The following is a 67,137-nucleotide window of genomic DNA, read 5'->3' on the forward strand; positions in this document are numbered from 1 at the left end:
ATACAGTATCATCAATGTAGAAGGTGTTCATCATCAATGTAGAAGGTCTGAGAATCGGCTACTATCTATTTTTCATACCCCTAAGTGATAAGGGTTGTTCACCCTTAATATTTTTTTATTTATATGGCAACACAACGTTTGCCGGGTCAGCTAGTATACGATAATTATTATACAGTATAATGAATATAGAAGGTGTTCGTGTGTCCGCGGAAGGGTACGAGGTTGCCAAGTAGCGTGCGCGCGGCCCCGGCGTACGCGACACGCGCCACGCCAGCTGACCGGGCATAACCTTTGAAGATTTCGCTTTATAAACCAGAAAGAAAAACCCAAGAGTACAAGACAACAATTTATTATACAGTATCATCAATATAGAAGGTGTTGGTGTATCCGCGGAAGGGTATAAGGTTGCCGAGCAGCGTGCGCGCGGCGCCGCTGTACGCGAGGCGGTGCGGCGCGCGCACGGCGGCGCGCGGCACGCGCCACGCCAGCCGCGCGCGGCTCGTGCCCAGCGCCGTCGACACGCGCTCCCACTCGAACCTGGAACCCACACACATTTTTAGGGTTCCGTACCCATAGAGTAAAAACGGGACACTTTTTTTTTATAATATAAGAGTAGCAGACGAGCATGCAGTCCACCTGATGGTAAGTGGCTACCGCCACCCATGGACATCTGTAATCAACCCCAGATAGGATTAGATATTCCTACCTGAGGTCGGCCACAGATGCGCCGCTACCCCTGAGGACTAAGCTGGAACGGCTCGGAAAAGTCTGTGTCCCTTCCCACACCCTTCAAACCGGAACACAGCAGCGCCTAAAACTGCTATTATTAGGTAGAAATAGATGTGGTGGTGGTGCCGCCGGAGTCGAACCACAAAGGGTTCTACCACCTTCACATTATACTATTACTAAGACTTCCCTGTCTGTCCGTCTGTCACTGGAACTCCGGAACCGTAATAGATACACACTTTGTCCCTGTAGTTTCGGGACCGGAATAGGGCTACGGTATCCCCTGCCTGTCGTAAGAGGCGACTAAAAGGGGCCTCCGGGGTTGCGGGCGGCATGAGTGAGAGCTCGAACTGTCCAGCAAGCTACCCCGGAAAGGACGACGGTATGTGTGGTCGCATACCGTCGTAAACACCAAATGGTGTGGGAGGAGCCAAAAGTGCTCCCTCCAGGGGCAGAGCCCGATCGGGGCATCGCGCTTGGAGGACTCCGGTTGCGTTCCGCCGGAGATCCCGGAGTTCTCCAACAAGCGCTGAGGACGGCCACCGGGGGCGTTTTAGTGCGATAAAAGATTAGATTCAGATTAGTCGTCAGGGGTAGCGGCGCATTTACGGTCGACACCAAGTAGGAATCTATACCTATCTGAGGCTGATTACAGATGTCCATGTATGGCAATAATCAGTAGCCACTACCATGAGGTGCTACTCCTACGCCATTATAAAAAAATCATGCAAATGATTAATTCAATTTTGAAGATGGTAGAACCCTTAGTGGTTCGACTCCGGTGGCACCACCGCCACACCTAATCCTAACTAATAACAGCAGTGTTAGGCGCTGCTGTGTTCCGGTTTGAAGGGTGTGGGAAGGGACACAGACTTTTCCGAGGCGTTCCAGGTTAGTACTCAGGGGTAGCGGCGCGTCTGTGGCCGACCTCAGGTAGGAATATCTAATTCTATCTGGGGTTGATTACAGATGTACATGGGCGGCAGTAGCCACTTACCATCAGGTGGACTGCATGCGTCTGCTACTCCTATATTACAAAAAAAATCAGACTTTGCACCAGGCCAGTGTTTTGCCCGTGTATCATAAATGATAGAATGTCTTACACAGTGTCCCAGTCAGCATCAGTGGCCACGACCGACCAGGCGCCCAGCTCGAACCTCTCCACCGCCGCATGGGACCCCTCTTGACGTAAGTCATTCCTTGGATTTGCTGCTACCTGGAAATATATAAACTCCTATGTATACCAGGCTACTAATTCGTTAATACAAATAAAACAATATAAAATGTTTTTAAAAAAAGCTTTCAAATGATAAACCTATGGGGATTGATAAAAAATAATTGGCCCACTACCGTGGGTTGTCCACCATATGAGGCTGTTAGAACCAGAGTAGCCTAACTACATATAACGATTTATAATAATATGGAGAAAAGTAAAAGTGTATAGTCCGCTCTGAAGTTGTTGCGAGGAGGTGTAGTCATACAATTTACTATGGAGACGCGATCCACAACACTTACAAAAGTAGCAGAGACGATCTCCCCTCTCTTGACCGAAGGTGGAGGCTGCTCCAGAACGTCCCCAAACCTCCTCCCGATCGGAGAGTTGTCCAGGATGACGGGGAGGATTAGCGAGATGGTCCGGTTGCGGTGGTCCGCCGGTTCTGGCCCGGGGGGTACGTCGCCTCTCTAAAGGTTACATCAAGTTTCTTAAACTATTACAAGCAAAATAAGGCTGATTTAGTAACCAAAATCAATTTTTGAACTAATCTAATGGTCCATTTTGATGGAGATAGTTTCTCGTCTCGAAGATACGATTATCGAAGAAATATAAAATATTTTGTTCCTCTAAACATTCGCTCTTCTCGCTTGTTGGTTTGGGCGATAATTGCCTCGCATGGAATATTTTATTGCATCCGTGTAAACAGAATTTCAAAGCAATAATTAATAGATTTTATGCCAGTTGCTACTATGAGTGCAGTGCGTAAGGGTGTTTTAATTTTTAATACTTGATATCTAATTTTCTGTTTAATTAATTCTTGTATTTAAACGGAAAAAGAAGAAAAGGTATTGAGTTAAAAATGGACGGCGAGAAGAAATCGTTTGGGAGGATCTAACACGTTCCTTGAATAACTAAACATAATAACTAAACATGATAAATGAGAAATCTCACGCTGAAAACGATTCAAACTGATTTGTACGATACTCGTATGAACCTCAAAATATGTCATACGAGATCGTATACAAGTCAAAATTCTCATTAGCAGGAATATCCTTACTATATTTTCGTCGTGTAAACAAACATAGGCAATTATATCCTGGGGATAAGCCATATACGAGTCTCGTATGACATAATCGCACGCGAGATTTTAGTTCTTGCTTGTGTGTAAACATTTTGATACGATTATGTTATGGCGATTGTTGCTTGTGATAGTTGCTTACGATTTCTTGACCCGAAACGTGCAAGAAACTATCTCCATCTAAATAGCTCTTAATTTAGTAAATTAGACGTTTTCTATTTTTGTACCGTTCTAATTGACAATAGATGTAAGGACTTCTTTCTTGACGTTAATTAATGTTACAAAAATTTTAACGCGTACCCCTGCGGTTATTTGGAGTTCCCCAAAAGTTAAATTTTAATAAAATTAATAGATTGTATAGAATTATACACACTTACCTCAATAGCAATCTTTGTGAATTCATAAAATTTGTTCAAGAAGATGTCAAGAGTGTGCGGACCAAAGATCGTAGAGGCCGCTTCGTATCTTTGTACCTTAAACAAAATAATGTTATTATTAAAAAATATGATTAAAAAGATCTTAAAATAATAATTGAATATACATACTTATAGTTCAAACAAATTATAAAATTTTATTTATTACTTTTTTTTAATACAATAATTTAGACAGACATATAATGATGGCCCACGTTGGGCGCCAAGCCAAATTCTGGTGTAAAGTTATCTTTCCACTAGATATGTATGAGATGAGATGATGTCGCTATGTATTTTAGTAGCACTTCTTCAGTTAAGCTTAGCTACGTAGCTTAGCTTTGATGTCACACTTCACTGCATCTGATAGTCTATTAGTTCCATGCTCGGCCATCAAATCCTACAAACGTATCTGTTATTTTTCGAAGTTACAGGAAAAATAAACATCGAAAGAAGAATTATTAGTAGCCCGATTTTTATGTGTGCACATACCTGATACTCCTCAAACGTCGACACATAATGTATATACTCATTGGTGAGGCCGGATATCGCGACCCAGGGCTGGTACCCGTACATCTTCATCACACTGCCGACGACATCCTGTACCCGCCTGCCGGCCATCGTGGTGGGCTCCCCAGGGATCCCCGCCACCGCGAAACCTCCCAGCCAGACCAGGGATATGGACGTCACTCGAGGATGCCAGGGAAATGGTATATTCGTCTGGATTTAAGAAAAAATATTTAAATGCCAGTTATTGAAAAATATAAGACGTAAATACAGGTTTGTGAGTTTGATAACCTTGTTGTTTGATATTCGACGTTTAGGGTCCAGGGTTCCAGACATCCATCAGGTTTTTCGTTAATGTTACTGATGTATATGTGTATTAAAAAATAATTATAACATCATCCGTGACCAAAACTACTAACTCCTGTTAGAAATCTACTGACTCCTGTTAGAAATATATTCAAATTATTTAATTATAGTATTATTTTTATTAATTATTTGGTGTTATTTTCATGATGTGTTATTTTTATAATAATAAGTGCCCATTTATAGAGTCACTGGCTGGTACCATTGTATGAGTTAGCATAAAAAAGAAAAAGAACGTTCTTGACGTTTGAATTGTATTTTGCGCGGGAATAATAAAATGTTGTAAATTGGTGACATAGATTAGTAAAGATACTTCGCCGCCTTGAAATTGAATGAAGCCATAACCGGCTTATTTTAGTAAGTTCTTTTTTTAAATTCTTGACAAATAAAAACATTTTTAGAGAAAATTTACGAATAAATAACTAATACTGCGTAATTTACGTAAGAAATAAATAATTATTTCAAATATTTTACGGACATTTTCAGCACGAAGACCTGGCAAAACTTTTTTACGCAACTATTTCAATTCTCAAAACTGGGTACATTTTCTTGTTAGGAGTGAGTAATCTTTACTAATCTATGATTGGTGATTGTTACAAATTGTTTTATTTTATTATTACCAACCCGCAGTTAACAAGCGTGGTGACTGATTCCCATGATTAGAAAAAATGAGTTCCAGCCTGAAAGATAACATGTTTTAGAACTTCATATACTTATAGCGCAGTATTTTTTTTTTGTTTTGCAAAAAATCATTTTCCTTAGCTCACTATTTGATATTTAAGCTAGAACTCACTCGGCCGGTAGCCAGCAGGATTGGTTTAGGTCGGTGGCACGCGATGTCCTCTGGAGTCGGTCTGGCGATCACCGCACTGATGGAGTCCAGCAAAGGGTTCCCCACTATGGTGCCCTGTCCATATTCATTAAATTTAAATTAATGGTTAACATGTTCTGCTGGTCAACCATGATCGGCCCGATGTTAACGCAATACACAGTGTACTTTGGGTAAAAAATATGTTTTCTCAATTATTCTGAACATTTCGCGGTGTAAGAGTCAGATGAACGTATCTACATTTAGTCAATTTTACAGGAAAGCAAAAATAGTGTGAAAATTCGCCACCTCAAATTTACCAGATCAATAATAGAGATAATATACAGTAGTTGAAATTAAAATATTGAATATGGCGTTAGGGCTCGAACACAAAACTGCGATGCGACGCGATGCGAATTCGCAACGCAGAAAATTGCGATGCGAATTGCTGCGATGCGATATCGTGCGGCGTAGCGTCTCTCAGGGTGACCAACAACAACGACCACTGTGCGATGCGAATCAATTTGCAAGTTCTTGCGATGCGTCGAGGGAGCTCGCAGATTTTTGCGATGCGACGTCGCATCGCAGTTTTGTGTACGAACCCTTACGTCGTTTTGCCATTTCATAAAAGACTACATTGTGGACCGTTTTGTGAAAAAGAAACCAATTTTTGATTTTTTGTACATACGTTCATCCGACTCTTACACCGCGATTTTCCCTTTTATATATTGGTTTTATTTAATAACTGGCCAAGTGCGAGTCGAAATCTCTCACGAAGGATTCCGTGTTAGATACCAAATTTTTATTGGCTGTTTTATCGGACATGCAGCTGAGGCTTAGTTATAGGCTTCTTTTACCCTTTAGGTACAAAGCCCTAAAAGTAAATTTAAATTTAATGAAAATTAACTAAGTATAAATATCATCAGGCTTTTTGACCATCAGAATATCATGCAAATTTGTACCTGAGTGATATTGAGGACATTGGCACCGTCAATGGTGCCCGATGCAAAACTATAACCCATTGCAGGCACACATCCATTTACAGGGTCACTCTGAAAATCAATATGGAGAAAAACACATCAAATCAATGAAAATCATTTTCATTTTCTCCAGAACCCATCGATGGATTCTAACCATATTTAAATGGGACCAATTTCCAGCTCGTCCCGTACACAATAAAAGAATTATTAAAATCGGTCCACTAACGGCGGAGTAATTCGTGTACATACATAAAAAAAAAAGATACCGGCCGAATTGATAACCACCTCCTTTTTGAAGTCGGTTAAATACTAAATAGTTTTCAACAAGCTTTTTAGTATTTATCTTCAAATAGAAAAATATCGAATATTTCAGATCAATCGGTTGGAGTTTAGTTAGTGGCTTAAAAAATATTTACAACATTTACATACATACCATTACACACGAACTAACTAAGCAAGTTAAATAAAGCTGGTAATAATAAAATTCTTACCGTATTAAACCTCCTTGCCACGGGGTCGTACCTGGCCACTACTTCCTCAGGCATGTCTACAAACTGGTGGATCACAGCCAGCTTTCCAGTTAATTCCTTACCAGGTTGTTTGAGTACTTCCTAAAATTTGTTTGATTTCGTTGAATTAATGTAGAAATTAATATGATCAGAATTTAATGGTTTTCTTTATAGCATAAAGAGTACCAAAGTAAACGAATATGCCATTAAATGGAATGGCCATGTAATTATGGAGATAACAAAATTGTACCTACTCCCTGAAGTCCTTCATCAGTATGACTTTCCTACTTTATACTTTGTTACCTTAACAGGTCGTGGTCATAATGTAAACCAAATGAGCATGCAGCCCATCGGATGTTAACCGACCACCAACGTTCATTGACATATGTAATACCCCCGGATAAAGAATTGGAGACTGGTGACATATTAGTTATACCTATAATTTTAAATAAGCCACGAGACTTGTAGAATAACAAACACACTGAAATGTGTGCTTGAAGGTAGAAGGTAGAACCCTTTGTGGTTCGACTCTGGCGGCACCACGGCTTCACCTATCTCCGAGGCGTTCCAGCTTAGTCCTCAGGGGTAGTGGCGCATCTGTGGCCGACCTCAGGTAGGAACATTTAATCCTATATGTGGTTCATTACAGATGGGCGGCAGATTGATCAGGTGGACTGCATGTTCGTCCGCTCATCCTATATTATAAAAAAAAAAACTGAAGAGGACTATGGAACGCTATCTGTATCTAGCCACCTTACCAAGGCTCCCTCGAACACAGCGGTGCCGATGATCCTGGTGCTCTCGAACATGTCGTCCCCGGGCCCCAGGGAGTAGCAGCGCTCGGCGGCGGCGCACAGCAGGAACTGGTTGTCGCACGCGTCGCCGCTGAACTCGCAGCGCGCGCCGCGGATGTTGGGGGACACGTCACCGAGACTCGCTGGGAAGAATGCTGCTACTATCTCCGCCTGAAATGTGCCACACAAGACTAACTGAAAATTCTTTAATTAGGGTAGAACCATAGATTAGTGAAGATTACTCACTCCTGACAAGAAAATGTAACCAGTTTTGAGAATTGAAATAGTTGCGTACAAAAGTTTTGCCACGTCTCCGTGCTAAAATGTCCAAAATATTTGAAATACTTGTTTATTTATCATGTAAATTAAAATTTCTGTAAAAATGTTTTTTATTACAAGTTAAAAAAAAGAACTGACAAATCAGCCTTTTTGTCGCTTCATTCAATTTCAAGGCGGCGAAGTATCATCACTTATAACATCACGTATAACTGGAAAGATATGTCGTATAAATTTAAGTTTTAAGTATGGGTTTTTGATGTCAACCACAAAAAAATATAAGGTTGCAACGTTGATAACCTTTAGAAATGCGTTGAGGATGTAGAGACTCACAGACATCACGACCACAACCGACCCTAAACATGGAACTTTCAATTAGAACTGGAGACCTGATTGATGTGGCCCATTCATGCATTATTCACACTTAGACTAAGAACACTGCATATAATTTTACCTAGGCAATGTGGTGGTGACAAATGTGGGAATGGACATCGCAAATCTAAAAAAGGTTCCACAACTTTTAAATTAATCGATAATAAAGTTTACTAACCTTACCAGTTTGTTTGCCAGGGTTCAGCGTGTTCTCCAGTCGCAAGGCTGCGTAGCCCAGGTTGTCAGTGGAGATGAGCTGGTTGGTCATGTTCATGCTGGTGGTGTGCACGGAGAACCAGTTAAGTACGCCGTGGAGACTGCCATCCTCCTTCTCTATGCGTAGTTGTAATAACTCGTTGTCAGTATCCGTGCCATATCTATAAATGATAAATATAAAAAAATAATTAAAGACGGTAAGGCCATCACGCTGCTCCGAGACAAGACAAAAAAATATTATCCAATGATAATAATTGTTACCAATGGTTCTATGTGCCCTCCGAATAACGGAAGAACGCGTAAAGACTTCATCCTTCAACCTTCATCCAAACGTTTCACTTATATTAAAATTAGAATATTCCAAAGTTATACCTGTCTCTTTCCTCAGCAGGATTATATCCGTAGGAGTAAGGAGAGCGGTTCATATGCGCGTTCCACACTCGCGTCTTGCCCGCGAATAGGCGAGCTGGTACTATGTTCTCATGGGCTCGAACTATACTCTGAAAATAATGTTGTATGTCATCATCATCAATCCAAGTACTGTCCCAATCCACAAATCTCTCACAGTACGGAAGTTTTAGGGTCCTAGTTCACCAGGTCGACTAACTAGCCAAGGGCGGATTGGTAGACTTGACTCAATTTTGATTTTTGTGTGTAATTCAAAAGCACATAAGTTCTCTCTCAATGTTTTCCTTCACTTCTTCTTATATTTCTTTTTAGACTTGGTTCAACTTACACGTGTTGTGATGTCATCGAATTGCCGACGAAAACTAAATAAGTAATCATAATTTTAATTCTGGATACTTTTTAAGTTTTAATTTTCACTTTTTGAGCATTAAGTTAACAACTAATCTCTCTATCACAAACAAAAATACATACTCTCGTGATACCAGCAACATACGCATTGTACGTTTCTCTAGAGAAGCCTAAAATGCTGATGTCCAGGAGGAAGTCAACCAGGTGACCGCCCGGCGCGCTGTGCGTGTGTGTGCCCATCATGATCACATTCCGCAAACTGTACATGTCTCCGTACAGTTCTTGAAGATTCTTCACAACCTGATAGGGGAACATTTTGATGCTTTGATATAAAAGATTACTTACATTGATCTAGCTATTAGATAATCAAGACAGAAAAAAATAGAGGAGGAGATTCTTCAAACAAATTTTATCAATATTGAACTAAGTATTATAATATTATGAGACTTTTAGAGACACAGCATTAATTAAAAAGAGACTGTTGAAAAAATCAATGAATATAGAGAGACGAACAAATTGTAAGAATATAGACTTTATCATAATAAAAAAACTTAATCACATCACTATTTTTTTAGATTTTTTCTTAAAATTCGCACCATTAATTTATTTTCAGTTTTAGCGGATCTGTCATTATCCGATAACAAAAAGCCTACTCTCTTTTCGATAACGCTTACCTCGCGCCTCACAGCAATTCCTACTGCTTGCACCTCAGCTGACACCAGAACTACCCTCGTATTTCCTTTAACGAATATGAACGCTCGGGAATACTGTCGCAAGTGGATTCCTCGACCAGTTTGCCCAAGCTCTGCATAGCCCATCTGCAAATCATTTTCGTTTTTTGTATGAACACGCTAAATTGTGTCTAATAGTAATAGTGTCTCCTAACACAATGCAAAGCTATCGCTTTGCCAGCATGGTTGATTTAACCATAAAGGGTAACGGAGAAGTTTTAGTCCAGTGCATAGTGATGCACTTGTTACTATAACTCTTAGCCTAGTGATAACTCTTTTATTGTGGTAGAAGACCCATGTCCAGGAAGACAATAACGATACCTTTGGAAAATGTTAATATTCTTTAGAATTGGATAAGATTAGGATGGATTGGATAATTTGAAGGTGGTAGAACCCTTTGTGGTTCGACTCCGGCGGCACTACCGCCACACCTACTTCTACCTAATAACAGCAGTGTTAGGCGCTGCTGGGTTTCGGTTGAAGGGAGACAGACTTTTCCGAGGCGTTCCAGCTTAGTCCTCAGGGGTAGCGGCGCATATGTGGCCGACCTCAGGTAGGAATATCTAATCCTATCTGGGGTTGATTACAGATGTCCATGGGCGGCAGTAGCCACTTACCATCAGGTGGACTGTATGTCTGCTACTCTCATATCATAAAAAAGCCAATAGACGTTAGATAATTTTCATAGTAAGGAAACTTCCTTGCCTCATATTATAGAGAGACCGAATTGTTTACAATTGGTAAAAAATTATTAAATATTCAAACTTCGTCAGCGTTCTCTACTTTAGGTACCTACTTTAGGTAGACTTAATATATACCCACCATGGCGACAGTAAACTTATTTACTATTCTTATTTAAATAGTACTGAACTTAAGATTTGCACTTACAAATGTAATTTCGACGCACGGTCCAGTCATATCTGCGATACCGACGCCGACCTCGTAGGGAAGCGACCTCCCACCCGTACTGGTCTCTGTTTCGTCGGTAGTCGCATCTGGTGGGCTTGGAGTTGGTGTGATTTTGTCTTCGGACGCATCGTTCACCACCAGAATGATAACGGCAGTCATACCGCCGATCACGCCTAATAATATCACCAGGGTGACTACCTTACCCAGTAGGGTCATACCCATCTCTGCAAACTAATTTAGGTTAGGTTAGTTTAGGTTAGTAAGTTAGATTAGTATCTTAGATCATGTTTTAACAAATATTGTTACAAAAACAAAAATAATTTTAGTTTAGTGTTTTCATAATAGATATTTAAGAATCAGTTATATTCCTAAAGTTTTGCCTAATTTTATTATTTTGTCTTATATTATCCCTGTAAGTATCTTTATAAGAGCCAAAAACCTAGAACTGTCAATAATTTTTCTAGTCAAATCCTATAATAAAAAAGAGCGTTTCAATTAGTAACTTACTTATTTGTTCACGTTTCAACAAAAATCAATTAACACTAAAATTTTGGAATATAATAAATACCCTTTACGTAGGGTTTAACACTCCTTAGCCAACTTAACTCATTGAATAAAACTCACTGGCACCCAGGCCGCCGCGAAGCAAGTCGAGATATGAGCAAATAATTAGCCAAACAATTAAAATATGTAGATAATCAATCAAATATTACGATTAGGTCCTAATAATCTCTTTATCTTAATACGATAACATTTGTATCGTGACAAATACATTATTCTCCGCGAAATCTATTTTTTTCAATTGCTACTAAAGCTATGATATCAAATTGCATTTCAAAAGTAGGTACCTAAAGAATTTAATCGTGAGTTACCTCTAATAACAAATTTATTTCATGAAAAAAACTTTTTATAAAGTGTCAATCCAATCGTATCTATATAACTTTTACCCAATAAGTCTCATTGGGATCATCTCGCTCCATTAAAAAAATATACGAATTCTTAATGATATGAGTATCTCACCAAAAAAACGTATACCTACATAATATGTAGACAAAATAATGATAACCTAAGGTTAAAACGCGCCTCTCAATATACGGCTCCGAGGGTCAAATGAAAAAAGTTATGTGCGTTTTAAAATAAATTTGTAGGAATGGTGAAGCTTAATTTCATGAGGACACCTGCACATCTGAGAGTCCTTAAAAATGACCTAATCCTTATACTGACAGTAATGGATCGATGATTAAGATACAGACGTGAAGGTACTTAGCAGGACATTTCTAATTAGAGCTAAAACATGTTTTTTTTTATAATATAGAAGTAGCAGACGAGCATGCAGTCCACCTGATGGTAAGTGGCTACTGCCGCCCATGGACATCTGTAATCAACCCCAGATAGGATTAGATATTGCTACCTGAGGTCGGCCACAGATGCGCCGCTACCCCTGAAAAGTATGTCTCCCTTACCACACCCAACGGAACACAGCAGCGCCGAACACTGTTGTTATGAGGCAGAAATAGGTGTGGCGGTGGTGCTGTCGGAGTCGAACCACAAAGTGTTCTACCACCTTCAGTGTATTTATTGTACCACTAAAACGTTTTCAATTCCAAATGAAATGCAAATTGTAAAAAAAAATATATAAATCTCAATATGCGTTGTAAAAATTAATGTTTTTGAAAGGATTGTGTAACCGATATAGAACAGTGTTTGCCGATTGGGTATAAATGCTAAAACATTAATAATCTTATGATAACAGATAGGGTATAAATGCTAAATCATTAATAATCCTGTGATAACACGATACAAATAACTAGATAAATGAAACAATGGTATTTTTTATCTTTTTATTTCAATAAATCTTTACAGGCAAGAGATTGAAATACTTATAGGTAATCTAATATTTTATAGCAAGTCCTTAGTACAGATTTATATTAAATTTTAAACAGTTTATTTATTTTATAAATGAAACATAAAATTAACAATAATTTCAAATGTTTAACAATGTAAGACAGATATTAAAAATATATTTTATTGACAATCTATGAAATATTACGTAAAACAAATCTCTATTGGTTGATAGATAGCAATATAATAAAGCTTATAGTTTATAAATAAAGTTACAATGATAATTTTATAGTCGACTAGCAACATAAATAAGCGCCAAAGTAATTGAAAAAGCAAAAGAGCCTTCGATCAACAATTAGAACAACAGTTAGATGGTGTCATCAACCCATTACAGTCCCACTGTTAGGCACGAGTCTCTCCTCAGAATGAGAAGGATGTGTTTGTTAATGTTTTTTTACATTATTTACTTCCAAATAAATAAATCAAGTATTGAATTGAATGTAACCACTTTAAGCTGTATTTAACAAACTATTAATAAGCTAGAGAGCCGTCACCAATATTATCGTCATACTAATTGGTGATCGAAATAAATAAACGTGTTACATTTTTCTCTAAAAATAATATATGAATCAATCATTGTGGTTCTACAGATATATACTTCTAAATAAATACAAATGTCTGGATTAACAGTCTGGCTAGAGAAAATAATATAAATTTGTAAAATTATTAACGTACTTACTTATTAATTGAAAAATAGAAACAAGAAATTCATGTTCTTGTTTCCGATTCAGATTTTTGATGTGTCAATAAATTGTTTATTAAAATATTAAAAGCACCATCTATCGTTATAAGGGCGTTTAAAAAATAAAGAAACACATTGAACTTTGAAATAAGGTCTAGCCCCATTATCCATTAAAATATATAGCTAGCACAAAAATAAAATAGATCCCAAAAAATAGGAATTTACAAAATCAACATAAATTTTCATGAAGCAAAAGTTAGTACCTACTGACTACAATTATAACTATTTACAAAAGTATGTACACGCATTTGCTACTAAGGAACTACTTTGGTTTAAATCAGCTACGTAGGTACATCATTATATCACAAGAATACTTTAAATACGCAATTGCGAATAGAATGAAGGAATTTCACTCCACATTTTGCACGTGTGCTAAAAATGGACTTATTCCACATACTTATAACATTTTTACGTACATAAACTCAAGACTATAATAATTAAATGTCATCTAAATATGCAATACATATTTAGCCAAAATAAAATTCTTGTAACATTTTGCCGTATGCGGCAAACACGAATGAAACAAGATATTTTTTAACATACGACGTATTCATTAAGTTATAGCCTCGAATCAAGAGAGAGAATGTCATTTAACATTTTGCAGGGTACGGAAAATGTTTGAAGTAACTTATTTTCCAAAATAACATGTAATTGCTAAGTTTTAGCCTCAATAGATCGAACAGAACCATACAGATAGAAAGAGGCAATATACGTTTTGCCGTGTGCGGCAAAAATAAACGAGGCAATTTCCTAAAAACAGACGAATTACTCCCGGAGTAGTTGTCTAGATAAGTAATACATATACAAAAAGTATAAACAAATTAATGGCATAAAAGATATAGTTAAATTATACAATTATACATTTAAGTGACTTCTAAGTGACTTCAAACGAGTCCGAGAACCCGTGGTAGGGGTATATTCCTCCTAAGATGTACTTGTAGTTCCCGTAGTGGTGTATCCTGTAGGTTCCAGGGGGCGTTCCCTCGGGAATCTCCCACTCGATTTCAGCTGTGCTGGTGCCCATTATCTTGGAGTTGCGGATCCAGATGTACCTTGGAAATAATTTAAATAACATGATTATGTTCTCTCCATAAAATTCAGAAGTGGAGAATCAGTTGTGGCTTTACGCCAAATGCGTGAAGTATCAAGTCTGTCTAGGCAACAGAAGTATCAAGTATTGCCGTGTTCTGGTTTAAGCCACAATTAACAAAAAATCGATCGAGGTATTGCAACCTTATTTAGCATTGGTTAAAGTGGCTACTTATCAAGATAATAGTAGAAGTGGTAGAGTTTCAGGCATAACCACACTGTTTATACCTATTTAACTTCTCATATCAGAGATATTTGAAAGACGGCTATGCCAGTATGGACCTATTTTATATAATATATGAGTAGCAGACGAGCATGCCTGATGGTAAGTGGTTACTGCTGCCCATGGACATCTGTAATCAACCCCAGATAGAATAAGACACTCCCATCTGAGGTCGCTGCCACTCCTGAGGACTAAGCTGGAACGCCTCGGAAAAGTATGTCTCCCTTACCACACTCTTCAAACCAACGCTTAAGACTGCTGTTATAACAGAAATTGGTGTAGCGGTGGTGCCGCCGGAGTCGAACCACAAAGGGTTCTACCTATAAATAATATCAACATACTTAGTCTCCCAATCGGCATCAGTAGCCACGATGGTCCAGGCGTCATCTTGTTCGGACTCAAGTCTCTCGATGGTAGCGTACCAGCGCCCATGGCGGATACTGTTGCGAGGGTGTCCTGATACCTTAATAATGAAACAAACCCAAAATTGTGAAGTGAATTTATTCCTCAAGGATACATAGGGACGGCAATAACCTTAAAATCAAATGAACTGCATGCTCATGTACTGCTTCAATTTGATGAAGAGTAGAAGACGATAATATACTTAATGTTTTTTTTTTCATTCATTTACATCAGTTATTTTGTCTCAAGTCTTCGTACCCTGGACTCATAAATAGAGCCTTAAGGCTAAGTCCACATTTCTGAGATCTGAGAGGAGTCTACCAGTAATAAGTTTTTGGCAAAGGGAGTTCTCCCGCCTGGCTAGGTGATCATGCCCGGGGAGCGGTCGCGCTCCGTGATTCAACAGCGCCATCTCTTGACGAGTAGCGGGAAGTCGCTACAAGTTAAAGACGATGAAGTGAATGATAATGAGGATGAAGTGACTCACGAAGGCAGCGGAGACGACGTCCCCCCAGCCGTGCTGCGGCTGCGGCTGGCGCACACAGTCGCCGAACTCTTTGCCCCAGGGCGCCGCGTCCCACAGCACCGGCGGCACCAGCGTGATCAGCAGCTCGCTGAAGTCCGGCGGCTGAGGACCCGGCGACACCGCGCTACCCTGCAGCCATACATTACGTAACACATACCCGCCGTCACCGAGAACGAGACGACGGCGCCGAAGAAATTTTCAGCCGATTTTTGGTAGGCAAAAAGTGATAGATTGATTATTTATGAATAAGGCCGTCACCGGACCGTCACCGAGAACGAGATTATTTCGGGCCGACTTTAATGTGAAGTGACGGTAGACACGTGACTATAGTAAATGTATCTGCAACTACTTCGACGCCGTCATCTCGTTCTCGGTGACGGTCCGGTGACGGCGACGGTGGACAAACGCTCTATCGGGGTTTTATGTCATCATCATTATCAACCCATATTGTCATTCACTAACCTTTAAGACAGCATCCGTAAGTTCCTTGTACTTGTTCAAATAGATATCAAGTGTGTGCGGTCCAAATATAGTAGACGCCGCTTCGTATCTCTGTGCCTGAAAACATCAACAAAATTCTGCAACATTTCTTATTTGAAGAACTGACGATAAGTGATCACTCTAAGAGTATACTAGGTATGTATAATTAGCTGGGGTTTTTGTTGCCTTTCTCGAGGACCTGTTTGGCAGGCCTGGAAGACTTTATCAGACTTCCACTTTTGTTCCTATTCGGACGTGTTACAGACGGGACGAGCTAGTAGCCAACTAGTGTCAGATATTTGCAAACCACCTTAAAAGGCCAAGGATTAACTGCTACGCAATGGTAACTGGGAACAACGACCTAGAGAAAACTATTAATATTTAGCCACATGCACCCCTACAACAGTGCGTGAACGCTAAACTGTGTAAACCGGTTACAATTTGTACAAGTTCTTTAACAAACCTGATACTCCTCAGGTGTAGCGATATAGTCGGAGTATATGTTAGAGAGCCCAGCTAACACAACTCGCTTGGCCCCAGAGGTCTTGGCGACAACGCTTCGCAGTCTCCGCCCGGACATTGTAGTGAACTCCCCCGGGACCGCCGCCAGGAAGAGGCCTCCGATTCTGGCCACGGTACAGGACACCACGCGCGGTTGCCACTCGTAAGGGAATTTCGCCTGTAATTTTTCCCTCATAAAACACGCTGCCGATCCATGGACATTTTTAACTGAAACTACTTCAGATACCGGTCTACTTAAGCTCGGCCAATAAATGCGTTATACTAAGGATTAAGTTCACGGTTGTAGAAACCGTATACCTACTTGTATGTAATGACAGCAATATTTAGCTGTGCTGTATTCTGATTTGAAGGGTAAGAGAGAGAAACGAGGTGCTTCAACTTAGTCTTTAGGGCAGCGACGTACCTATGGAGACCATGGGTAATCCTTTCCGTGGTTAATTGCAGAATGCAGATACAATTCAGCTGGGATCACTTAAAAGGTTTTAGTAGGTATATAAGTAATACAGTTGGTTTTTTTTACTATTTTCGTGTACAACCAGAAACACACAATTTCATAAAATGTTGAGTAACTTGAGTGTTTCTAGACCAATTTCAATTTTTTTTTATAACTTACTCGTCCAGTCGCCAGCAAGATGGGTTTGGGTGCATGACACTCGATATCGTCCTTCGTGGGCTCCGCTATGAAGTCCCTAACTGCGTTCCAAAGAGGGTTGGAGGTGGTGGTGCCCTGGGTGAAGTCGAACGCCCCCGGGCCGTCCGTCGTGCCCGCCGCGAAACTGTACCCCATTGCTGGTAGGCACCCGGATACTTTTGCTGTCTGTAATTGTAAATTAAATAACCGACTATGATCCTTTGACAATTCACGCTAACAAAAAATCACATCCTCAAAAAATATGTACAAGAAAATGAGACTTTTGTGTATTTTCTCGCTCGCACAATATGAAGAACGAGCTGAAGAGGCAAGTAGAACTTTCATCATGGAACAAATGATAGTCTCCAAAAAGTCTATATTGCCTTTAATCACACTGTGCTACTGAGCACGACGCACCAGTCTCCCTGCATCTGAAGACCGAAGTATACTTCATATTGCTGCTCCATGCGGATTAGGTAAGCTAATGTAGATAAATAAATAATTTGCTAAACACCAAAAAATAACACAAAAATAAAGTAAGTAATATATTTCAATCTTATTTTTTCACCAACTTTTTTTTTCAGAACATGAATCAGAGTATCTTACTATCTACTTAGAATCATAATTGTATTAATGGTACGAGTGATACTTAATTTTTTTTAAATATAAGTAATTTATCAATTTACTTAGCTATTTATAGCAAGGATCATAAAAACTTAAAACACATTTATCATTTCATTACATATATTTATTTTTGTTGCTTAACCTTAACCTAAGTTTTACAAAGGGCAGACTTGACCTAGTGGCACATTACATTAGTACAACGAAGAAGAACACGTTATTATATTTTATTATATTTCCACTTTCACTCAACAAGTCTCCAACACACAGACGGGGCCATAAACCTCTTCATTTACATCACCGTTATAAACTATGACCGTCTTGTGCATTTACTACAATTTTATGAGATTCGACAAGGAGGTACTAGGTTCCAATCCCGGCATCGCCAATGTTTCAAAGTCATGTACATTGTGAATATTAGAAATTAATCGCATGCTCTAATAAGGGTAATTAAGGAATGGTTAAGCTAAACATCGCCAGGTCCATATATACATATGTCTCTACATTGGTCTTCACTGACAGTTTTAAAAAAAAAATCAACATGTGTGAAATGTACTAATTCGCACTTGGCTGGTGTGTATACTTTTCTCCTTTTAAAACCATTCTTCGACAGTGAGACAAGAATATGTTGATGATTCATTTACTACAGTTACCTACCAATAATAGGCAGCCAAGCGCGACGATAACGGCAAAACCCTATTATATAAGGCCTTTGACGTACGTAGTTTTAACGGATTGTCAGCTTAATCTAGGTATTTGATGGAAGGTTTGCAATATGCATAGCATCAATCTGCATATCATTAACATTTTTACGATCATAAAATACCACGATATCGTGCGTAACACTATAAAGTCTTTAATCATTAATCGTAAATTATTTCTGCACATATTCCAACAACAGTTTTACTGTACCCTGCCAAACATCCGCCTTCAAACGCGGATCTTTGCGCACCACTACTTGGAGTTTCGGTCGACGTATTATTCATATGAATCACTATGGGCTTTAAACAATTACCGTTAGCGGTTATAATTAAACCTTGCGGGCATGTTTTTTCAGTGCTACTGCTAACTTTACCAGGAAAAATTATCTGATCAATACTAGTAATGTTATTATCCTCTGTGATAATAACACCGTCGGATCCGGACGTCACGGTATTCTTCGTGTCACGATTTTGATTAACGCTATTTGATTTCGAATCATCAAAACCTTGGGTATCGGTATTCGAATACAGATCTTTGTAACTGCTTGTTGTTGAAGTTGTTACAACGGTATGCCGGTTTTTATCATTGCTGTATAATGATGATTCTGTTGTGGAAGTTTTTTTCGTAGATCGATCAAAATCATTGTTCCAAGAATTGGTTTTAGCCGTAGTAGGGTTATATGCAAAGGCTAGCTCCGAATACTTTTCTTCCGAACTTCCGTAGTATTGAGGTTTACTGTCATGGTTGTGAAAATGCGTGTGCCCGCTGTATTCTTGTGACTCTGGACTATTGTTTGTGGAATGGAAAGTGTGTTGTGTCCAACTGGACGGCTCATCTCTACTCGAATGTCTGTAGTCTTCAGATGAATATCTTTGTTGCTTCATAACGTCGTCCACGTGCTCATTTACGCTTTCTATACTTTGTTTAAAAGGATCCCCCACATTGTTATAACTCTCTTTTCCTTTTGTTTCAAAATCGCCATTGTTATGTTTATTTGACACCAAACTATTCATATTTTCTGACACTTTATTTAGCTCTTCCGTTACGGTTCCTAAGATATTCTTGACGAGTCCAAGATGAACATGTTTTATTAAAACAGTTAGAAATATTATAAGTACGAGTTTCATTTTAATTAAATAGATACTGTTTACACGTGCACGAAGATACGATAACTGGCGATCTCTTGAGTTTGAAGCTTGTATTATTTGATATACATAAGAAAACAGGGCATTGGGGTTAAACGGTTCGCAGGTATATAAAATTACTTTTTCTTCTTGCAATCAATACGATTCGAACCTTCATAAAATCGGGACTAAACCTAAAATAAAACATTCCTCATATATTGTATTAATGCTATAACAACCAAATACTTGTTTTGTATAGTTATTACTTTTATTTTGTTAAATTTTATATTATGAGTACATTATTATAAAATATACGCTATTATTCTTCTTTATTATCCGTTGTTAATTTTTATACGTTTTGTTTTTATACTAAATAGCAATAGCTAAACAATGTCGATTTTTAAATACAATACATATTGTAGATGTACCTACTGTGTTTTTGCTTAGATATGAAACAAAGGGTATTGTAAATGTATTGAATATGTGTAAGTAGGATGTAATTCCTACAATTATATATATAATTATATATTTTTTTGTAATGTTCAAGTATCAAAGGAGGAGTAAGTGTTACTGCTGTCTATAGACATCTGTACCATACACATGAACAGGGGTTCTTAATGAAGCCATTCGTGCCATAGCCACTCCTGATCTACCAACGTTATTTTATTTTTGAGGATGTGTTACTAATAAATATATTTGGTATACATAGGTATGTTCCATTTCACCCCACCTCACCCCGCGTGGCGCGCTGACCTCTCAAGATAACGTTCTTAGTCAAGTTATAAATATTTACCACGAAACCAAGAAATTACTCACTACGCTTAATTAATTTTATACATATAGTGGGGCATCCCACCTTTAATGTTTTTGTTATTTCTTAAAAACCGCAAATTTCTAAGTAGTATTCCTTTTCCTTACTTTATTTATCACGTTTAATTAAGGTACAATTTTATCACTTGTTCATATTTCGACCGGTTTGAACGGAGATCGTCAGATTCTAAGGCGGCGTTTAATTAGATGAAGTACCATTGCGCGATCGTACGATATTTTTAGCATATTGTTATTTATCTTCCATCAAAGTAAACACATTTTTTTATTAGTGTTATTAAAGACAGCTATATAATAAGAAAACAAAATTCCAATTAGATATCATTCTGCAACATTAAAGGAGGGTCTTATTATTATTTTTTATTACCTCACCGCATTCTTTGCTATGAAGCGCTATGTGCATACAAGTTCCTTTCCTTGTCGCTTGTTAGCGCTATAGTCGCAAAGTTATCGTGGACAAAGCCTTATAGTGTGGAAACGATATACGCCACAATCGTTGTATTAAGCGCCTACTTCTATTGGTGTAGTTGTGTGTAAATGAGAAAGGTCATGATCATAGGTATTACCCAACGCAACGCAGTGCGTGTTATTTGTTACAAATATATAGTAATATATTTGTACTACAGTAGATATAAAAAGCAGTGATAGCCTAGTGGTTAAGAAACTCGGGCTCTCGATAGAGGGGTCCGAGGTTCAAATCCCAGGCACGCAATCATCTAATTTTTCAAAATTATGTGCGTATTAGAAATTAATTATCACTTGCTAAACGGTGAAGGAAAACATCGTGAGGAAACCTGCATACCTGAGAGATTTATAAAAATTAAAAAAAAAACTCTCAAAGGTATGTGAAGTCTACTAATACGCACTTGGCCAGCGCGGTGGACTATGGCCTAATCCTTCTCATTATGAGAGGAGACCCGTGCCCAGCAGTGGGACAGTAATGGGTTGTTGATGACTGATGACTGAGATATTAAAACAAATATTATGTACAGGACATCGAAAATAACCTGAACGGCTTTGAGAAAAGGATGTTACGACTGTGTCATTTGGGGGCACTACCGTGCGCCCTGATTTTTAACAGACGTGGGTACATTCCCTTTTCAGCTTAACCAGACTAAAACCTTTCTTTATTGCTCGACTTGGTACTACATAAAATAATTTCTAGTGAAAACATTAGAGCTTCTAGACATGCTGCTTATGATGTTCCTCTGTCAGTGTTTTATTATGAAGATACTCTGATTTTAACTGCAAATTAAAAATAGAAGTATGAGCATTTAAAGTTCGCGAATCTGTTTTTAATGTAATAGGTTTATTTAATCATATCGTATAATTTAACTCTTTTAAAATTTGAATAGTTGCTGTAGTACACTATTGACAGGACAGATGGCGCTATACGTATTATGAATAACACTATCGACGTTTCGTGAAAATCTTGCATAATAAATATTCATAACTGCGTCTCTCTACAAATTTTAGAGATGTGGGCAAACCTTGGCGCATTGCGATACAAACAACTTGATAATTTTCATATTAAATTGTGTGAAACACAATCTCGCACATACCATGCTAAAAGAGGCAAACTAAAGTCGACATTGTTACCTACTTTAAAAAAATAAAATTCTTTTGGGGCGTTTGGAAAAATGATGAAAGTGAATTTTAGTACGACAAATAAGGTCGATGCTATAAATCTGATTTCATCGACAAATGTACCAGATTCTTCAGTTTCTGGTACATTTGGCGATATTGTTAAATTTCACTTCAACATTTGATTTGTCATTTCATATGAAAACTTGATGAGAATTTGGCACTCACTTCATTAAATGTTTCTGTGACAGGATCATAAGGTGACACTGTCTGGTTCGGCATCGCGACAAACTGGTGCACGATGCCCAGTGGCCCGGTCAGGTCTTCCCCAGGCTGTTTCAGCACTTTCTGCAAAAAAGTGTGAGGAAAACATTTTTCAATAAGATCCGTTTGACTATGAAACAAATATTCTTTGGATATAAATAGGCTACCACCTCTCCATACGTGTTTTCTTTATGTAGAGGAAGCGCATTATATTCATTGAGACATTTTCAAGCAACGTTAGGGGCGGCAAAATTCAAAGAGAATTTCATGAAGGTAAACTTTTAAATGTGATTCAGTGCCCCTGATGATAAGTAGCTATTGCGGCCCATGGACATCTGTAATCAACCCCAGATAAGATTCCTACCTGAGCTCGAGCACAGATGCACCGCTTCGCCTGAAGACTAATTAGAATAGAACAGGGCTTAACATTGCTGTTATTTGGTAAAAATAGGAGTGGCGGTGGTGCCGCCGGAGTCGAACCACAAAGGGTTCTACCACTTTTAATGTCTAGGCCTTACTTCGATGACGCTGTACAAGAATAGTACCATTATTACTGTGTATGACAAAATCTTACCATAGCAGCATCGAACATCTTAGTCGCAATGATCCGCGTGCTCTCGAACATGTCGCGTCCCGGGCCGGACGCGAAGCAGCGCTCCTTGGGCAGAGTGCACAGCAGGCGCTCCTGGTCGCAGCGCGCGCGCGAGAACTCGCACCGCGGCCCGCGCGTGTTGGGGGACACGTCGCCCAGGTTCGTGGACGCGAACGCACACACTACGCGACCCTGAGTACACAAGACAAATTTGTACCCAATCCCATATTTATTGCAACACCCTTCTTAAAAAAACACTATCTGTGTAATAACATAAACTATTTTCTTGATTCAACTTTTATTATTCCCGCGTAAAATACAAGTCCCGCGCCACGCGCGTTCTTTATCTTTTTTTTTTATGCTAATGCACACAATCGTATAACCCATACAGCCGTGACCCAGTGACTATATAAATGGGCACGTATTATTATAAAAATAACATATCATGAAAATAATACAAAATAATACTATACGTAATTAAATAATTTGAATATATTGCTAACATGTGTAATAAAATAAAACTATATCGTAATCCAATTTACAACGTTTATTATTCCCGCGCAAAATTCAACTCTCACGTCAAGAGCGTTCTTTTTCTTTTTTATGCTAATGCATACAATTGTGTAAAGCATACAGCCAGTAACTATATGTATAAATGGGCATTTATTGTTATAAAAATAACATAAAATAATTAATTAATATAATACTGAGTATTATTAAATAATTTGAATATATTTCTAACATGTCCGTAAAAACGTACTGAAATCAGATGCATCCATACGCAGTTTTTATTTTTTTATACAAAAGTAGCCTTTATTATTACTTGTGAAACAAAAATCCATCAAAATCAAACGTATTCAGTACATGCGCGTTTTTTAATTTTATTTCAAATTCGTGGACGCGAACGCGCACACTATGTGCCCCTGGGTTATTATATAAGATGTATAATCTAAGCAAATATGGAACAGGAAGTTCAGGAAGTACACACCAAAACTCTAGCACAGTTTATGCCGAAGTGTATAATCGGCTTTAGATGCAAAAGTAAGTGCGGTTTCCAAATGGTTTTTCAGTTTTTAACCCAAAAACCTGAATGGTAGAAGTCAAAAATAGTTAAGTATGCCCTTTCCTACGTAACATAGGTTACGAAAGTTCCTAGAAATGGGTTTAGCCTCTTCTAAGGTTATCCGAGAACAGCATTACTGATCTCTGTGAAATAAAAAATAATCCTAAATGATGATGATCTCTAATTTAGAGCTCTTTCACAAAATAAAAAGGTACCCTTATTATTTTGTGGCTCTAGCCTACACCTAAAGTACCATCCCCAACCAATCTCTATTTTGCCCTGTTATGTCATATATTTATCTACCGAACCGGACTAGTCCTGCTAATTCATCATGATCATGTAGCATACCTTCCCCGGCAACGTAGTGTTCCCGTTGAGCGCCTTCTCGCAGAGGAGCGACGCATAGCCAACATTATCTGACGAGATGAGCCGGTTGGTGTTGTTCATGCTGGTGGGGTGCACCGCGAACCAGTTGATCACGCCCAGGACCTCGCCGCCGGCCAGGAAGCGGACCTGCGCGAGGGTCTTGTCTACATCGTATTGGTACCTGCAGAAAAAAGAGCAATCAGGGTTTATAAAAATAATTTAGCAATCGCTATCCTGATTCTTAGTAGCAATAACCACCCATTCACATCTGTCGCTATAGATATTTTCAATTCCATTCAATTCAGTTTATCTACGATAACCTAGGATAGATAGGATTTGAGGTTGGCTTAATAAGGTTTAATGAATAGGTACTACGAAGATTAAGTTGGAATGCCTCTGAAAGATAGAGATGAGAAAGTCAGGCGGTATAGCCCCCAGAGTTGAACCTCGAAGAGGCCTGATAAGATGATGAAGATGATCCGTCTAATAATGCAAGAAAGAAAAATAAATAAAGAAAAAGGCGTAATCTATATACTGAACCCCAAAAGGATTCTATTCTAAACGGGCAGCAGTGATCACTTATTATTAACAAGACAATGCTGTTAAGGAGCAATCAAGCATGCGCTTGATTGCTCCTTAAATTTAATAAAAAAATCATTGAACATAATAGTAATATAGGTTAGTAAATACAATAGATTATTTTGTTAAAGACTTTATTACTATACAGGTACACATATTAAGACAGTAACTAAAGATAAGGTTCAGAAAACACACTAATGTATAAGATGATCTCCGTATCATGAAAACAGAAGACAAAGAGAATCAGCAAAACAATAATGTTAATTAATTATTAATATGTATAATCTATACACGTATTAATAATTGGAACGTTCGGATTAGGTGTAATTAAGATGTCATTAATCGCAATTTTAATAACCAAAGTTGTTGATGTAATTGGAGAGACTAAATATAGAGAGAGAGTAAATATAGCAAAGCGTGCTGTATAAGTAATATTTTAAGCATGTCACATACAGGCAAAATAGGGAAAATTAAAGAAAAAAAAAAGTAGAAAATAATTGCGGGTGAATGTGTGACAGAAATATTAGCTTATTTTTCTTTTTATTTATTACGTAAACTTAATGAATAATATAAATAATTTGTTAAACTGAAGATGGTAAAATCCTCTGTGGTTCGACTCCGGCGGCTCCAGCGTCACACTTATTTCTGCCTCATAACAGCAGTGTTAAGCGCTGCTGTGTTCTGGTTTGAAGGGTGTGGTAAGGGAGACTTACTTTTTCGAGGCGTTCCAGCTTAGTCCTTAAGGGTAGCGGCGCATTTGTGGCCCATCGCAGGTAGGAATCTAATCCTATCTGGGTTTGATTACAGATGACCATGGGTGGCAGTAGTCAATTTCTATCAGGTGGACTGCATAAAGTATCAACGCTCAAAATCTACTTTGAATGAAAATATTTTGAATAAAATAGGAAACTTACTTGGCTCTCTCCTCTGGTGGATTCCGAAGATATGAAGTAGGGGACCTGTTTATATTTGCATCTAATATTTCTGTTTCGCCGTACTCCATTTTTGCTGGTTGTACATTCGTGTGAGCTACTACTATACTCTGAAACAAAGAGAAAATAAAGTGACGTTTTTTTATATTTTAATTTTGTATACCGATTTCAACAGTGTAGATATTAGTTGCACCGACATTACAAACATAACAAGACCACTAAAAGTTTATAAATTTCATCTTCCTTTCTATGGGACCAAATAGTGAATAAAATCTAGTATCTAGTAAACTAAATACCGACGAAAAGTATATTTACAGCCCATGTTAAAACGGTGAAGTAAGTTGTCTTTGTCACATAACAGATGGCGCTGTACAAATGGAAGAATCATAAAGCACTAAAGACGATATTACTTAGCAAAAGAAATATTATTTTGTCAGTATAAAAATAAATAAATACAAGTATATTTAAATCATGGTCACAAAAAAATATCAGACCGGCCACTACCGGTTATCTATTCTGGGCTTTGGCCCAGAATAGATTGTTTTAAGATAGCATTCTTGATAAAATTACCTGATTGGATTGTATCATATTATGAAAAGAATAATATTATTTATAAATATACCTACATAAGTTTATCGTAAGCCAAATTTCACATTTAAACATTCGATAGACCGATCGCTATGGGTCTCTCGACTTGCCGATTTACTGACATATACAAATATGTTGTAGAGTCCACCTTAATCCTACTTTCGACTTGAAAATAACCAGTGGCCTTGCTCGCAACTCTGCATTTTGTTTTGTTCTCTGCCTTCCTATATTGATTTAGCATCAGGATTATTTCTTTGGAATTAACTACCTTGCTACATTACTGCTACATTGCTACATTAGGTACTACTGAAAAAAAGCAGTGATATCCCTTTTTTTTTGCGGATTTTTACCGCACTGAAACCCCCCCGGTGGCCGTCCTCAGAGCTTGGTGGAGGACTCCGGGATCTCCAATGGAACACAACCGGAGTCCTCTGAGCGCGATGCCCCGGTCGGGCTCTCCCCCCAGGATATCACTTTACGTTCCTCCCGCACACCTGGTGCTTACGACGGCATGCGACCACACATGCCGCCGTTCTTCCTGGGGTTGCTCTCCGGACGGTTCGAGCTCCCACTCTTGCCGCCGGCAACCCCGGAAGCCCCCTTTTAGTCGCCTCTTACGACAGGCAGGGGATACCGTAGCCCTATTCTAGTCCCGGAACTACAGGGACAAAGCAGTGATAGCCTAGTGATTAAGAAACTCGGCCTCTCTAATATATAATAACTAACTTATATTCTCGGCATTATATCCAAAGCAGTTTAACCGCGAAATTAAAGGAACGAAGAGCATACGTATTTTAAAATAAGTCACCAAACATACCCTCAATATCCCAGCAATGTAAGCAGCATAGGTCTCCTTAACGAAGCCGAGGATCGGAAGGTCGAAGAGGAAGTCCATAAGGAACCCTCCGGGCGTGGAGTGAGTGTGGGTACCGCTGAGGATCACGTTATGTTCGTTATACAGTTCCCCGTAACGCTTTTGCAGACGCTTTATCACCTGGATACATAAGAAATTTTAGATTAAGAAATATGAAGAGAAAAGATTAACAATATGAAAACAAGAATCAGGAATTTAAATTAAGTAAATATGAAAGATTAAAGATAAATAAGAAAGTGACATGACGTTCGCTAGTGAAACATAAAGTATATATATAGACATATATCATATATTTTAACTGAAGAAAGATGTAACCCGTGAATAAGGGGACCTATCCAAAAGTAAACTGCTAGCAAATATTATTTTGTGCTATTTCTGGTAGTAAGCAATTGTTTTATTTGCTTATGAACTGACCCAGAACTCTAGTTGTAGGGAGACTTGCCTGTTACTTGTACATAACAAAGGATTGAAGCTCACCTCTTTCCGAACGCCGTTGCCCATCATAGCAGCGTCCACAGACACGAAGACGATCCTGGTGCTGGACTCCTCATCTTCCAATACAAACGCCCTGGCAAACTGCCGTAAGTGTATGCCATGGCCAGTCTGCTCGAAATTTGCGTAGCCCATCTGGAGACATATAAAATATACACTTATATAGTTATTAGTACCAATACCAATACCAATAAAGTATTCGTGATTATGAAGAACTTAACTGCCATTTTCTAAATTCATGAGTACTAGTAATTTTCCAGAAACAAATGCCGAATGGGGCCTATTCCGTCCTCACCTAGAGCACAAGGTATACCCAGGGCCCCCGACATAAGAGCTGCCCCAAAAGGTCAATATATTCTCTAGTACGCCAAGCTAAGATTAACGTTCAATATTTGATCAGGTTTTAATTTTTCTTTTAAGTATTTGCTTAATACAGCCCCTAGGTGAACTATATAAAAATAATAAAGCAGAAGTTCGGTATCAGATTAAAGCACAAGTAAAGTAGTATAAACAGTGGATCAGTCGCCAACCAATTAGTAGACGGTGGAGACAAAGCCGGTCTGCTACAGGAAGTTATGACTGATATCAAATGTTTTCTATTTCAGTGTTATGACTAAACTAAATCATGAATCACGCTATAGTCAAGCCGCGTCTGCGCATCATTCCAGACTTCACCTTGAATGATGCACATCGTATAAATTGGTTTTAAATATCAAAGTACTTACGTAGTAATAATTGGGTTAATTATTTCACCAAAGGACATTATGATCGTATAAGTCTTATGGACCAGAAAAACATTTTGTGAATACTGGAAACGTGTGGAAGAAAAAATCATAAAGAAGTCTCTCTTCCTCTTTTTACCCTCAGCACCTGATTGACCAATTTGAGTAGTTTGAAGATCTCCCACTATTGCGCATCAAATCAAGCGATAACACCAGGTGTTAAGTTAGTCGGCCTCCATTCTTCTCATTAACATTTATTAATGGAAATATACGTTTTACTACGATCTGGAGTGTATGCAAAACAACAAAGAAAAGATGTAAACATGTTGATGAGCGGATGTGACGTAGTGTTGTTGTTATACTTAGGCCATTGGTTTTATATCATTATTATTCTCAAACCATAACTGTATCCACTGGTCTATCAGATTAAAATAAGTTTAGTTTTTATATATAGACCTCGACGTACGGGCCATAGCACAGGAAAATTCTATAAAATGTGTATTGAAATATGACTTCTTTTTTTATAATATACACGAGCCGTGCCTGTGTAGGATATTGTTAGTATAGAAGAATATAATTTTGTCTGGCACGGCCCATGTCTGAAAAGTTCTATGCTGTTAATATAAAAGAACCCTTATGACAACTTTTGCAAGGTTTTGGTAAAATTATGATATTGTAGGATAGAAGGAAAGCATTTGTTTCATCACAAATATTAAGTAGTTACTAGATAAAATTAGCAGTAATTTGACCGTCTGACTAAGGATTACCTTAATTCCTTATTTAACACCAAATTAGTCCTTGCTGAAGTAAATTGGAAATCATTTGAGTATTGTTAACTGGGACTATTTCCGCCATATTCCGACCACATAATCAACAACAGAATAGCGATAATTAGTGTGAAATATCAAAATAGGGTCATACATTAGTTCTAAACTAAACACACCAAGATACCTATCCTCTATAAAGTACTGAGGGTGTATCGACAACAATAGCTAATGTTTATAAACCGAGCCTTCAAGGTTTATGCAAATTTGTTCTCTAAGCTAACCCAGTAGCAAATTAATGCAGTTCAAACAGTCAAACGGTCACGGTCGTGCAAATGTAAATTACTTAGAGTCTATTTGTTTACTTCATCTGTGGTGAAGTACGAAACACAATTCTGATTTTAACTAAGGAAGGCCATTGAATATTGATTGAGCGATTCAAATTAAATCACTCATCTTCATTGTTACTTGTACTTTACTTTTAATATTTTAGTATTATTTATTACTACTGTATTAAAATTATCTATTAACTAGTAGATTCAATAAGACCTTGTACGGTCATAAAAGATCCCGACATCAGTTCAACTATAGAGTCCAAAAATATACTATCTTTTAAATTGGAACCATAAACGCAAAAACTTACTTTTCATAAATAAAGCAGCTGCTAAATTAAGAAGATTAGCGTATGAACGCAGTAAAACATGATTTACGAGTATAAATAAAATATTATAGTATTCGGAGCTCGTCACGGGACGGTATATAAGTATTATTTATTACGGAGGGTCTCAGGAGGACCCATTCGGAGGAGTGTGTGTGTGCATCACGGTCAATCGGTCGCCAAGGAAAGCAGACGGCACCACTGATCGGTATTTAGGTATACTTTTACACCTACACTATTGCTACTAGCGCACAAGGATACAACCATCGATATACTACTAATTAAGTATAAAATGTCATTGGAAACAACATTATATTTCGGATAAAAACCAGCGACCTCAAAATCATACATTTTGGTACAATAAGTACTATACATACTTATCTAAAGATTTCAATGGATAACTCACAAAGCCGATCTCGGCAGGTGGGCCCGTTACGTCGGCAATCCCAACACCGACGCGTAGAGCGTCTGCGCACGCGCACGCCAGCGCGCACCACGCCGCCAGCAGTCGAGACATCTGTGGAAAATATTTTATGAATATAATAATTAATAAGGGTGAGATGAGTAAGATTCTTATTTCATCTGAGGTTGGTCCCATGGTTGGTTACATGTGGTCACCAGCGGTCGCAACTACTCTCCATTAGACGCTAGTTTGTTATTTCCATATTATAAAAAAATATGTTTACATATACTTATGCCTATTTCTGATCATGAATATCGCCGCACGATAGAGTCAAACATGGACCATCCATTGCCATAGCATAATGCTACAATGTATAAATGCAGATAAATTGCGAAATGGTCGGATTATCGCCCTTCGCGAACTGTGCTGAATATCTTCAAACCACGCAAAAGGACTTCGACAAGTTAAGATGTCTGCTATGTAATTTAACCCGGTTCGTTAGTTAAACATATCCTCCGAGCCGCGGAAGTAAACCTTAAATCAGTCACCAGTCGTCACCCATCCGACTCCCGACCGAGCCAGATACTACTTTACTTTGCATATCAGTACCGATCTTCGCAAGCCACGGGGCTATGCACACTGCAGTTACCACGAAACATGCCCGTACGTACGTAAAATATGCATATTTATGCAACACATATTTACTGCGTATTTATTCATTCGCATGATTATACACAACACTACATTTTCCTTTATAACCTTCCTAGGTGATTGCTAGTGTTATGGCTTTTGTTATGCACATGTTTTTACAAAGAACCGTTATCAGCAGGAATGGTTGGAAAAGAATAAATATGATTCGACTAAGGAGGTACCACCGCCACACTGATTTCTAGAGTGAAGCAGTTCTGCTGATCTTAAGGGGGGACGGAAGGGGTGATCTCCAAACACAGTTACTAAAAAAGGTCGTCAGAACCAAACATTCCATGAAATGTGTATCAGTCAGTGAAAACAAATCAGAGGCGTACTTTTTACATTTAGGCGCCTCCATTCAACTTTCCGCTCCGGGCCTCGGACGACCTTAGTCCGCCACTGCATATGAGGCGACGATTTTAGTCCTTAGGAGTGGGAATGTATCTGTGTTCGGCTTCTCATAGAACCTCGGTCCTATATGAAGCTTCATAATCAGTTATAGATGTCCATGGGTGATAGTGACCACCTACGATGAGATGGACCTCATGCTTAAAGTATGTTCTTGGGCATACTTGTACTTTCTTTGCACATTTTAGCAAGATAAAAATAAGATGCACCCCTACGTTCATCACGAAAAATAAACCGCAAGTTTGTTTGAATATTACAAACAATGTGACATTCCAACTTAGTCTTCAGTTATTTACACACTTAAGATTAATACCAAAAGTTCATGGTCTGCGGTAATCAATTAACCACGGGATACAGTAAGTAACTTTCTCTGTCTGCTATCTGTTATTTCATCTGACTTTCCATCAAACGACACCCACAAGGCAATAATATATCTAATCGAACTAAGTCTATGAAACCACTGCATATGTATTACCAACATATCTACTATTTAAATTAATTTAATAATGGAACAGGAAATAATATAAAATGTTTAGAATACATGCATAAAATAAAAATCTTAAAGATATTGAGCCAAATGAAATGAAATTAAATATATTTCTTTTGTATAGGCCTACAGAGGCACTTACAAATTGTCAGTTATAATATTTTTTCGTAAACTACTACCGAATCAGAACGCGCCCTCAACTTCATTAATATGTGACGACAACGATTTGTATGAAATACTTGACGTATATTATTGTTTACGTTTTAGTACATTAATCTTAGCAAATACATAAATCAGTCGATCTAACACCGGAACCAGCCGGTGACTTCAACATTCCTAATACGTAAGATACTGTAATTAATAATTCATATAAACTACGCCGACTGAATCATAAGTGCATAGAGTCATGAAAAATGTTTTGTTCTACTTAGAATCAACGCAATCCCATTATATTAGTGTTTTCAAAGTGTCGGTTAAGACCCCTGTGGATCGAAAAGTGAATGCAGTTAGAAAAACACTACGTTAGCATTTCGTAGAGTTGGAAGTAAGGAAACCCCATTACTAAGGTTGCTGGTTTAATAATTAAAAAACTGTAGTTCACATGCACGTTGACTAATTTTATTTATGGTTATACATATTTTTTTCATGCATGGGCGAAGTATGACTACCTCTGATTTTTCAAATTAATGTGCATATTTATAATTTTAGTTTGCTTAAAGCGTGAAGAAACACATCGCGAAGAGACCTACAGGCCTGAAAAATCTTAGCAAAAATGTTAGCTAGGATGTGTGAAGTCCATGAATCACATTTGACCAGCGCGGTGGAATATAGCCTAAACTCACTCTAAGCGGAGGCTCGTGCTCAACTGGATATCAACCCATTAGGTTGATGACGAAAGATCACTATAGCGAACATCCCAACCGTGCTCTTAAACGCATCTCCATAATGATTCATTTTGTGTACGGAGCATTGACATTGACGTGCCCCGCTGCCCTTCCGGGGACGTGAGGCGTTTTAGAATGCCCTCCGCATGTAGACGCTTGGAGGAAAGTCGGTTAGGCGCGACCTTCGCTGCGCGGAAACTGTAGCAGCGACTGTCAAATAATTTGCATTTGGACTGGATACTGCAAAGTTGCAGTTTAGATGCATAAACATTATAATAGCCTTGATGATTGAAAATGGACCAATCCCGCCGGGAGTCCGGGATTCACATCAAAGTTACCTACTAAGTAGACAGTAATGCTTGAAAGTTTTGTAAATAAAACAATAATCGGGTAAATAATTCAAGAGTGTGAGAATGCTGCCAACCCGCACTTAAGTGTGGTGGCCAACACGACCGTCGACCATGTCACAAAATAAAAAAATGTCCTCTCATTATGAAAGGAGAGTGATCAATTATAGCAAGATAGGACTGTGTTGATGGTGATCCCAAGAGGTAAATGAAAATGCTAATAGCTTACATACCGCGTGCATATAGTAATTGAGGAACTTAAAACTGACCAGGGGGGTTACTACCATCTCTAAATTAATATTCTCTTTATTAATAATCTCTCCATAATTCGATTAAATTTATAAATAATCAATTTCGATGCAATATTGAAATAAAACTTTCCTGAACTATGTTGGTTTTTAAAAGATGGTGGTGGTGGCCCCCAGATAGACTAAATACTCTTTTGCTACAAGAATTTCATAACAAAAATAAGCAAAGTGAAAACCTAAGACAAATATACCTCTGTGTACGTGTTTTGCTTTAAATCCGGTTGAACTGTTTGCCTTTGTAATTTCTCACCTCGACTCGTCATGGGCAAGATAGCTTTGTTGCATACTTTTAGATTGCAAAATGCCGTAGATATATGCATATGCATAAACGAGAATTCTTACCAGCTTACGGTTATATTATGACCTTCAGTTTAAGCGATGTTAACATGATTAGAAAAATAAAACAACTCGTTACACATATTACAGAAAACATAAATGTTACTCAGAAAATTATAATAGTATGTATGTACCTACATGTAAAAATACATACAGTACTAAGCTACTAAGAACTTAGTCACTACTTCTAAGTCCGCAATCTTATTATTTATACAACGTAATTTCTTATATTTAAGTATGGGAACAGAAAAGAATTGCGGAAGCCCATTGGAAGACCGAGGCGCTTTGTATGACTATTTATGACATGGGGGCCAAGGGGTTTCTGTCAATACTCCGATAAAATACGTATAAAAACAATTATTTTCAAATAAATATAACAAAAAATGAAATTTTGGTCTAAATGTACGTTTGTTATTTTTGGAATAATTTTTCCTTGCAACCTTCGTAGGTTATTTTAATTTTACCTTTAGCAGTTATACAAGAACGTTACAACCTTGACAGTTATAATCATGACATTTTTTTGAGCCAAAGACACTCAAAGATTTTTTATTTTCACCAGACCCAAAACCGTAACTACATATTTACACTATTTATTGAATTTGCAATTTAAACAAAAAAAAAATAATTGCAAAGGTAATCTTTATTATGCGTCAGAAACATTAATTATAACCCTTCCTTGGCAGTCGGGTAATTACAAAATCATAATTGTTTTAATCAGAATACACGTATAGTAACCACGAAGGTACTAATATATGATATTTTATATTATTAAACATTATTTTTATCCTCAGCTGAATTCTAACAATAAAACTCTTGTAAAAATTACGACACAGCAATTTCCGATGGCGGCATATTTTATCGCTGCATCAAGTTATTGCAAGTTTTGTAAACAATCGTTTTATTTTCTCAAGAATTACAACCGATGGTCACGTTTTGCGACTAAATCTATTTTATTTATAAAAACATATTGGTTTACAACTGGTAACACATTTACTGAAGTGATAGCCTGCTGGTTGAAACGTGCCTCTCAATCGAGGGTTCAAATCCCAGGCACAAAGCTCTGATTCTTCAAATTTATATGCGTAGTATAAAATTATAAATGATTTATCGATTGCTTTAACTTACATCTGTACATGATGTTGATGTACACAAGTTCCTCTCGAAAAAGTACAAAAATGAATAGATCTTTGCAATACCCATTCGGCCTTGCACCAAACCGTGGTGTGAGCTAGTCTATACTGGTTGACAAAGTATGATAGAGATGCTATTAAGCTGATCCGTTCTCCTGAGTCATCTGAGCTAAAATTAGAATTAATACATTCGTGACCGATGTCAATAAATATTGTCATTAATGAAAAACGTTCCAATCAATGACTTTAGTTTGGCAAGTCAATGATCCCAATGACAATTACCTATCCTACCAATGTTATGTTATTGGTCTTTGGCCCAAAACAATTGACAATGAGTAGTATTTCAACTATTTCCTTTAGCAGTTCAATTACCGAGATCGTTACGAATGAATTGCCTAATTCACCTTACTTAAAGCACCTGAGAGTAATTTCGTCGTTACAAGGTATGCATAAATAAATCTTGGGTAAATTATTATTTTTAAATGAAGACAAGTGATCTATACCCGTTATTAATAGCCTGTCTATCCAGTTTTGCCTACTGAAGATCTAAAACTGACGATGTAGGTATGAAGAAATCGTCAAAAGTCCTTCATTGGTAAAAAAAAACATTGGATAGATTGAATATAAATAACAGGCGTCAGTCCGTCCTTATCAAATCTATAGATCTACATTTACAACTACTGTATTCTGCAACATTTAGGAAAAACCTCAGTAACCTCATAACATTAAAAATATAAAAGATACGTGAGTTGAATATGAAGGGAATTCTAATGACCCAATTTTCTAAAACAATGCCAACTGCATCGAGTAGCACAGTTACTTATTCATAGCCTTTTGGGAATATTTTATACGCGATGACCTGACGATCATCGATGCTCCGAGCAAGGAAAAATCATATTTGTTGTTCATTTTTTATAGAAATTAAATAATTAATGATACAATAGAATGATAGAAATAAGCACACATTCAACCGGTTGGTAAATGGTCACTGCCTTTTATAGACATCTATCATTCTGTTCATCAGTTTCTAGTTTCAATTCCAGTAGTTTATAAATTATTGGAATCGAAACCGGTAAATTATTAGAATCAACTCAACTAAGCCACAGATAGAGTAGATAAAACTGATAGTACGCTCTGAATACAGAAATGAATCGCGTCGCCATAGCAAATTGTCGACTACTCCTGCTCGCAACAACTTCAGAGCGGACTAGCAGTTTGGCGAAGACTCTACCACCCGAACTCCTTTAGGTCTAAGTCGAGACTCCTGATGTAAATCTCCGCCTCTTAGAACTTTTTAAACTGTACAATTATATTATTTTAATATGAACTTGATTGTAACAGCTGTACAAAGTTAAGCATCGTGGGACGTAGTCGAGAGTTGAATAGGTGATCGCGACCGCTAATTGTACCAAATATTGTACGCGCGAAGTCGTCACGTTAAACGGTCAATGGTTATCAATGGTAATCATTAATCCTCATCAAATGTCTTATCCGCGGTTTAAAAATATTCCCCATAACGAATTGGTATAGGGTAGCCCGTAATTATGCGTAAGGGCATCCTCCAGATTTTGGTAAAGATCCGCGCCATATGGAATAAGTACAAGTACATGGTTTCGTATGCCGTTTCTTCTCCATAACGAAACACCACCCATAATGATGATAGCAAGATGACGATAAAGAAAGTAATTCTAAATAAATTTGTAATAAGGGATACCAAAAATTGATATAAAAAAACCGTAATTACGTCGAAATAATTGCGTTTTCCGTAGGTATTTATTTATAGGTAATTTCACGCGGTACAAATGTAAGATAACCGATGAGATGAATGCACTCCGTTTCACAACGCAACCGGTGCACTTTCATCACTTGCAGCGGTTGCAACTATGCGTTTAATAATTATATTCCCGAGATAATGTCGACATTAACATGGCGACATCTCATATGTCCCAAAACTGCGCGGATGTGTCTAAGAAAGCAGAGGCGTGAATTAACAGCCTAGACGCTTAGCCATCATTATACTGGACAGATTCCCTCGAGTATCGGTTGGAACCTGCCGATATAGGTAATAATAAACAAAGATGTAAAAAAATACATATCACTTTTTAGCCTTGCACACAGCAAGTATAATAATTTAATCAATGATATAAGTGACAAAAATAAAATTATTACATTTTTTCACTTAAGATTCATGGTATGAATGGAGGAGACGTAATTATATAACTCGAGCATATTCCACCAAGCTGGTCCAATACATATATGATTATATAGATGTTATCAAACCGTCAAAATCTTTACAGGGTTTAATGTATACCTTAGATACCTTAGATGTACAATACCTTATACGTAGAGTTGCAAAAAATGTCACCCAGAGATTAGTCGGTCTTTCAATAGCGGATAACGATATTCATTATTCAATTTATCTTTAATAATATAAATGGAATTATTATAAATGGTATACAAACAACATATGATTAAAAATATAATATATCAACTGATTGATACGAAATGAAAATGAATAAAATCATGCAACACGCCACTGGCTTAAAATGATGATTGTATCGAACCTTAAATAATATACATATAATTAACATTAATCCCTATCGGGTTTTTTGCAACAACAATTTATTCAAAATTAAGAACTAAAAAACATAAATATTATTAAATTGCCTTAAGCACATATGTACGTATTTTTTAATTTATTATGGAATCTCCCTATTTTTGACACGTTTTTTAACCTCTCTTTAACAAGGGCAATATTACTCTAAAAAGTTAAGCAACACGACTTTGGCCGACTTACGCAAAATTATTATAATTTTATGACTAAAATATGTGTACATAAACAAAATCATCACACGTTCACATTGTTTGAATATATACTTTGGCTGTTTATAAAATACATTAGCCTGTGACTTATTACAAAAACATATAAAGCGGAAGTTGCGACAAACGGACTTCTCTTTTTACTTGTCAGTTGTCGAAAAATTTTTGGTTGCGTGAAATTATAGGTGAAGTTTTAACGTAATTTTGAATAAAAAGTTGATTTTTGTTATCACAGGGCTATATTTTGTTCTGTTATAGAATCTTGTGATGTTGTAGTAATAGTTAGTCCGAGTAATGTTTCATTATTATTTAATTTTCATCGAAAATTCTGTGGCTCGCCATTTTTCTTTCCACTTCCGCCGGAAGGTAAGTTTTCAAAAATCTAATAAGGATCGATCCACATTCAATTCAATTTATTTGACGTAACATTATACGGGTACTATACGTATATACGTACTATTCGACTTAAAATAATATTCGTTATTAATGGTTATTATCATCGTTATGAACTTAAAATACTCGTAAATAAAGTAGAATGTCGCAGATGCCTCTTTCAAGTGGCGTCTTTGCTTTAAAGAAAGGACATTAGAATTATGCAAGAAAATATTTAAGTTCTTGTTTTTTTTAATGCTATTCATTGTTTAAAAACATATTTTCGTGTGTTTCTGCTTGTTTATTTTAAGAAAACAATTTCGGACGGTTTGTTTTATAATAGATAGATGGCGTGAGCTTCTGCTTTCTTTGAAAATTTCAGTTCAATTCAGAATATATTCTGTATTAATTTAGTATGTATAAAATATGCTTTATATTATTGCTTTTTGGTGCCAAAAAAATGAAAAACGTGCTTTTTCTCTTTATTAGCTTAACAGTTATATGTTATTCGACTCTCTTTGCTTATGTTACACTCACTCGTATTTAATTCGTTGGCTTCTTTTTTGAGTTTCTTTCGCTCTGTTTGCTTAGTCGCTCAATAGATTTTAAAATAAATAATTTTAATGTACAAAAAAATATCATGATTGGTTCATTTATATAAGGTGTTTAAATATTTTACTATTTCAGTCGACTGTTCTGAAGTTGTGCTATCACTGAAAATTTAGAACAGTGATAAATCTATAGATTAAACAGGATTACATAAGCCAAGCTATAAAGCCGGCATCCACCACGAATAACGGGTCCAGTACCAAGGCAAGCTGCTTCACGCGTCAATCCTTTCCATTTCTTTTGAGGGTCCGCTAAAATATTCACCTTTGAACTTACGGATGATTTTGAATTAGCGGCATCTTACACCACAGCCGACCCTGGCTGGTGGTATTGCAATTTGAATTATAATCTTTAGGACATTCTTCAAATAACTGTCAGCTTCTTTGTAACCCCTTGAGGATTGTATAAATTTGATTTACTGCTTCTCTTACTAAGAAACTAAACAAAGCTATAGTATGTTAGCAGAAATAACACAACAAAGTTCATGTTTACGACACGAGTCGTGTCATCGTCCTTGTTACTTGTAATTGGATACGTCGAGGTCCACTGGGCACGAAGCGTTATCCAAACAAGATTTTAAGTGAATTTCAGTGCTCTCAAGATACAAAGGCCTACAGATAATCCTTCTTCACAGTTATCATTGTGTTTTAGAAACCATAATCATAGGCATGATATCATACAATGTGTACATTGGATCAAGTTTGAAGCGAGTATTTTGTAGGGAAAAAACAATTTGGAACCTTATGACATATTTATCGACTTCTGATTATGACGAGGAAATATTATAAGGTAAATAAGTATATTTGATACTGAAATATCAATAATAATACATTTATGCTAAAATCATAATACCTAATTAAGTACTAACCTAAATAACTCAGTACCTAAATTTACTTTCATAATTAATGTAATTTTTATATCAATTTCGTAAACGATCTTAATAATCTTGGTAAAAGTGAAAAAATCATAATTAGCTTTTATTTTATGCACTTTTGCCGAGCTGAGGTTAAATCCAGCAGAGCGTTTATCATTTCAAATATATTTTTTGATCGTATTTCTATAATAGTCTTATATTACGATTGTTTACAGAACTTTTAAAGATAAACATCAATTATTTCAGCTAACAACAACATTGAGAAATAGAAGTCATACAGTACACTAAAATAGTAATATTTCCCCAACTAATATTTAATTATTTTTTCACAAAGATACAAAGGATTTGGCGTTAACAGATTGCTATCAACTGTTTTTATCATGAAAGTCGATAGCACCATACTGCCAATGACAATCATGTAAGTGCTTACCACTAGATGAATTTATAATTGTACATATCTACACTCCAATGTCTGATAACAACGGGCTTTGTGTGCAAATTTAAACAAAGAATGGTGACATAATTTTGACAATGTTTCTAAATACGGTTCCAAACATTTTTTATTGAATTGCATACAGTATAAACCAAATACAACGGAGTCAATCAGCAATAAATATAAATATAATCATAATTAATGAATAACACATTCTTATTTTCTTTTTGAAAATACACTCATTAAGTCTACGCCCGCATGGTATCTGTATAGGTACGTATGTATAATTTCAAAATACACTAAATTTAATATTGCTCCCAAAAGTTCATAATGTCGCAAGGCACGATTTCAAAAATTATGGTTGAGATTTCTAATTGATTTAACTACGCATAATTGGGAGAACGACTACTACTTAATTAAAATGTAATACAAGCTAAAGGGTGTAAAATGTGTAATTTATCAAATTTAATTTTAAAATGTGTATTTATCTGGGTATGTATGTTTTCATCGAATTTGATGATAGTGTGAAATATGAAAATTCAGTTAGTCTACTTTGTATCGAATTTAAATTTAAGTTACAAGCATGTAATTCAATTTTTTGTATTTACCTTGAAATTATTGTCAGTCACAATCACTGCGAACAAATCATTTAAAACTTTAGTTCATTTGGTGCTGTGGCCGGAAAATGTCACATTTTGTCACCTAATTGGTCTTTATGTAAAGCTAAATGTACTCAAACCGCAACAACTTTTGCTAATTATTGACCTAACAGTTTAGTAAAGGTCGATTTCATTTAGAATACACGCACGCGATGTGTTCGGTGATAGCCGACGTAAATACGTACACCTCGGCACGCGTTTCGAATGAAACTAGTAGCTTGCACGTATTGTTTTGTATTGGTGTTACTGGTAGAACATGAACTGCAAACGACAGCGTTAAATTGGTCAGCCTTATGTGCTCGAGTTTGAGTAGGCAATGACACCGGGCACGTTCAATATGAAGCGCACCGCTATGATTCCGTTTATGTCGTGCAAACAATCTATTGTTCGTTTAGTGTATCAAGTTCAAAGCCGCTTGAACAATTTGATGTTGATCTTCTATAGTAAAAACTGTTATGCAGACTTAGTAACAGACGCAATATCTACTTACGTATTGCACATATAATAATTTTATATTTGGCTGGTCTATGTACGTATTTATAATGAAGAGAAACGAAAATACAACATAATTTAATTTTTATTCCGTTTAAATTTTAATACAATAAATTAATTGCTACCGAAAGTGTCTTTAATAATATTAATAATCATTTCGCGTGTTATCTAACTGCGAAGCGTCACTGATTAGCAAAAAATTAAACTTTCCATGTGTGTATACAGAGACAACGCAAACAAAATTCAAAGTTGCCGCCAGTTACAGATAATAATATTGTACTCGAAGTCAACAGATAACATACATCGTGATGATATAATATAAGAAACAGCGCCACCTAACGTACATCGGAGTTTAAAATTTTTCAAGCTAGATGTCACTGGTCTGAAGAATAAAGTCGTATGCATATTGCTCGTTGTGTAGGTACCTAAAACCACATTATTGGTGACGGGTGCAATATTACCTTGCGGGTTCATTAGATTATAATTGTCATTTATTCCATGTTGAATGTCATTTAGCGCCTTGATGACACAATATGTATTTGTTATGAAATTCAAATATTGCTAAACAAGGCGTCCTAGGACTTCTACCCCAAACTTCTCCCATAGATTCTGTCAAGTTAAATCTAATTTATTGTTGTTTCCTAATGTAATATTCCTCGGTCTATTCCATAAAGTGTATAATTTTCTATTTAAATTAATCAGTCATCAATTGAGTAAAACTAATTTAATAATAGGTAGTTTCAAATTCTGAATTCAGCTTCTGTTGGTTCTACCTACTTCCTCAATGAACTATAAATAAACCTTGCCAATACGACGAATTAAGTTTAATTTTCCATTATAAACACTTCTTTAGTGACTGCATTCTACACCAAGTTGCGCAATATATTTTTATAACGCTATCATTCAAATTATTATTAGTATTTTGGCATGGATTCGAACGTCTTGCTAAGAAAATACCAGGAAGAAATAAATAAATTCAACAAACAAAATTTCGGTTTACTTAAAATCGGTTGTATTTACATTTCGTCCATTGTAGAAAATCAATAGTGTTCAACATCACAAATAAATAAATCGTACTAAGGTATTCACATTAGTCGTACATCGTACACAATATGCGACAGCTCAATCTTATCATAAAAGAAAGGCGGGACGATCGGATATTAAATCATAATATATAAGTAATTCAAATTTAATTTTATTCTCAATGTCAATTGCTGCTAAAAGAAACGAGTTCGCTCGCCACGGTAACCGACGGCCGACGGTGAGCTACTCGCTAAATGCTTTTCGAAACACCCCGCCGTCTCTCCTGGGTGCCGGGTATCGAGTAAAAAAATAGTCAATCGCGTAGTTGTCGAGTCGGCCGGCGCCCGGCGAAAGACAGCAGTGTGGGAAACGGAGTCGACGAAGTATGAAAACTCGTAGACGGCGACGGCGGCGAGCTCGCGACCGACCGCCGCGCGTCCTACATCGCTCGGCGAGCTCGGGGAGCGCGAGCGGCGATGGACGGCGCGCGGCGGGCGTTGTTCCCGCTCGGCGGCGCGTCACCGCGGTGCGGCGAGGCCCGCGGCGGGGGGAAGCCACGCCGCGCGGCAAATCGAACGAGGCCACGCGCGCCGCGGCCGGGGGGCTGCCCCCGCGCCGCGCCCCGCCGCTCCCGTGGCGTCCCTTCATAAAATATAACGTACCAACCTACATACTAAATCACTTTAACCTAGGAATCTCTTATTCCACACCTCGAACACTGGAATACCGAACTGAAGGCTCTATCCTAATTAACAATATTATGGACAAAAAATTACAGGCCGGTTTTTAGATGTTCGCCTCGCTATCGCGGCGCGGCGACCGTCGCGCTCTCTTTATCAGTCGTTGGGGGAGCGGGCGGCGGGCGCGCGAAATGCACGAGATAATGGCGAAATTGTGATGTTTTTCTAATAAAGTTGTCGCGCGTAATACGAACGCGTCTCGTCTACGGCGGTGGTTACTGGCCGTTCGGGAACACTGCAACGCCGCTTCAGATTCCTGGCCCGTTAACTCCATTTCGTTCAGTCCATATTTAATTCAGTTTAAAAATTCATTAATCGTTCCGGAAGCTGGCGTCGGAGTGATGCAGTAACCGATCGCGACGATAAGTATGAAGTGTTCAGAACAAATAAAACAAACTAGGTGTACCTGAATGCAATAATCACACTATGTTACATTATTGATTATAAAATCCCAGGCTTCACTTACGCTAAATATGTACACACAAACTCTCATCAACAACAAGAAAATGAAGAATTGAGCTTTGTGACTTAAAAACGCTTATTCTATATTAGTACAGCCATACCGGTTTATTATTACTATATTTTGTTACAAAATGATAGACACTATTGCGTAGAAAAATATCACAACTTCACCATTTGGGCTCACAGGTAAATACAGAGTGGATTCCACTTAGAATAAGTTTACTTTCGAAAACACATTTGTACATTTCATGACAAAATTCAACAGCATTCTACTAAGACTTATAATTAATAATTGTCGCAGCTAGCCGTGAAACGCAAGATACATTGGGTACCTAACTTAAACATTGTGTAAAATTGAAAATTCTGCATTCTGAACTTAGACTTAATTACGTTTTTTTGTCATTTAAATAGAACTGCACCCGTTTTTGGTGGGAGCGATGTCGGCCTCGCGTGTTCCCAACTGGCGGCACTGGTGTCGGTCTGTGGCGGTCGCTGGAGCAGTTGAGGCGACGCGAGGCCGCGCCAGTCCGGGCCGTCACGTGCACTAATAACTTCACTGTGACATTGTCCTTATAAAAAAGCACGAGGCGTATTACGCGTCATCTTCTTCCTCCTCGCCTAATAACTCCTCTTCAACCTCCTCATCTGGAACCAAAAATAGGTGTCAAGTTTCTACTGATTTCAAAAATTTTCTTTACAAAATATTAATATAATTTAAAACTGTTTTCCCGGATCCCAAAATAAACACCTAACCAAAATGTGCAAATACTATAATAAAGATTTACTACATTGACTATATTGTACATTATTACGCACTTGATACTAAATTAGGAATGACAAATTGATCCAGAACTTGAAAGTTAGCAAGCCAGACAAACTACTCGGTAACAAAACTTCCATTAGCACCATTCGTTTTGTATTCATGCGACAATCAAATTGATCGCATAGACACAGCTAGACGGCCGAGGCGGAACCTTATTTGAAATTCGTAACAATGTGCGAAATACGGTACGAAGTGATACTTGTTTGTTTCAGGTGTTGTTCATGTTGAAATCTAGATAACTTTTGCCAAATATGTAATGTGTACATTCATTAAAATCAGGATGCATTCTACGAATAACTCTATCCAAGCGCTTTAATTACTACGCTACTGACTACAAGTTGTTTAAATACTGGCTAAATTTATGTACACTCATACATAAATTTAACTTAAAGTGAAATACTTCTGATTTCAATATAACTTAGTATAAGATAGAAAGTTATGGAATTTTATAAATAAACTACACTAATTTTTAAATGCATTACAATTCGTAATTGAATATCCTAAATATACACAAGGCATGGGTGCCTGTATCTGACAAAATAAATAATATTGCCTTAGCTCCCTCGAATGCACAAACTACTGGCGAAACCACAAGTAACTTCATATGATCGAGTTTGCAGGCTATTGGTGTCAATACACTAACATAACAAGATAGGTAAGTAATACTGTAGCCTCTAGGAATATCACTTCCTTCGAGACTGTCTTCTAGGTAAATTTAACAAGCTTTAAAATAAGCATCAAAGTTCAAAAAAATATAGCCTATAAAAATAATTTCAATAAACAAGTTTGCCTATTGTGAAATATTTAAAACTTCATATATAAAAATATACAACACAAACATATCACATAGTTACTCTATGAGCTAATGTTCTAAAGAAGTAAACAGTTTATTCAGTCTAGCACTCCAGTTAAGGACTAACTATAAAATACTTACAAGTCTTAGGCTAAAGTTACCATGCATTATATTATTTTACATGACGCATGGAGTTATAAGTAACACACAAGTAAACTGATGTAAAAATTAGTGCCAAAATTAGACAAATAGGTCAATATGGCGCATTCCCATTACCACACGATGCGGAGGGCGTAATCTAACGGCAAAGTTTCGACTTGAACGTCTTGAACCCGCCACCTAGCGACAAAAGCCGGGAATGTTCGGATCGATGGCTACCGCCCGACCAGAAGCGAATATAGATTATTTTGATCCAAAAGTAAAGTTATTTTTATAACGTAATGTACCGAATGTTATCATGCACTCCCAGACTTAATATTGTACCATACTTGGAAGAGATGAACCACTTCACGAATTAAAGAATAAATACATAGTTATGTTTTTGTTCATAGATATAGCAATTCTGATGAATTAAATTGGATATTGCATAGACGTGTATAGCATTTTAACCGATCACGATGACAGTCATTATCACTTTATAATGAGGAGCATTAGATAATTAATATTATTAATATAACTATTAACTATACTAAATATAATGATATTTAGCCGATACTTCCAGTTTGCCCAACAGAATATAAAGTTTTCGCATTAAGTTGGCACAAACAATTGCGAATTATTTCATAGACTATGGGTAGAACAGTTTTACCAAATTTGGATCCACTACGATAAGCACGCAGTTGTTTTTCGTTCGAGGGGATGAAAGAGGGACGCGTAAACGGAAGTTCCCTACTTGCAGTTGGGTTGGGGTACTTTCGCTCCGTTTTGCGGAACGCACAAATGGGGACTAGACGCGTGCCTCGCGCGGATGCTCCACGGGCGGATCTTAGCACTTAGCATCGCTCGTAACGACATACGACGCGATTAATCGCAACTAGCTCGACGACCGACGCAAGCTGCAAAGTATTAGCAAGTCCCCTGCCAAGAGCGGTTTACGATACACATAATGTCGGACAGCTCTGTTTGTAGACCGTCCGAGATTACAGTTACTTATCATTTTCACCTTATCAGAATGTCGCGACAGAGTTCACACCCAGACGTTTGATTTTATTCACATACTAGATTTTATTTACCGCCAAAAAAATTTAGTCACGCGTGACCTGCTTCTTACCTTCGCAAGTTGTCTTTGAATACTTACAATAAGTTATTTTTTCAGTTTGAAGGTTCAACGTTAGCAATAATTTACTATCAAAGACTCGAACACACATAAAATTATTTCATTCATAACAAGCCCAATTGCCATCGTTTTGGCGCGCGACACTCAAGATCTGTGAAACATCACGCACCCCGAATGCACTTTACGTCACGCATAGTATTGCGCGCCAACTACTAATATGTAAGGTTTTTATACAACAAGTATTTATAGAATCTAAGCTTGAAACAAGTTTTCTTTAACATAAGGCTTTTGTTTTTAAATAACAAAACGTCTAATTGAAAGCCAAGAGGTAAAGGTTACATTTTAAATTGGTCTTTAACGGTTCTTTAAGATAGAATTGTGATGAGTTTTAAGTTAAAATTGAAATCTTTCATACAAACCACCCTCACCTTCGAGATCGTCATCCTCTCCTTCCCCTAACTCATCTTCATCCTCGTCCCCTTCTTCCCCTTCCACTTCCTCATCGTCGTCCTCTTCACCCTCTCCCTCTCCTTCAAAGTCCTCCTCGTCACTATGACCCTCATCATCTCCGCCGCCATTTTCTTCCTTTCGCGCCTTTTTCGCTTCTGTCGTTTTTTCCTACAGATCGAATCAAAGGCATACAAATATTAATGCAGAGTCCAAATCCAAATCATTTATTAAAACTAAAATGTTCTAAGCACTATTAGTGTTTATTAATCAATCAAATAACAACTGGCTTATAGCCAACTACATTTTTTATTATATGCCACAACCGTTGACGGTTTACTTATATCGGCGACGTTGTAGGGAAGTAGTGAACCGAGTTACGGCTTACGTGCAAGATAATGAAGCGCAGGTGACAAGGATTCGTAACAATAAAGAAGCGTGGGTTATTAGTAAGAGGGAAAGAGACGCACTGCGCGTAGCCGGCAACATACGGCCCATTTTGCCTTAACAAACTCCAACGGAAAATGGTCACCAACTCACCACGCATAACGTGAGCCATGACGTTGGATTTATAAAACCGCCAAAACGACAGTAACAAGTAACCTTTTGTATTATTACAACAAAGAAATCATGAGAATTACTGTCTAGTATTATAAAACAGTCTACAAGTATGTAACTGTACACGCTATGGGTTTGTTAGCGTGAATTTAGGTTACTTCGCGGGAAAGAGACGGCGTACGCATTACTAGCCTACAACATAAGCCGATATCGAATTGTTTTCAAGATTCCCGCCCATTTTATGCCCTCAATTCCATTCTACCATAATTTATTATAGTTTAAGCACTATTAGAACAAAGGAAGTCTGAACTACATACAAAACACCTACATGCAAATAATGCCGGGTCATTGACTACTCTCTGCAACGCCACTAGCTACCAAAATAAAGCACAATTGTGCAAACGGCGGCTCTGTTGTTTTACATCATATCATACTTGAATTTCGTAGGTATTGAGAAATGAACCACGCATATATTACGATAAAATTACTTTACTCGGCGTGCGGTTCTATGACAGTCCGATACCTACACATTGACATTCGCTCGCCGGCCATGTTACCATCTAGCGTCACGCTACCATGAATGTAAGCCGGACTAAAGTCAGTCAAAAATAGCTAACGATACGCAATAAAATCAATAATAAGCACTCAAGGGAATGTATTAGAACGTGTCTGCAACATTATTTGTAATATCCATATCAACGAGGACATGAGCGTACGTTCCCGCGCCATGTTTTTTTTCTGCCAAGGTCATGCCTCCATATCGAAAACGGGTAAACAAAGCTAGAAATCGCTAAGTATGTAAATTTATCTTGCAACGCACTACAAGAATATCTAAATCTTAACGTAGGGACATGGTATAAAACTACTGACTCATCGATTACCTCACGCACGCTAAAATGTGTAACTCGACAGAAATGACGTCCAAAAATACGCCGGTCGAGTGTTTCCTACTGAGGCTATATACTTGAATAGACCACGTGGAAGTTTCGAATGGAAAGAATATAATTATTATGGCACGTAAAAACGTTCAATAAAATGGCGAGCGACTAAAATGAATACATTCTGTTTGACATGTGCACTCACCTCTGCTGCCCTTTTGGCTCCTTTTAGGTCACATTTCGCGTCTCCCTTTTTCTCGTCGCCGACCTTGTCCACGGCCACTTCACTGTTATTTTCATTGGTGCTCATGATTGTTCTGATTTTTTGTTAATTACTAGAAATATTCAAGTTAGGTATACGACTGGCCCAAACCGACGCGAGACTGACTGATCGAGTGAGCGGGCGGGCGCGATGGAGATGAGTTTGAAAACGAAGATGGCGCGGGCTTCCACACGCCTCGCGTCTGATTGGTCGAGACCGTCCGCCATTATCAAGCAATAAGCAGCATGTGGGTAATAATATTTGGAAATTATTTTCAATAATTTAACATGAAATGCCAAATTGAATGTTTATAATCGTTTTTAATATAAATAAATATAAGGCAATCGTGCTAATGTTAATCACTGGCACGTATGTAATAAGAAAATAATAAAAATATAAACCTGTTGACATTTGTGATTTGTAATTTATGCAATAGATAGCGCCCCAGTTGATAGTGAAAAGAGCGGGAAAATGAAAAAGTTTATAAACTTCAAGATTTCTAATTCTGCAAATCTACTTGACATGGAAATAATATCGTATTAAAAAAATGTGATTGTGCGCGCTAGTAAATATCACACCTGCGGATATTTAACACATAAGCGGATTATTACATTTAAAATTGCTTAGACTGAAGTTGGTAAACACTTTATCTTTTATTTTAATAACATCATGATTTTTTAAAGCGTTCTGTTTTTTTTATTCTTATTAATGTACTTACTCGGCTCCCGTGAAATTATTATCAGTGAATTATTGTATAAATTTACAAGGTTATGAAATGAATGATCGTATACATAAATATTGGCAAGGTTTTATTTACAAAAAGTAACTGATTACAAAATTATCATAAAATTACATTCCTGAAGTAATACAAGATGTTATTAGTATTTAATGTAAGAAATTCAAATAATGTTGATCAAGAGTAGTAAACTGGAATTAATGTAAGAAAGTAATGACGTGCTAAGAATATTAAGATACCGCATATTAAAATTACAATTTGACGAAGGCACTTATATCAATTTAAAAAATAAGACTTTAATTAAACTTCTTATTTACTTCGATAACATTGAATTTAGGAAAGAAGGTGTATATTGAATTGCGTGAATATTGCCATAATATTTTAAAAAAATCCAATAAAACTAATAAAATATACGATATATATCATAGCCTGAACATCTTAAATGTGTAACTTTTTCTTACATTTAAAGCTGATAGGACGAATGTAATATAACACAAAACGAAATAATATATTTAGAGCATTATAATATGTCTAAGTAAATTTTAGTACGACTTAAAGGTCAGGTTTATTAGCTTTACGGTTAGAAAAACACGAAAAATAAAATTGCCCGCTTATTAAATAGGGCGTTTATTACTATTATTTACAAACTAACATGTTTCACACAATAACAAATAATGTATGGAAAGCTTAACATATTTTTGCTAAACATGTAGGCGTAGAATTAATTGTAACAAAAAATGTGAATTGTGACAAGTTGTAAGTGTTATTGATATAAGGGGTAAGTAAAACGTGAATATATTTTTTCATAAACGTGTTAGAGCTAGTGCTGCATACTCCTAATACCGTCCATAGCATATTTAACATTCCATAATTTGGTATTCAATGCTATTGACTGTTTTATTCCGACATTTCATGTAATATTTAGTGTCGTTTCAAAGCACTAAACATCGCTTATGAACAAATAGATATTCCCATTTTGTAAAATGATCAAAGTGTTAAGCTAGATAGTTTTATTAGAAAATTGAAATAATGACATATTTTTTAACATTTTAATTTTACTATAAACGAGCATGTATTTCTATTCTATGAATTCCGTTATTATCTATAATTAATCCTAGCTATTTAGAATATCATATTATATTTCTATTGAACAATTCAACCACCTTATTCCAAAGGTGTTCTCTGGGTAGTCTAATGAGAATTGAAATGTAGACAATTCAATTTACCTACGAATTTTCAAGAATTTCTCATCAAATCAAAATATATCACAGGCAAGACGCAGGATGTCCCTAACTAACTAAGAAAGTAAACAGGGCGGTATGTGTATAGAAATATATTAATTCCTATAGTATTTTTCTACAAACATATAATGGCATGCATTGAAAAATATTATAGATATTAATTATGTATAACAAGTTCCTTGTATTAATTTTTAACATCTTACAAATATATTTTTACTGAAAATTTGAAATAGCATTTTAAATATACTGGTACATTATGTTATATCAATGTCAATACATATTTTACAATTGTATTAAATTCAAATTGAATTTCGTACTAAAAATACATAAATCTTTATAAAGGTTATTTTTAAATAGCTATTACCACCCTGCTGGCTTTACTGAGACACCTTGTATATGACATTTTTCATTTAATCAATTAAAACCAAACGCATACCTTTATACCTCAAAATACCTAAACAAAATCTACATCAAACAAAAATCAAGTTTATAGGTATCATCTATAGAAACAAATAATATACAATACAATAAATGTACCTATGTTTGGTGTTTATCGCTAATAAACAAACATATGTATATGAGCGGATAATGACTACATAGACGAAATAACCTCTCACATAATAAAACAAGACTAAAAATATATTAATTTTTATGCAACGCTTTTTAATGGGTTTCTTATGTATTATATATGATGATTGAGTGTTTTGTTTATCCTGAATGCATTTCTAAACCAGTAATCCCATTGCGATGAAACTTTGATGAGTTTTTGCACCCGCCGAATTAGTACAATCAGTGAAATAGGTGGTGCGCTTAGCCGAAACCACTGGATCTAGAAGTATGAATTTTGCACAGAAATTCTTTATAACAAGCACTATGTAGAGATTATTAGCATATTCAATCCACACGAAAGATAGAGGATGGAAAGTTGTATAAAAAATCATCAGGGCTGATCACATCCACTGCAGAGTCAAATATTACCCACCAAGCGGGCACCAACATAACACTATACTACTCCATCTCCACGAGTACATAACCACAAATCTAAGAAGTACAAATCATTTCTAAATTAATATAAATTACATATAGGAGCTGCAAATGTCAAACACAACTAGCCACTATACTACTCCGCCCAATGTATTACACTCTAATAACACTAAAGGCAAACAAAGCAATCTTTTCGAAATTTTGGACCATAATTGTAATATTTGCATTTTGTTAACGATTTCCGGTTTCAAAAGAATTAGGCAGATATTAATTTGGGTTTACAGACTTTAGAGGAATATTATATATAGGTGTTTTCTTAGAACAAAATTTACATGGCACAAGAAGAAAATCCCTAAATGCTTTTAGAAAAGAAAAGTTACCGACTAAAATATAAGTATCTAACGGTCTAAAAAAAGCGGTATCATAGCCATAATACATGGTTGTGGGAATTTAGTATTTTAAAACTTAACATATCAAGAAACCCTTCTTCGCTTAGATTTAGCGGATACACCCGTATCAGTTCATTCCGCTGAGCGGGTTTGACAACACTGCATACATATTCTATATTAATATATTTTTGTGTTAACTACAAGATGAAAAGTTGAATAAGAGGTGTCATGGTCTACGGTTGTAGAATTAACATCAATCAAGCAGGTATAGGTGCCGCATACAAATTGGTATCCATATTTTATGCTACTGCACATGTGTTCAGCTGCCGTATGTAAAGATTTAGTTTCCAGTGGAAATCAAATGTAGGTGCTATGAGTTCTAAATGTGGTGTTCAGGTTTACTGTTTAGCTAGTGTTCATATTTACTATTGCAGGTTATGATCGACAGTGACACGCGTTATTAATACTCAATCTATCCAAACTACTTACCAAAGATCAAAATTTGAATATATAACATTAGCAGAATTTATCAAATGCCGATCTTTGGTAGGCATAACATTGGATAAATCGCTGATTAATAACAGGCGTAAGTTACACGTTAAACAGAAACTGTATGAATTTAGTAGTGAGATATTCCAAAGCGGTTGCAGGTGTTCCCAGTCCGGCTAGAAGGTGGTGCAGACGTTGCCGTCGAACTCGATGTTCCCTCCGAAGGGCGGCGTGTCGTCATCGTGCAGCGCGCGTGTATCGTCCCGCCAGGCGCTGTACAGCGTCGGCAGGAAGTCCCTGAACAGCGGCGGACGAGCCGTCGCACCGTTCTCGCGAATCACCTGACATTATACAACAACCAATTAAAACATAATATCTTCATTAGTTATATAGAGTCCGCCCCAAATTACTAGTCCGCTCCGAATATATAAACGAGTCGCATCGCAACAGAAAAATGTAGATATCAGCGGGACGAAGACAGCGCGCGACGCCCCCGGCACTCTCCGCTGCCCACTCTCGCCCGCGGGTACTTAGCTGCGTTAGTATGTGTACGCTGTACATGCCAATTAAACCTACGCGCAACAACTTCAGGGAGGACTAGAAGTTTGGCGCGGACTATACCGTTCTCGCAGATCACCTGACATTATACACAACCATATAAAAGTTATCTTCATTAGATATGTAACCCAAAGCCGCGGCAGTCCTATATGCCTTTAAACGGTGCTTGGATTACACACTAGAGACACGTTGTACACAAAAAGCAAATCAAACTTAAGCACAATAATTAGAGTAAAATAAAAAACAAAAAGAAATAAAAGACACCAAAAGTAACTGTGGACCGCTCGCGTATCACAATATATTATATAAAACAAAGTCGCTTCCCTCTGTCTGTCCCCATGTTCGCTTAGATCTTTAAAACTGAGCATCGGATTTTGATGCTTTTTTTAATATTTCATAATCTCATTTTCTAATATTACAGTACTGATATATTATCTTTTTGGAAAACTTATAATAAACTGATTCATTAAATACCCATATTACCGTGTTCGAAAAGTTTTTTACTACTTTCAAACAATGGGAGCTGCAATTTTTATTGATATTTGAGATGCAGCATTCTAAAAACACTTACAAAGTTTCCAGTAATAACAAATCAAAATAACTTCAATGCCTCAGCGGAACGAGAATACACAACGAAATCCGTCTATAACCTAAGTTAAAACGCCATATTGCGCAATTATAACATTACTTCTTACGTAAAACAATGTCGGTTCTAACTGTTCTGATTTATCAACGACTAGCTGACCCGACCAAATTTGTACCGCCTCAAAATCTATCTATCAAATATATTTCATATAAAATATAGCCTATGTTACTCGTGGATAATGTAGCTTTCGAATGGTGAAAGAATTTTTAAAATCGGTCCAGTAGTTTTTGAGCCTATTCATTACAATCAAACAAACAAACAAAGTTTTCCTCTTTATAATATTAGTATAGATAGAAATGACTACGATAGGAAATAGAGGTTTTCACAATGGTTACAAAACCATGTGACCTACCAAATGAAAAAAACACAGCAGCCATATTTGAAGTTGATCACAGATGCATGCTACCCCTAAATACAAGTTGAAACATCTTGTAAATACATCAATTGCCAATACCCAAGTGAGAACTACCTTAAAGGAAGTCTATGTCCTCCCTCTGGATGCGAGCTGTTTGGCCGTGAAAAGGAAACAAATACATTTATAACTATGAGAAAGTGGATATTATGTCACTGTACATTTAAGTTATATTGCATTACTTTTAATTTTTTCGCAACAAATTCATAATATCATCAACCCATTTTTATCCCACTGCCAAACTTAAGCCTCCTCTCAGAAGGAATGTTTAGGCCACCATTCTCTACATTGGTCAAGGTCAAGGTTAAAGATTACTCTTCTTCTGATCACTTATATGCTAGACACCTATATGCTTTCCTCTCAATGTTTCCCTTCATCGTTGAAGTCACTTAGTATAAACAACTTCAGATGTATGTGGGACTCGAACCCAAACCAAAATAACTATCATTGTTTTATACTAAAGATTCACATACCTTCTCCATTCCATCAAAGGTGGGATCATGTTCGCTCCTGGGTATCCATATTTTTATGTCCTTGTCGAGTCCACTGGTGGCCAAAACTGGGCACCGTGGATGCGCTTCTATGCAGTTAACCTGTGCAAGCAATAATTTTACAAAAAATCTTTTATTAATTTGTTTGTATATTATTTGTAATTATTATTTTATTATATTAAAAAAATGTATACATTTTTTTCTGTTTTTAAAGGCAATTTAAACTGCAAGGACTATTTATTAAATAACTGGATTTCGACTATAATTAATTGATTAAATAAGTACTTATAACATACATAACTAACACGCATTCGTAAATTGTTAAGATTGAGCTATTCTCTATTCCTTCAAACTTCAACTTAGCTCACTTTGCCCATTTTAACATTACCTAGTTATTTCCTGTATAGAAGTACTCAACACAATATCAAAGCCAATAAACCACTATTTATTCCAGATACTCACCACACCCTGCACGTCCGCTTGCAGCCACTGCACGATGGCCTCGCTGCTTCGCTCCCACACGAACACGTGCGAGCAGTCCGAACCCGAGACCACATACTGCGAGCGCGGCCCGAAGAACGACACGCCCTTGAACGTCGCGCTGTTGCGGTGCCCGCTGTAGCGGTGCGTGTAGCCGTCCGACGTGTCTGACGAGTCTCTGGAAAACGATAAGCTATGCTTAAACACAGAGCTAATACTTGTGTAACGACAAGCATGGCGGATCGTTCACCATAACGGAATGACGCGCAAAGGATGCCGGGTTCAATCCTTGGCCAGACAGATACCTACTTGATAAATTTAGGTTTCCATGTCTGGGTGTTTGTGTATTTGTCCCTGTGTACATAGCACCCACCATACAGTGAAGCCTAGTCTGTGAGTGTAGAAAGCGTTTTTGTTTTAAGCACAATATCTAATTTAACAATAAGCACACATAAATATTAGTCCTATTTTCTATACTTCCATAGGTTACGAGAGATATGCAAGGCCGCTAATACTTATGTATGTCAAATCCACCGGCAGTGGTGTACTAGCCACATAGTGGATAGTGCAAAGCTAGCCATACAGCCGATGTCATGCCTGGGCGGGGCCCTCTACCTTACATATTCCCTGACTGACGACATATTAAGATGGTTTAAATATACTTAGAGATCAGTAAAAAATTATAATATGTATTTCATTCATTACTTGTTATTAATGAAATGAAATGAAATATGTTTATTTGTATAGGCCAACGACGGCACTTACAAATTGTCAGGTACAATATTTTTCTTAAACTACTACCGGATCGGAACGCGACCTCTACTGAGAAGATCCGGTCAGAAACTCAGTGGGTTTGTCTTTTTTTTTTAATAATCATTATTCTCTTTTTTTTTGTTCCATCATATTTACATATAATTAATAAAGCATTATCTTTATTAGCTTATTAGCTTTATGCCACCCCGAAACAAAGAAAATCTTCAAGAACCAATATCAGCTAAGTTTTATGAAGTACCTTCCTACCGATCTCAGCCCAACCGGCCGTTCATAATCACGACTTATACAACAGCTCACTTGTTATACGCATCGGTCCTAGCGTTGAACAGGTAGATGTCTTCGTCGTTGTAGGAGCCGAGGATCTCGGAGCCGTCGTGGTTGTACACCGCGCAGGTCAAGTGTATCTGGGAACGCATTTTGCGCACCTCTGATTTAGTCTGAAAATTTAATTCAATGACAAAGTTATACATTGCATTACTTTCGTAACCGAGGGTAAAATAGGAATCTTACCCACGTTTACGAAAACATAAAAATAGAACTGTCTGTACTTTTAAAATAAGTACTCTCGTTCTTAATTATTTTTATTGTTTTAGACTATATAAGCTAAAAAAGAACTATTAATTCATGATTCGATTCTGCAAATCGAATGTTTTTTAATTAGACCGATTTTGAAATGACCTTCATTCAGATGGATTTTACCGGATGTCACAAAGGCGTTTACTGAACACAGGATGTGTTGATCGTAAATATGTACCCGAAAATGCCTGTCTAATATAATTATAACCTTACTGGTATTTAAATTTCAAAATACATAGTTCACATATACCGAAATAATTGCAGAGTAACTAAATTCAAGTTTATAGGTACTCACAGTTTTATCATGGAAATGTCCCGGGCAGTACAGGGCGACGGGCTCGGAGGGCTTCCTCGAGTCGTAAACGCGCACGAACTTGTTTCTACCGGCCACGAGCAGCTCGCACGAGTTTAGAGGATGGCCCGCCACGCTGTATAGCGGCACGTACATACCGTGCTCCAGCACTTGGAATAATCTGGAAGTATATCGAATGGTATAAGCGTTAGTGTTGTGTGTGATATGAAACCAAGAAAAGAAAAACGAACTAGACGTAGGTAGGTAGTACTAGTGGTAGGTACTACCACTAGTACTTGTCAACCAGTTTCTCCCCGCCACCGCAGTTTCGCCGTGACCACGATCCATGCAACACACCTTCTGTCTAATAACAGCAGTGTTAAGCGCTGCTTTGTTCTGTGCCCTTACCACGAGTTTTTACGTTTTGACAAATATGACTGTTTTGGTATTTGTTTACGTATTTGCCCATACTATTTCAGCGTCCCTAGTGGATTATATCAGAACTTGGAAATGGTATGGGCTAATACGTAAACAAATACGAAAACAGTCATATTTGTCAAAACGTAAAAACTAGTGGTAAGGGTACTGGTTTGAAGGGTGTGGTAAGGGAAACATAGGTGTAGCGGCGTGTCTGTGGCCGACCTTAGGTAGGAATACCTAATCCTATTTCGGGTTGATTACAGATGTGTGTAGGCGGCAGTAGCTTACCATTAGGTGGACAGGTTTCTCGTCTGCTACTCCTAACTCCTATATTATATAAGGAGAGGTGGTGTACCTAAAACGTCGTACGACAACGAGCTCCACCACCTCCCGAAATCCAACTCCAAAGCTCCACTCACTTGGAGGACTGATCGGAGCGCAGATCGCATCGCATGACGACGCCGTCCTCGCCCGCGGAGATGACCTGGTGCGGCATCTCCGCGCACACGTGCAGCTTGTGCGCCGCGCGGTAGTGCGCCGCCAGCCGCCGCCGCGACACCGCCGCGCCGCCGCTCGGCGGACACTGCAGCAGACGCACCTGGGAACAGACGATGTTACATGAGATGTAGTCCGCGCCAAACGCCAAACTTCTAGTCCGCTCTGAACAGTGTAGGGCGTAGTTTACTACAATTTGTAATCTGATTACTAACTACGATTAATAGTAGTTAACTACGACCTCCGATTGAGAAGTCGAGTTTCAACCATTAGGCTGTCACAGCCTGCTACACACAGTACACACTTCTAATGTATCGTAATGTAATGAATTGACTAAAGCCTAAAGCATCTCTATTCTAAGGGGAGAGCCATGGCCAACAGTGGGACAGTAATAGGCCGACGACAATGACAAAAAAATGTGCAACGCACTTTGAAACAAGGGTCTAATATTATATATTGGTCAAGAAAATATTAGATAATAATATAATCAAAGTGAAAGAATTAAAGCTAGCAAAACCTTCCCATTGAAATGTTCTAAATCTTTAAATACATCTAATAATTATATTTAAATTATCAAACGTAAGTATTCTCAAATGAAAAGTTCAGAGGTCAAGTAAGTACACTTCAGATAACACAAATTATAGAGAACTCTCAAGCATGTAGATTTGTAAACAATGTTTTCCATCACTATAAGTTAATGATCATTTATTATCAATGTGTATAATTTTGAATTACTCAATCCTCAAGGGATTTTAGAATTAAGGACAAACCTTTACTACTAAACTAATACAACTTTTATGCAAGTATAATAAACATAAATATATGTAGAAATATACATTAATAATAGTATAGATGAAGCTTTGCCTATAAATAATTAGATCCTTTACATTTATGACACACTTGACTACATCTATTAGCATAAACTCCCAGTCATCTAGTGTGAAATCTAGGGCAATCAATATGCTATCTTCTGAACACAGTGATAAGTTTTCAGATTTATCCCATTAAAAATATAACCCGTATGGAAACTACTTACATAGTTACTTACTCTTTCTATATTAATAATAATTGTAATATACCCCTTACCTGTCCATCCCTTGCACAAGTGACAATATTCAGCTGACTTCTGGCATTAAGATGAAGGAACTTGCTCTGGAAAACATTGGACTTGTGGCCCGTCTTAATGGTCTGCAAGGCCTTCTTCTTAGCCCAGTCCCACACCACAACATTTGTGTCATCTGAGCCTGACGCTAAGAGATGGCCTGGAAATAAATGTATATTTATATGTAATGTCCCCATAATAGGACTATTAGAAGCAGGATATTTGGTATTTGGTACACAGTAATTAATATTTAGTAATTAGTGAGTCCTTTTTTATTGTAGTGAAAACACGCATGGATTCCTCTCAGCCGCTGGGGCAGTGGAGAGAATATGCAAGACTCCAAATGACTAAAACCCCACAATGTTCCTCTGAACACCCTTTGTTGGGACTGCGAGTATGCTAATAGCACTTGTTTGCGGTAAATACTCAACCATTGCTCTAGAATTTAAGATTGCTGAAGATACAAGTTATTGATTAAATATTGTTCTTTTTTATAATATCTTTCTTATGTGAGACAATTCTTTTGATTTAACTATGTTAAAAACTTTGAATTTACCCTACAAGGATGATCTCTCTTCTAGATCTCCTATTTGAGGACTAACTTGCTTCTGATTGCTTGTGGTAAACCACATTGTTTATAAACAGTTCAGTTGTTAACTAATGCGGTATTATTATCCAATTCAAATCGGACGTATGCAGTTGAAGGTATAACCTTTTTTTTTTTTTTTTTGTTTACGAGGGGGAAACCTTCAAAAGGTACCCAGTGTCGTAGGAGCGACACGGGGTTATGTGGGATTCTTACCGCACTAAAACCCCCCGGTGGCCGTCCTCAGCGTTGCCAAGAGGACTCCGGGATCTCCTACGGAACGCAACCGGAGTCCTCTGAACGCGTTGCCCCTTCGGGCTCCTCCTAGGTGAGCGTCAGGTCTCACCACACCGTCTGGTGTTTACGACGGTATGCGACCACTCATACCGCCGTCCTTCCCGGAGTTGCTTGCTGGACGGCTCGACCTCCCAATCTTGCCGCCCGCAACCCCGGAAGCCCCCTTTTAGTCGCCTCTTACGACAGGCAGAGGATACCGTAGCCCTATTCTAGTCCCGGGACTACAGGGACATGAAGGTATAACCTACCACATTGTTTATGTAGTTCAGATTGTTAACTAATATGGTACTATTATCCAATTTCCGGTAGGATGTATACAGTTCAGGTAGTTACTTAAATCACTGTGACCTAGTTACGAGCTAGTGCGAGTTAGCTGTCTAGAACATACTAAGTTTTGAAATAAAAAGAAATTTCTGGTCATGGATGAACAAAAGTAGTACTGTGAGCTTCACTGATACCTTACTGTAATCATTTCAAGATATATATTATGGCTACAGATATTTTTAGCTACAATAACAATAATTAATTGTAGTCCCTGTAAATGCATGAATTACAAGTTTAATAATAAATAAAGTGAAACGAACTTACCTTCAGGATGAAAATTTATAGAATTGACGCACCCTCGATGTTTCATTAAATGATGTAGTTTCTTCAATCGATACACTGCATGCAGTGAGCCATAGAACTTTTGCTCAAAAATCACATCATTTTTCGCCGCTTTACCGCAGGGAAATGTCAGCCCCATCTCTCTGTTTATAATTTCTAGAAAAAATTAAATAAAAAATTTCAATTTATGTCCTTAACTTTGAATCAATTTTACAATAATACATAAGGACAGAAACAGATGAACTAAATGAAATATAAAATTTATAATTTTAACCAATTTAAACAATGGGTTGCGTAGAATCAATTTTTTGTTATTTATTCAGATGTGAAAAAAGAAAGCAAAAATCTTGCCTTATAACTTGTTAATCACAGAATCCTAAATAAATTAATAATTTAAGAAACTCATACCAACCTCTTAACAACAAGTAGTTATGCTTAGGTCGAGTCTTAGTGAGCACAGTGGGTGGTGTGCCCTTATTTTCCTCAGTATCCTCATTGTCGATCGACCAGACATCATCTTCACTGTCAATATCCTCAGATGGAATACCCACAAGATCATTGCTCGAGCTCTCAAAGTTATTACCTGAAGAGGATTTGCTGCTTCTACATTGCAACAGAAACATACCAGAAAATATAAATTTAATATTAGAATTACATTTTTTTTATTGTTTACATTCACAACACATATAGAGTAATTGAAGGATAATTGAAACTGTCTGTTTTTTACTTGATTTTTTTCTATTGGACATTACCAAGTAATGAATTCAATTTATATTAAAAATAATTTAATTAATTTCTTACACGCTTGCTGAACTATCTGAAAATGTCGCAGTTTCTGCATCAGACGTGTTGTCTGCTTGTCTAGACATGTTGCCTTCATCCGGCGACAGGTCATCGGAATCTCGCGAAGAGTCATTACTGTCTGAATCGCCTCCATCGGGTGTCTTCCGCTTCCTGTAGTTCCTTAAACGTCTGGGTCGTCTGATGTTCAGCAATATCGCACGAACGTTGCTGCTAGAAGGCGCAACGTGAACTATCTCGCTGGCCACTGCCTCCGACGGACCCGCACCGCGGTCTTCGCTGCTCGTGCTCTCAGATTTATCCGCAGACAATCCACTATCCACATTATCCTCTTTTTCTTTCTCCTTACTTGCACTGGCTGACGTAAAAAAAACATAACAAGATGGATACATTATCAACGTCACTACTATTACGAATTTCGAGATCTACACTCACCAGTCTCTTTAAAACTATCCTGCGAGCTCCCGTCGTTCAGCTTCAACTTCTTTACACCCATCTTAGGACTCACAGGCGAATCCTTTATTTCGTCATCGCTCAAAGAATTATCTTCCATTGCGACTTACCTACGTTTCGATCTACAATGGAAGGTAAAACGCGAAAATTATATCGTAGAGCTATGTAACAAGAAAAACAAACTGAAACATAATCACCGAAATGATTTTACAAGAAAATAAATGATGGAATTTTTCAGATTTTTCTTATTTTTGATGACTTTACTCGGATTGGACAGATCTATTTATTCTGTAATTTGGATTGGCAAAAGAAAAATGACAGACAGACACACTAATTTAGGGATGTAAGCACATACCTGTATATTGTACCCAAAAAAGAAATTAAAAATAAAAACAAATTTGTATATAATTGGATATATTACTTTAAAATAATTAAATATTACAATTACTAAGAATTATCAAATACTTTTATATTTTAAACGATTGCAAATCGATAATTACATTTTATTTTTATTCTTTAAATTACATTTTATTTTTATTTTAAGCGGAATAATACGCTAATTCTTTTTGCTTGAATAACAATTTTAAATAAAACCTGTATTGCAGTCGTATAATGTGCCGATAAGTTATTAAGCACTTCACACACAACGCGCCAGTTTACATTTGAATTAGATCCGCCGCCCGACAGACTTTCTGGTCAGTGCTAGACATGTATTGCTTTTCACCATAGAGTATTATTATATACAGGTACTTTTCGCACAGTAAAATACTCTGTAGTTATAATATAAAAATAATCTACCTAATTTTGGTGGCATATTCATATATAATAATATATTTAATTCATTTATTTGTTTAACTTTCTTGAAACACCTTAAAGTCAGTGTCACATAAAGTAAATTTAATAATGACTTAATACTACTCGACCAAGCCAACTAGACGAATGTCAAACGTGACGTCACTCGTAAGCTATGTGCGTACCGCTGGCAAAAAAATAATGACATGTTGTGAGATGTTGATCCGCTACAAATATGTACGATCAGTACGATGGTATATATTTTAAACCATGCAGTATGTAGGTACCACCCTCCATCCCTCAAAAGATGCGTGCAGGAGGAGTGCTCAAAGGAGGGAGGAAGAGTGGTACATACTGCATGGTTTAAAATATATACCATCAGTGGCGGATTTACGAGCAGGCTGAGTAGGCTTCAGCCTAGGGCGGCAGATTTTTGGGGCGATAAATTTGGGGACCGAATTTTTTTTTGCTACCTCATAGAAATCAAAAAGATTTTTGCATTACGGTTTTCTGGTCTTCTGATGCCTTACAGATAGAAGTCTGCAACAAATGTTTCCGATGATTTTGTTTTCTCACTTGTCATTGCATATTCCGAGAGTAGCAGACTTCCATATTGTGTAAAACAGCTAGTTCGCCGCCCCCAACCAGTAATCGGCCTCTGTACCCTCTACCCACACTTTTTATGAGTGAAAAGAGCGAAATTGCAGAAAATGTATTTTATATATTTTCCTCTTCTTACTATCAAGCCATACATGCTTGTCCTACTACTAGTTGGAGCATGCGAAATGAATGGTTTGTATATAATTTTGTGATATAAATTCGTATATAGTAAATAATTTAGCGAACAATTTGACCGATTTCAATCTTCTGTATCAACTATTATGTGTTGAACATGCACTAACTTTAAAAAATCAATTAGAATTCAAAAAAGACCTTGAACAATGATAGAGGAATTTTTTGGATTAAAAAAAATGTAAAACATCACAATTGTAGAAGCAGGGGCGGCAAAAACTGTACAGCCTAGACTGTATAATACAATATAAAAAATATAAATAGTTTATAATGCCATCAAAAACAATGCTTGTAAAAAGATCCAAGTCTCGCCATTCAATTCTTCTACCGTAAAAAGTCTTGAGATCTATGTAATACCAAGCCGGTAATGTATGCAGTCCCTACTTAAGGGACCTTCTGTCTTAAGGTATTATCTCACTATCTAACCTAACAACATCTCATGGGACCATACCAATATTAAAAATATTTTATGTTCTAAATAAATTAACGTGGCAATCGTACTGCAAGTCACATTGTGTTTTCATCTTATCATATCGCATCACACAAGTAACATTAGTACGATTGCCACGTCAATTTATTTAGAACATAAAATATTTTTAATATTGGTATGGTCCCATGAGATGTTGTTAGGTTAGATAGTGAGATAATACCTTAAGACAGAAGGTCCCTTAAGTAGGGACTGCATACATTACCGGCTTGGTATTACATAGATCTCAAGACTTTTTACGGTAGAAGAATTGAATGGCGAGACTTGGATCTTTTTACAAGCATTGTTTTTGATGGCATCTCATTCCTTTTTGTAGATATTTCTACTCTTTTCCTTTCCGGTACCTTCCACTAGTTGAATCTCAACAACAGATTTTTTAAAGGCAATTAAATTGTTTAGGTAGTCTTTGTAGTTATGTAAATAATCTTGCCATTCATCATCACTTTCATTCGAACATGACAATAAATTAAATCTAAAAAAGTTACTATCTTGACAACTGAAATTATGCCCGTTATCCTCAGGAAAAACATCTTCTAAAAACATCTCTACTGATTGTGATTTATTTATTTATTTATTGGGATTTAACGTGTCTTCGTATTAAATAATCGACATCCCTTACTTTCTTCTGAATATCCGACAAAAGTCATTGGTAATCTTTCACTGACTTCGTCGGACTCCGGTTTTTGATATAAACCACAGTATTTACTGCTCTTGCTCAAATTAGTTTCAATTTATAATAGACTTCTAACTTCTGAAATGAAATGAAATATTTATTTAATAATGATAACATTCGTTTTAGACTTCTCGCATATACAATAATAGTTCTGTTAGATGTTTCAACCACAACAATTTGTTTAGGGGTATATAGTATCGCCTTCTAATGTAGAATTCCATTTGTTGATAAGAAAATATTGAAAGCTCTATTACAAAATGTCGTCCCACCATCTGATCTCATACATTTGTTCGACTTGCTAGTTCCCTTTTCAACACTTTATATTTTTGACATTTCTTAAAGACTCACTCTTATGTTTTAGAAAATAAACATTCATCGTGTCATTCGAGAATAATAGTCGATAAATAATAACATGTACCTTGAACCGTTGAGTGAACTAGCTTCCATGGGACTACATAAATCTGTATGTACGATCTCCAGTATGTCGTTCGTTCGCGTTCAGAGGTTTGGAAATGGTTTCTCACTAGTCGTCATATCCGTCGGTAATGTTCACATTATCAAGACCAGTCATAATATTCTTTAAAATTCGCATATATTCCGGATTAATATGGGCTAGTCTTCTATGCCAATATTTATTTGACATTGTCAAATTACATATCGGTGATTTGACAAATTGTATATATACCATTTACGTTGTGGCCAGTTGCGATGATAATATCTATAGAGTTACTAATAGTGCAACCGTTTTTCAAGAAATTAACAGTAAATCCTTTTTCAGTAAGTTTACTCACCGCTAACAAATTCATACTTAAATTTTTTTATATTAAAAAGGTTTCTTATAATAATTTCCACGTTTTTTCCGGGTAGGTACTACCACAAAATAAAAACTAACAGAAGTCAATCTTCATACAAAGTGGGCTGGAGTAACGCACACGTAGACACCACTTACCGACTCGTTATCTCGGGGGGACTCGAGCGCATACGTGCGCGACTGTCAGTTCATTTCTGACACGCGTTTGTAACTGTTTTGTACAAGCAATGGAGCAAAAAAAATACCCTAATTGTGCAATGGACGGTTGTTTAAATTCAACGTTAAACTGTGGATTTTCGTTTTTTTATAGCTATCAATTATCAAGCCACTAGGAGCTGATATTTTTGGTGATCATGGCAAGAATATGTTATAAAGTGGATATCTAAGCTCGATTTATATAGCAGTTTCCTATTTCGAATCATTTGAAACGAACTTAACTAAATTTTTGTAATATTGCGTTGAAATGTTACGTACCTAATATTACGTAAGTTGAAAACATGATTTTTTGTTCGTATATATATTGGTTTGTCTTTAATGCCATTTGGTAGGTTTATGTCTAAAACGGATAGGGCAAAAGGAATTGTGTAATTAGGGTAATCCGTTTATAAGTTATTAGGAATTTTCTATTGTGAACATTGTAATTTTTTATGTGCTTACATATAAAAATTATTTTCATAGACATTTATTTATGCTCAATAAGGCCGAAATTTGCCTAAACACTTGTTTCCTTGGAAACAAACTTATTATTATTTTATAATGCGGTGACAGTTGCTCAACCTCACGACAGTTATTGTATTTTGTGTATGTTACCGTTAGATTGTAGAATACGTTAGCATACACATTAACTAGGCTTAAGATTAGCTAGAAAATATGCATATTAATTATGTAGTTAAAATTCGAAACATCTTTTCAGACTTGTTCTTAGGGCTAAAACACATGCCTTTTTACGACACGACAACGTATCGTGACATATAGCGACATCGTGCCGCAAAGCGATATTGTTTCGTGAAAATATACAATGTTTGTCGTAAATTCATGACACGACGACGCATCATGGCATGCACGGGTCGACGTCAAGGGGTGAAAATTGATACAATCTTCGTTTTGTACTTTAGGTAGTGGGCAAGCTATCTGCGTTTTAACTGATTTAGGCACATTAGCCGTAACATCTAGTTTTTTTCTCATGACATTTGTCAGAAATTCGGAATGTTTTTGATATTATATAACTTTTTAGGGTTCCATACCCAAAGGGTAAAAACGGAACCCTATTTCTAAGCTGTCCGTTTGTCTGTCTGACATAGAGCTCTATTTCTGGAACCTTAATAGATAGAAATTTAAAAATTTTACGGAATATGTATAATGGTGGCCGCTTTAACAATAAGTACTAAAAATAAAAAGAAAAACTTTCAAATAAAGGAGAGTTGCCATACAAGGACCTTCTTTTTCTTTATGAGGAGGAAATCTTCAAAAGGTACTCGACGACGTGGGAGTGACGCCGGGTTATGTGGGACTTTAGCCGCACTAAAATCCTCCGGTGGCCGTCCTCAACGTTTGTTGGAGAACTCCGGGATCTCCGACTGAACGTAACAGAAGTCCTTTAAGCGCGATGCCCCGATCGAGCTCTGCCCTGGGAGAACAGTTTTCGCTCCTCCTAAACTATCCGGTGTTCACGACGGTATCCGACTACACATACCGCCGTCCTTCCCGGGGACACTTATTGGACGGTTCGAGCTCCCTCTTGCCACTCCCAACTCCGGAAGCCCCCTTGTAGTTGCTTCTTACGACAGGCACGGGATATCGTAACCCTTTTTTAGTCCAGGAACTACAGAGACAAACATATAAGGACCTGCTATTTTTTAGCGTTTTTCATTTGAAATGTTCACAATGCATTATATGGCTGCTATAACATCAATTAGTATAAATAAAAATAAAATAAACAAATATTTTTGTGGTACGGAACCCTCAGTGTACGAGTTCGATTCGCACTTCACCCATTATTTGAATTGAATTTAAATTGAAGTTGGAATTGAAAACGTCTTTTGTCTCGAGGATAAAAACAATTGACGTCACCTATAATAGTAGGGGAGCCCAAGACGGGATTTCGAGAGTGACTCGAACGCGGCAGATTAAGATATGGGAGATACCTTACATCCTATAGAGTATCTTAAACTATCCACTTGAGGGGTTCAACCAGGGAAGTCCATCAGACTATTAATAAAAAATCGTATTATTTATAGTAGCTTAATTACATGCTGAAAACAATAAATTTATAATCTGATGGTTTGAGGGCGGCGTTAGGGAGTAATAAGGTTGCAAAAA

The 67,137-nt window shown here is 37.1% G+C and overlaps 4 protein-coding genes across 6 annotated transcripts; all 4 read right to left on the reverse strand.

Annotated features, from left to right (window-relative positions):
- Window positions 1-350: 350 nt before the first annotated feature.
- Window positions 351-10,997, reverse strand: LOC140749605 (neutral ceramidase). Its single transcript, XM_073082711.1, has 14 exons — window positions 10,631-10,997; window positions 9,686-9,829; window positions 9,135-9,311; window positions 8,628-8,755; window positions 8,218-8,416; window positions 7,356-7,562; window positions 6,580-6,699; window positions 6,071-6,160; window positions 5,094-5,207; window positions 3,923-4,150; window positions 3,398-3,493; window positions 2,242-2,409; window positions 1,830-1,942; window positions 351-537 (listed from the first exon to the last, which is right to left on the reverse strand). The coding sequence occupies exons 1-14, from the start codon at window positions 10,871-10,873 to the stop codon at window positions 351-353; spliced, it is 2,214 nt and encodes a 737-aa protein (XP_072938812.1). The 5' UTR covers window positions 10,874-10,997.
- A 1,481-nt stretch (window positions 10,998-12,478) lies between these two features.
- CDase (neutral ceramidase) lies at window positions 12,479-41,116 on the reverse strand. The gene is made up of 14 exons (XM_073082511.1): window positions 40,631-41,116; window positions 30,328-30,438; window positions 27,763-27,912; window positions 27,229-27,405; window positions 25,806-25,933; window positions 24,295-24,493; window positions 22,866-23,075; window positions 22,256-22,375; window positions 17,151-17,354; window positions 16,479-16,694; window positions 15,998-16,093; window positions 15,497-15,664; window positions 14,949-15,070; window positions 12,479-14,347 (listed from the first exon to the last, which is right to left on the reverse strand). The coding sequence occupies exons 2-14, from the start codon at window positions 30,436-30,438 to the stop codon at window positions 14,170-14,172; spliced, it is 2,079 nt and encodes a 692-aa protein (XP_072938612.1). The 5' UTR covers window positions 40,631-41,116; the 3' UTR covers window positions 12,479-14,169.
- Window positions 41,117-42,162: 1,046 nt separating this feature from the next.
- On the reverse strand, window positions 42,163-48,589 carry Bacc (nuclear regulator Bacchus). The gene is made up of 3 exons (XM_073082515.1): window positions 48,379-48,589; window positions 46,719-46,908; window positions 42,163-44,043 (listed from the first exon to the last, which is right to left on the reverse strand). Exons 1-3 carry the CDS (start codon window positions 48,481-48,483, stop codon window positions 43,991-43,993), a joined length of 348 nt encoding a protein of 115 aa, XP_072938616.1. The 5' UTR covers window positions 48,484-48,589; the 3' UTR covers window positions 42,163-43,990.
- Window positions 48,590-49,769: 1,180 nt separating this feature from the next.
- LOC140749469 (DDB1- and CUL4-associated factor 8) lies at window positions 49,770-61,619 on the reverse strand. 3 transcript variants are annotated; one of them, XM_073082513.1, is made up of 12 exons: window positions 61,475-61,619; window positions 61,246-61,385; window positions 60,811-61,168; window positions 60,422-60,612; window positions 59,992-60,165; window positions 58,505-58,680; window positions 57,343-57,521; window positions 56,507-56,684; window positions 55,933-56,072; window positions 54,844-55,039; window positions 54,364-54,483; window positions 49,770-52,615 (listed from the first exon to the last, which is right to left on the reverse strand). In XM_073082513.1, exons 2-12 carry the CDS (start codon window positions 61,361-61,363, stop codon window positions 52,451-52,453), a joined length of 1,995 nt encoding a protein of 664 aa, XP_072938614.1. In that variant the 5' UTR covers window positions 61,364-61,385; window positions 61,475-61,619; the 3' UTR covers window positions 49,770-52,450. The 3 variants fall into 3 exon arrangements, with proteins under 3 accessions (XP_072938614.1, XP_072938615.1, XP_072938613.1); XM_073082514.1 differs by having other exon boundaries at window positions 61,461-61,587; XM_073082512.1 differs by having other exon boundaries at window positions 61,246-61,578.
- Between the last annotated feature and the right edge of the window lie 5,518 nt (window positions 61,620-67,137).

This window comes from Epargyreus clarus, unplaced genomic scaffold (assembly GCF_041222505.1).
Source record: "Epargyreus clarus isolate Ecla_fem2 unplaced genomic scaffold, WU_Ecla_fem_2.2 ptg000018l, whole genome shotgun sequence".
In the NCBI taxonomy this organism is placed as follows: domain Eukaryota; kingdom Metazoa; phylum Arthropoda; class Insecta; order Lepidoptera; family Hesperiidae; genus Epargyreus; species Epargyreus clarus.

Bases quoted from the DNA above. Each gene is read 5' to 3' on its own strand.
- LOC140749605 (XM_073082711.1), bottom strand. From the start codon at position 10,873: ATGGGTATGACCCTACTGGGTAAGGTAGTCACCCTGGTGATATTATTA. The intron at 9,312-9,685 runs GTAAGCGTTATC...TTCCCCTATCAG, and splicing joins GAATTGCTGTGAGGCGCGAG to GTTGTGAAGAATCTTCAAGA. The intron at 6,700-7,355 runs GTAAGGTGGCTA...AACAAATTTTAG, and splicing joins CTGTGTTCGAGGGAGCCTTG to GAAGTACTCAAACAACCTGG.
- CDase (XM_073082511.1), bottom strand. From the start codon at position 30,438: ATGTCTCGACTGCTGGCGGCGTGGTGCGCGCTGGCGTGCGCGTGCGCA. The intron at 24,494-25,805 runs GTAAGTTTCCTA...TTTTTTCTGCAG, and splicing joins CCACCAGAGGAGAGAGCCAA to GTACCAATACGATGTAGACA. The intron at 22,376-22,865 runs GTAAGATTTTGT...ACTTTTTTGCAG, and splicing joins AGATGTTCGATGCTGCTATG to AAAGTGCTGAAACAGCCTGG.
- Bacc (XM_073082515.1), bottom strand. From the start codon at position 48,483: ATGAGCACCAATGAAAATAACAGTGAAGTGGCCGTGGACAAGGTCGGC. The intron at 46,909-48,378 runs GTGAGTGCACAT...TTCGATCTGTAG, and splicing joins GAGCCAAAAGGGCAGCAGAG to GAAAAAACGACAGAAGCGAA. The intron at 44,044-46,718 runs GTGAGGGTGGTT...TTTTGGTTCCAG, and splicing joins AGAGGATGACGATCTCGAAG to ATGAGGAGGTTGAAGAGGAG.
- LOC140749469 (XM_073082513.1), bottom strand. From the start codon at position 61,363: ATGGAAGATAATTCTTTGAGCGATGACGAAATAAAGGATTCGCCTGTG. The intron at 56,685-57,342 runs GTGAGTGGAGCT...ATATACTTCCAG, and splicing joins CGCTCCGATCAGTCCTCCAA to ATTATTCCAAGTGCTGGAGC. The intron at 54,484-54,843 runs GTGAGTATCTGG...TTGCTTGCACAG, and splicing joins AAGCGGACGTGCAGGGTGTG to GTTAACTGCATAGAAGCGCA.